Source organism: Drosophila sulfurigaster, unplaced genomic scaffold (genome assembly GCF_023558435.1).
Source record: "Drosophila sulfurigaster albostrigata strain 15112-1811.04 unplaced genomic scaffold, ASM2355843v2 ctg54_pilon, whole genome shotgun sequence".
Classification (NCBI taxonomy): domain Eukaryota; kingdom Metazoa; phylum Arthropoda; class Insecta; order Diptera; family Drosophilidae; genus Drosophila; species Drosophila sulfurigaster.
In genome coordinates, this window is record NW_026909719.1 from 205,376 (window position 1) to 265,018 (window position 59,643).

The 59,643-nt window shown below is 40.2% G+C and overlaps 2 protein-coding genes and 1 long non-coding RNA gene across 3 annotated transcripts; all 3 read left to right on the forward strand.

Annotated features, from left to right (window-relative positions):
• Positions 1-29,779: 29,779 nt before the first annotated feature.
• On the forward strand, positions 29,780-30,832 carry LOC133849966 (uncharacterized). The gene is made up of 3 exons (XR_009895544.1): positions 29,780-30,147; positions 30,212-30,401; positions 30,474-30,832. It is a non-coding gene; the product is annotated as an uncharacterized LOC133849966 (long non-coding RNA).
• Positions 30,833-31,481: 649 nt separating this feature from the next.
• On the forward strand, positions 31,482-37,720 carry LOC133849957 (uncharacterized). The gene is made up of 2 exons (XM_062285946.1): positions 31,482-31,543; positions 36,773-37,720. Exon 2 carries the CDS (start codon positions 36,791-36,793, stop codon positions 37,508-37,510), a length of 720 nt encoding a protein of 239 aa, XP_062141930.1. The 5' UTR covers positions 31,482-31,543; positions 36,773-36,790; the 3' UTR covers positions 37,511-37,720.
• Positions 37,721-40,202: 2,482 nt separating this feature from the next.
• LOC133849964 (protein PFC0760c-like) lies at positions 40,203-43,119 on the forward strand. The gene is made up of 3 exons (XM_062285953.1): positions 40,203-40,353; positions 41,599-42,036; positions 42,695-43,119. The coding sequence occupies exons 1-3, from the start codon at positions 40,203-40,205 to the stop codon at positions 43,117-43,119; spliced, it is 1,014 nt and encodes a 337-aa protein (XP_062141937.1).
• Positions 43,120-59,643: the final 16,524 nt, after the last annotated feature.

Below are 59,643 nucleotides of genomic sequence, written 5' to 3' on the forward strand. Positions count from 1 at the left end.
CAATATAAACTCAAATTACACAATTCATACATGTATCAACTTAAAAGTGAACAAACATTTGAAATGTTGTTTACAAACTTCACTGGTTTTAAGTGTTCGAGTTGAGTTTGTTAAGTTTCATGCAAAGGAGTTAATTTCAATTTTATAATGGGTTTTAATAGTATCACTTTCCCTCCAGCACACAGACTGAAGGTTTATTTTATTATTTCCTTTTTATATTACAATTTTTGCAACCTCTAGGAATTATTTGAGTTTTTTTACATTGGCGGGCAATCTTTAACAGTGAGCAATGTTATATTACAACTTAGTGGCAACGCATTGTGAAGTGAACATTAATATTCATACGGACATACAGACAGACACACAGACGGACATGGATAGATCGTCTCGGCTGTTGATGCTGATAGAGAATATATGTATATACTTTATAGGGTCGGAGATGCCTCCTTCTACCTGTTACATACATTTCATGCCAGCACAAAGTTATAATAATCTTCTACCCTATGGGTAGCGGGTATAATATTCGAGCATAATCGAGCTGAAGTGTTGTTTGTGTCAATCTTAAACAATTTAACAACAATTTTCCATGAGACCTGACCATCTGGCGTCATAATCGAATAAAAATATTCCGAAGGGATTTGAATAAATGGGGGACATCATAAATTGAGTGAATTTTCTGCACATTAACGAAAAAGTATGGTGTTTCGTCATTCCCCCCATATTTGGTTAAGGCTCCTCTGTTATTCGGGCCTTGATCACATACCACTACTCTGATAGTTAGGCCTATGTTTTGTGCGACAATTATATTTTTGTTAATAAGTTCTTTTAATTATATGGCTGACAGTCCAGTGGATGTAGCTAAATAGCTTAAAACAAATTTCCAATTGGCATAAAGGCCTCGCACCATAAAAACGCAAATCTTCTTGCATAGCTCTCCTAATTTTTCATAGCCATCGTCCACAAAACCTTCCACTTCATCATGGTGGGAATTATATTGTAGTTCTTTCCGTATTAGGTTAGGTTAGGTAGGACCGGCTGCCCCTGTACGGGGCAAAGCATAGACCAGTGGAGGTCCGTAGCTGTACCGGTAGCTTATCTACGTCTCAGAAATCGCGCAGTATGGATGCATTTTTGGCAAAAGCCAGCAGCATCCTAGGAGATAGCCGTGAGACGTCCCGAAGATCGTTGTGGCACGGCGAATTAAGGTATTTCAACCGGAGTCGGGATAACGCTGGGCATCTACAGAGAAGATGCTCAAGTGTTTCCTTAACCCCGGGTTCGTTGCATTTCCTGCACTGATCACTGTTCGTGATGCCCAGCTTTACAGCATGGACAGCTGACAGACAGTGGCCAGTTAAAATGCCTAGCATTAGCCTGCAGTCTTTCCTTGAAAGCTGCATGACGAATTTGGTTAAGTTTTTGTTAGTAGAGGCACACATCAGCCTTGCAGTTTTGCACGAGTTGGCATTACGCCAGCTCGCGTCCCACTGAAGTCTAGAGCGCACCTCAATTTCATTGCCTAGAGTTCGCAGGGGTATCGGATCATTGCACATGTTACCGACATCGAGCCCTACTCCCTCTTTGGCGAGAGTGTCTGCGATCTCGTTGCCATCGATGCCCTGGTGGCTTGGGATCCAATAGATACGCACGACCGCAGATGCGTTCAGCGACTCTATTGCTCTTCTGCTGTCCAGGACAACTTTGACTTGACCACATCAGAGTGCATTGATCTTATTGCAGCCTGGCTGTCAACAAAGATATTAATAGAGGTGTGATCACGCTGTAAACCCCGAGCCAATTCGGCAGCCTTTCCAATGGCAAAAACTTCCGCCTGGAAGATGCTGCAATGGTCTGGGAGTTTATAGGATTGTTTGGAGACCGGGTCCGGGCAGTATACGGCCGCTCCGACACCATCATCCATCTTCGAACCGTCGGTGAAGAGGTTGAGGGCTTCGGGAATGCATAACCCTTCCCGCCAGCAGTCCGGTTCCAAGAATATTGTGTTAATATGGTCAGTACTGGTAAGGGGATAGTATAGTCCAAGTCTCTACTAGTCTCCCTACCAATGGCGCTGTGACCATAGCCTAGCAGACCCAGATTGCCAGTTGCGGCAATCCGTAGGGACGATTTTGCGGCTATGGATTGCGTGTATAGGTTTAATGGTTCGACACCAGCTATTACCTCGAGGGCTTTAGTTGGCGTCGACCTGAGAGCGCCTGTGATACACAGTAGCGCTTGACGCTGTGTCCTTTCCATGATGGATAGGTACGTCCTTTTTTCAGTGGCCTGCCACCACACTAGAACACCGTAGGTGAGGATAGGGCGAACAACTGAGATGTATATCCACCGCATTAGATTAGGAGAGAGGCCCCAAGTGCAACTAAGCATCTTTTTCGCCATGTACAAGGCTCCGGTGGCCTTCTTCACCCTTTCTAACACATTGAGCTTCCATGTCAGTTTGCTGTCGAGGACCACACCTAGGTATTTTACTGCTAGGCTCGGCTTTAGCATAGTGCAGCCTATTTTTGGGACTACGCAGGTACCTTATACCTCTTCGTGAAGAGGATAAGGTCCGTTTTATCCGCGTTAATGCTGAGCCCGGCTGATTCGGCCCATGCTTTAACTTCCCGCAAAGTAAGTTCCATTACGGAACTAAGGGTGGTTGGGCATTTCCCAGTTATCAAAATGCTTATGTCGTCAGCATAGGCAATTAACTTGGGGGCCCGTCTAGTAAATTTAAGAAGTAGGCTATTTACGACCAAATTCCAAAGGAGAGGCGAGAGAACCCCACCCTGGGAGTGCCACCTCGCACTACCTTTGTAATGGCCGCATCGCCCCACGTAGCCACCACCCGCCTGTCACAAAGAAGGCGGTTGACCCATCTGTGGATCGCTGGTGCCCATGTTAATTGAGGTAAGGCCCTTCATAATAGCATCAGTGGTGACGTTATTGAAAGCGCCTGAAATGTCAAGAAATGCACCCAAGGCATATTCTTTATAGTGGTCTGCTTTTTTCGATGGAGGCTACTAGAGCATGGAGAGCAGTCTCAATGGACTTGCCCTTTGTATACGTATGCTGATTTGGGGACAACAGATGCATTGAGTTGCTTCTGATGTGCAAATCAAGTAGCTTTTCCAATGTTTTTAGCAAGAAAGAGGTTAGGCTGATAGGCCGAAAGTCATTTGGGACCACATGACTGCATTTGCCCGCCTTGGGCAGGAAAATGACTTTCGAGGTCCTCCAAAGAGTGGGGATATGACCCCATGCGAGGCACGCCGAATAGATACCCGATAGCCACGGAACAATCGTGGGCTTGCTGGCTTGCAGCATTGCTGGCGAAAGTCCATCGAGACCGGGCGACCTGACCTTCGCAAAGGAGTCGATAGCCCAAATTATTTTGTTATCTGTAATTAGACCGGCAGGGGGTCTCATAGCTGGGAGACTAGGAAAGAGCTGCCAGTCACTGTTCCCTATTCCAATACATCCGGGAAATGAGTTGAGAGCAGTGCTTCCAGAGTTTCAGCACTGCTCTCCGTCCACGCTCCATCGCCCGACTTGAGCAGACTGGGACTGGAAGCCTGCTTGGACAGCAGCTTCCTCAGTCTGGAGGTGTCTTTGATGTTATCCAGGTCCGAGCAAAGGTTCTCCATGAAGACCTTTTGGATGATCGGATCATCTTCTTGTACGACTTCAGGAGAGACCTATACTGTCCCAGACATATTCGTTGTCCGCCTTCTTAGCAAGTTGAAACATGCTAGTAAGCTCCCCACGTAGCGATGAGAGATCTGGGTTCCACCAGGGTGGCTTCGATCTTCTCGTCGGTCTTGAGAGTCTACAAGATTGGCGAAACGCTGAAAGTAGTCCTGCTGAAAGGACATTGACAGTAGTTTCTAGGTCCTGTACCGAGTTGATGTTACCCGGCGAACCAAGAGACTTGGAAACAAGGCTAGAGAATTTCGCCCAGTTCGTGTTACGGGGATTTCTGAACGGCTGAGCCGCAGGTACCCTGTTAAAAGGAATGGTAAATTGAATGTACTTATGGTCCGAGAAGGAGGGTCTATCCAGGACCCTCCACTCTTCAACATTGGTACACTCAGTTGAAATCGTTAAGTCCAGCACATTACTGGAGGTGGGACCTACATAGGTAGATACCTCACCCCTGTTGGCTAGTCTAAGCTTATGGTTAAGGATAAAATCAAGAACTGACTCACCCCTGTCGTTGATGTCGGGACTTCCCCAGACGCTATGGTGGGCGTTGGCGTCCGTTCCGATAATAATATGCTTCTTGGAGGAGCAGACCATGTCCACCAGCCTCCGCAGCTCGTCAGGTGGAGCCGGCTTGTCGTGGGCCATATAACAGGATGCCAGCAGCAAACATCCTTCATGGCTCTCCAGCACCACCACGGTTAGATCGTCATTGCTGTAATTAGGTAGTAGATGAGCTTTTAGCCCCTTCTTTACAAGGATGGCAGTTCTCGATCTGCTTACCAATGTCGGGACGTATAAATCATAGTTAGGCGACTTCAGTCCAGCCACCGTGTTGCCCGACGCTATCCACGGTTCTTGGACCAAAGCCGCGTAGGCGGACACTTCCTCCAGGGCAAGGAGTAGCTCCGCCGAAGCCGTTTTGATTTATGGAGGTTGAGTTGCAGCACACTCATTAGAGGTTAGCAAACTCGCGGGGGCCCGTCTGCATGGACAGTTCCTCCCCACCTCCTCCGTCTTGTCAGTCAGGCTGAGGTTCTGGGTGGCGTCGGTCACGATCTCGAGACCGAGATCTGCCTCCCCTAACCTCAGCGTGTGTGTGTCCTGGTCGTTGGGATGACGTTTTTGAGGCGAAGGTACACGCTCCCTAAGCCCCACGCCATCTTCCCATTGCGCTTGTATAGCAGATCCTCGGCCTCCTTGTTGATCTGAATGATCACGTGCTGCCCACCACTGGGTAAAGGTTCATCAACCTTCAGCACGGACCAATCACTCGTCGGTATGGCCGGGTTCTGCTTTTTAAGCAGCTGAAGCGCCCGCTCTCCCTGAACAACTATTGGGAAAAGGACTTTCGCCTTCGGCATGGACGGAATATTATTCCTGTCCACCACGTCCAGCTTGGCCCCTCCCACAGCCCGTCCAGTTTGGGTACGGTCGCTTGCAGCCACTGCAATGTTGGGTCGTCCTTGCATGTCAGGATCTTGACACCATTCAGCCAGCCAGTGCCTTCGAATGTAGGCATTGGACTGTCTGGGACATTCTCCATCCTGACAAACAGTGCGTCGACCAGCTTACTATGGGTCAACCGCCACCGCTCTGCAGACATTTTCCCGTTAGGGTCCCTCTGTCTATGAGAGCAACGGCGAGATACCGCCTGGCAGTTTCAGCAACCGTTGCTCTCTGTTTCGTCTTGTTCGAGTCCGTGTTGGTGGAGCCAGGTGCTCGCAGCTTCTTGCTCACTGGAGCCCCTTGCTTGGGACTCTCAGCGGACCGTTGGCGCTTGCTTGCCATGGACTCCACCTTGTTGTTGGCAGGGCCGGTAGAACCGGTCTGCACTTTAGTGTCTTTTGGGAGGGGGCTAAGTTGGTTTTCCCGCATCCACGTGTTGGCCCAGGCAAGTCTCTCCTGGTCCTTGACGGACAGGTTAGCTACGCCACTAAGCCTTGCGTGAATACGGGTCGCCGCCCTATTTTTGCCTTTCTCCTTCAGCCCCCGTGCCCCGCTGCGCAACCTTGGAGGTGCTGGCGATAGGCAGGGGTGACTGAAGAGGAAGACGTTCCCCCTCCACCGTAGAAGTTGGCGCAGCGCTCTTTGGTCCGTGTCGGTTAAGACCACAGCACCCGCGCGCACCAACCTCGAATTTTTTGTGGCAGTGTTGTTACAACTGGTACGGCCTGCTCCCGCCGCCTCAGAGGTGTGACCGCTGGCGACACGCAGAGAGGATCTCTCCCCCCCGTGCCCGCCGGTGGTAGCAGTCACGCCTTCCACCGACGTTTGGGCTGACATCCCAGCCCGGGTTGAATAGTTTAATGAGTCCATTCCGAGACCATAGTTGGCTAATTTTGTTCTTGGGAGCCCCCCATAGCGTTTTCAGTCTTACCGCCAGACACCTCGTACCATGGATTCTGCTACTTATCTTCAGGCAGATGCCCGAATGGATTGCCAGTTGCGGCAATCCGTAGGGACGATTTTGCGGCTATGGATTGCGTGTATAGGTTTAATGGTTCGACACCAGCTATTACCTCGAGGGCTTTAGTTGGCGTCGACCTGAGAGCGCCTGTGATACACAGTAGCGCTTGACGCTGTGTCCTTTCCATGATGGATAGGTACGTCCTTTTTTCAGTGGCCTGCCACCACACTAGAACACCGTAGGTGAGGATAGGGCGAACAACTGAGATGTATATCCACCGCATTAGATTAGGAGAGAGGCCCCAAGTGCAACTAAGCATCTTTTTCGCCATGTACAAGGCTCCGGTGGCCTTCTTCACCCTTTCTAACACATTGAGCTTCCATGTCAGTTTGCTGTCGAGGACCACACCTAGGTATTTTACTGCTAGGCTCGGCTTTAGCATAGTGCAGCCTATTTTTGGGACCACGCAGGTACCTTATACCTCTTCGTGAAGAGGATAAGGTCCGTTTTATCCGCGTTAATGCTGAGCCCGGCTGATTCGGCCCATGCTTTAACTTCCCGCAAAGTAAGTTCCATTACGGAACTAAGGGTGGTTGGGCATTTCCCAGTTATCAAAATGCTTATGTCGTCAGCATAGGCAATTAACTTGGGGGCCCGTCTAGTAAATTTAAGAAGTAGGCTATTTACGACCAAATTCCAAAGGAGAGGCGAGAGAACCCCACCCTGGGGAGTGCCACCTCGCACTACCTTTGTAATGGCCGCATCGCCCCACGTAGCCACCACCCGCCTGTCACAAAGAAGGCGGTTGACCCATCTGTGGATCGCTGGTGCCGTGTTAATTGAGGTAAGGCCCTTCATAATAGCATCAGTGGTGACGTTATTGAAATCGCCTGAAATGTCAAGAAATGCACCCAAGGCATATTCTTTATAGTGGTCTGCTTTTTCGATGGAGGCTACTAGAGCATGGAGAGCAGTCTCAATGGACTTGCCCTTTGTATACGTATGCTGATTTGGGGACAACAGATGCATTGAGTTGCTTCTGATGTGCAAATCAAGTAGCTTTTCCAATGTTTTAGCAAGAAAGAGGTTAGGCTGATAGGCCGAAAGTCATTTGGGACCACATGACTGCATTTGCCCGCCTTGGGCAGGAAAATGACTTTCGAGGTCCTCCAAAGAGTGGGGATATGACCCCATGCGAGGCACGCCGAATAGATACCCGATAGCCACGGAACAATCGTGGGCTTGCTGGCTTGCAGCATTGCTGGCGAAAGTCCATCGAGACCGGGCGACCTGACCTTCGCAAAGGAGTCGATAGCCCAAATTATTTTGTTATCTGTAATTAGACCGGCAGGGGTCTCATAGCTGGGAGACTAGGAAAGAGCTGCCAGTCACTGTTCCCTATTCCAATACATCCGGGAAATGAGTTGAGAGCAGTGCTTCCAGAGTTTCAGCACTGCTCTCCGTCCACGCTCCATCGCCCGACTTGAGCAGACTGGGACTGGAAGCCTGCTTGGACAGCAGCTTCCTCAGTCTGGAGGTGTCTTTGATGTTATCCAGGTCCGAGCAAAAGGTTCTCCATGAAGACCTTTTGATGATCGGATCATCTTCTTGTACGACTTCAGGAGAGACCTATACTCGTCCCAGACATATTCGTTGTCCGCCTTCTTAGCAAGTTGAAACATGCTAGTAAGCTCCCCACGTAGCGATGAGAGATCTGGGTTCCACCAGGGTGGCTTCGATCTTCTCGTCGGTCTTGAGAGTCTACAAGATTGGCGAAACGCTGAAAGTAGTCCTGCTGAAAGGACATTGACAGTAGTTTCTAGGTCCTGTACCGAGTTGATGTTACCCGGCGAACCAAGAGACTTGGAAACAAGGCTAGAGAATTTCGCCCAGTTCGTGTTACGGGGATTTCTGAACGGCTGAGCCGCAGGTACCCTGTTAAAAGGAATGGTAAATTGAATGTACTTATGGTCCGAGAAGGAGGGTCTATCCAGGACCCTCCACTCTTCAACATTGGTACACTCAGTTGAAATCGTTAAGTCCAGCACATTACTGGAGGTGGGACCTACATAGGTAGATACCTCACCCCTGTTGGCTAGTCTAAGCTTATGGTTAAGGATAAAATCAAGAACTGACTCACCCCTGTCGTTGATGTCGGGACTTCCCAGACGCTATGGTGGGCGTTGGCGTCCGTTCCGATAATAATATGCTTCTTGGAGGAGCAGACCATGTCCACCAGCCTCCGCAGCTCGTCAGGTGGAGCCGGCTTGTCGTGGGCCATATAACAGGATGCCAGCAGCAAACATCCTTCATGGCTCTCCAGCACCACCACGGTTAGATCGTCATTGCTGTAATTAGGTAGTAGATGAGCTTTTAGCCCTTCTTTACAAGGATGGCAGTTCTCGATCTGCTTACCAATGTCGGGACGTATAAATCATAGTTAGGCGACTTCAGTCCAGCCACCGTGTTGCCCGACGCTATCCACGGTTCTTGGACCAAAGCCGCGTAGGCGGACACTTCCTCCAGGGCAAGGAGTAGCTCCGCCGAAGCCGTTTTGGATTTATGGAGGTTGAGTTGCAGCACACTCATTAGAGGTTAGCAAACTCGCGGGGGCCCGTCTGCATGGACAGTTCCTCCCCACCTCCTCCGTCTTGTCAGTCAGGCTGAGGTTCTGGGTGGCGTCGGTCACGATCTCGAGACCGAGATCTGCCTCCCCTAACCTCAGCGTGTGTGTGTCCTGGTCGTTGGGATGACGTTTTTGAGGCGAAGGTACACGCTCCCTAAGCCCCACGCCATCTTCCCATTGCGCTTGTATAGCAGATCCTCGGCCTCCTTGTTGATCTGAATGATCACGTGCTGCCCACCACTGCGTAAAGGTTCATCAACCTTCAGCACGGACCAATCACTCGTCGGTATGGCCGGGTTCTGCTTTTTAAGCAGCTGAAGCGCCCGCTCTCCCTGAACAACTATTGGGAAAAGGACTTTCGCCTTCGGCATGGACGGAATATTATTCCTGTCCACCACGTCCAGCTTGGCCCCTCCCACAGCCCGTCCAGTTTGGGTACGGTCGCTTGCAGCCACTGCAATGTTGGGTCGTCCTTGCATGTCAGGATCTTGACACCATTCAGCCAGCCAGTGCCTTCGAATGTAGGCATTGGACTGTCTGGGACATTCTCCATCCTGACAAACAGTGCGTCGACCAGCTTACTATGGGTCAACCGCCACCGCTCTGCAGACATTTTCCCGTTAGGGTCCCTCTGTCTATGAGAGCAACGGCGAGATACCGCCTGGCAGTTTCAGCAACCGTTGCTCTCTGTTTCGTCTTGTTCGAGTCCGTGTTGGTGGAGCCAGGTGCTCGCAGCTTCTTGCTCACTGGAGCCCCTTGCTTGGGACTCTCAGCGGACCGTTGTCGCTTGCTTGCCATGGACTCCACCTTGTTGTTGGCAGGGCCGGTAGAACCGGTCTGCACTTTAGTGTCTTTTGGGAGGGGCTAAGTTGGTTTTCCCGCATCCACGTGTTGGCCCAGGCAAGCCTCTCCTGGTCCTGACGGACAGGTTAGCTACGCCACTAAGCCTTGCGTGAATACGGGTCGCCGCCCTATTTTGGCCTTCTCCTTCAGCCCCCCGTGCCCCGCTGCGCAACCTTGGAGGTGCTGGCGATAGGCAGGGGTGACTGAAGAGGAAGACGTTCCCCCTCCACCGTAGAAGTTGGCGCAGCGCTCTTTTGGTCCGTGTCGGTTAAGACCACAGCACCCGCGCGCACCAACCTCGAATTTTTTGTGGCAGTGTTGTTACAACTGGTACGGCCTGCTCCCGCCGCCTCAGAGGTGTGACCGCTGGCGACACGCAGAGAGGATCTCTCCCCCCCGTGCCCGCCGGTGGTAGCAGTCACGCCTTCCACCGACGTTTGGGCTGACATCCCAGCCCGGGTTGAATAGTTTAATGAGTCCATTCCGAGACCATAGTTGGCTAATTTTGTTCTTAGGAGCCCCCCATAGCGTTTTCAGTCTTACCGCCAGACACCTCGTACCATGGATTCTGCTACTTATCTTCAGGCAGATGCCCGAAAGATAAGGAACAGAGTCCTCAGCTAGGATCTGCAGTTCCTGAAATATCGACGTATAGTAGAGATCTGCTACCCGTTGACACTGAGGTAATACAGATCCTACCCAGCCAGCACCCTCGGGGAGGGTTCAGCAGAGGATTTTTGCCAGCCTCTTTCCGTATTGACATCTCAAACAATAATACGGCATTCTTACTGTTGTCATATATTCATCAATTCATTTATTACGTGGTCATTCAGACCCGGAGTCATATTTTTGATTGGTGCCCATTTCGATGGGATATTCAATTTAAAATCATCCCTCATACGCCTTAGCTGAATAAAAATTAATGCTTTGATTAATTTTAATTAGTCTTTCTTTATCTTGCCACTTTTTTTATAGCCCTTTATCAACATCTTGCAAAATGTGTTTGAATTCTCTGATAGTCCTTTCTTGTCGAGAATTCCAAATAGATTGCTTTCACTTTTTTATATTTTAAATATTTCAGTTTTCTTACTTTTTCATTTCTTAATTTCATTTCTAGCAGCCTTATTTTCTTCGTAAACATATTATTCTATCTTTTCTGTTTATTGAGTTCTTCAATGGTTAACCAGTATTTGTTCCTATAATGGCATTTCGTTTTGCTCTTTTCTTAGGCAATTATCGCAAAAGTTATTATCATTATTATTTATTTATTTTTATTTTACGAAATTAACAATAATACAAAATAATATTAAAGCTAGTTATCGCGGCGAGCACTAACAACAAGGCCTTCAGCTCTGATTTTTTTTTTACAATTTAAATTTGGGAGTAGTTGCATTCTTTGAAAAATTTATAGATCTTATTAATATTGGGAATAGATATTTCGAGATGGGATGATGGAAGAGAATTTGGGAAATGGCGTTTCCTCATACTTGCTAATCTTGGGCAGGTGTCTAACAAGTGGGTGGTAGACAGGACTTGTCCGCAAAGTTGGCAGTTATGCCGGTCTTCACCCGAGAGGAGGTGGCTGTGTGTGGCTTTGCAGTGTCCAATACGGAGACGAACGAAGAGGGTAGATTTGGACCGGCTGCAGTTTGAAGGGTACCGAATCATCTCCAAGTTGGGATTTACTTTTTTGTATCCACGATGGAAGGATGCCCAGTCATCGATCCTGATGTGATTTAGATAGTTGGAAAGGGCTCTCCTTATGTCCTTCTGGTTCGATGGGATAACCGTTATGGCTGGAGATATTGCTGTTAACTTAGCTGCAGCGTCCGCGAGTTGATTTTATACCCTTGTGGCTGGGCACCCAGCTTCGTAGGTCTTTGTATTAATGCATCTCTGATGTTGCAGATCGTTGGATATCTGTTTTCAATTTTTCGAACTGCTTCTAGCGATGATAGGCTGTCGCTGCATATCACGAATCTGCCGCGTCTCCCTTGAGTGCAGGTTATAGCTGAATGTATGGCTACTCTTCTACTAAACGCAGAGTCGGCAAGGCCCCAGTTAACATGCCCCTCTCTCCGGCCACATGGAATAACGCAGATCCGGCAACTCCAAGCCTACTCCATACAACTCTGACGATAATACACTCATAGACATAGATTCTGACATACACTGATACATACACACGTGTCGTACTAATGAGACTCCTCGGTCACTGGACTGTGACTCCCCTGCTTTTATTTTTACTCCTTTAATACTTCGACTCAAAATGTGCGTTGACTCCCTCGTCCAATTTACATTTTTAAACCCATTTGCGACGGAGAGTTTCATTTTTCGGGAAGCGGAACAAACGGACAGGAAAGTGCTCTGAGCTATCCCTATAGCTTCACTGGCATGAATCAATGTTGCAAGTCAACCCACTTTTCTTGACATTTTTTTATTAAATTAACCGTTTTAATATTTTCTAAATTAAAAAATGCAAGCAATTTATCTCTCTTAAAATCGACGCAAGTCTTACCACACGCAGACAAATTAGAAAGAACAAGAAAAGCGCGGTTGAATAATGCAAAGGAAAATAGACAAAAAAAACAACAAAACGTTGGCGCGTGCCAATCACTTTGTTTTCCATATACATACATATGTATATACATATGTACATACATATTTGCATATACACATATGTATGTATGCATGTCACACAATCTTATGGTAAATTATTAAGAAGATGAAAAGCGCGGTCAAAATGTCGAAAAAGAAAATTTGTCAAATCAAAACAAAACAGATCAAACTGTCAACAAACAAAAATAATAATTGGCGCGTGCCATTCACTTGTAGTTGCAACAACAACTCTGTCTGTGTATACAAATGCACACGGGCAAGCTACACACGCATACAACCCATCCAAATTCTAGACAGTTTGGCATTTAGAATTAGATAATAATATTCCTGAAATAAATAATAATTGTTTTTCATCGGCTAATAATTAAAAAACTATAATTTTGTATATATTTTCTGAAAAAATATTGTTTTTATTTTTATATTTTTTAATATTTTAGTTGGTAAAAAATTGAATCAAAAGTTTTAATAAAAAAAATATAAAGAATTTATTAAAAAAATATTTAATATTTTAAGATACATAAACGCATACATAGAAACGAACTGCGACTGAACTGAGTGTGTACGTAGTACGTACGCTACGCAGTTCTGCCAACTTTTAACCAACAAAAAAACTGTTTTTGACGGAAAGAATGGAGAAAAAAGCTTAAAAATTTTAAAAAAAATTTCAAAAATAACTGCAAACAAATGTAGAAAATCTGCAGATATTTTAGAGGCACTTCATATTCGACGCAGCATTTTCCCATCATTCGCAATCCGTTTCTCTATATTAAAATACAAATTAATAGAGTATATATTTTGCTTGAAATTATGATTAGAATGCATTCCTTAATTTAGATTTAATTAGGTTAACCTGGCTATTTCTACGTATGACCAGACCAAACACAATATTTGGATGGCCACAGTTGGCAACTTAAATAAATCGCGGAGGCAGCAGCGCGAATAATCGCGGGGCGAATAAATCGCGGTGCGAAAAAATCGCGGGGCGAATAAATCGCAGCGGCAGCGACGCGCATAAATCGCTGCTCGAATAAATCGTGCGCGAAAAAATCGCGAGGCGAATAAATCGCGCGCGAAAAAATCGCGAGCGGTAGCGACGCGAATAAATCGTGCGGGAAAAGTTCGCGGGGTGAATAAATCGCGGGGTGAATAAATCGCGCGGCGAATAAATCGCGCTCGGGCCGACTGGGGTCGGAATAATAATGTTTTTAAAGATAGGGTTTTTGTATGAATTTACGCATCTATGTATTGTATGTATAGTGGTAATATTCTCCGCTGAGGGTTTTCGACGCTCAAATTGAACATCAGAGACAGCGGCATTAACAGAAATCTGTTCAAATTAACAGCGAGCTATTACCACTTTACCAGGTTCCAAGCTAGATTACCGATATACGTTTTGATTTCGCCTCTTGTTGTTTATTATAGCGTATTTCCACTGCCACTCAGTTCTTTTACGTTCAAACCGACTTTTATTTCTTATGGGTTTTCACATGGGGGAACGTAACATTCGACCTGAACAGAAAAGAACCAAAGTTTTTTGGTGCAGTGGAAATAGGCTATTATTATGGTATTATGCTCGTATTGTTTAATCTGGTCTCATCTAGTGGCAGCACTGATGAGTACATATGAGTGTGAACGCGCCGAAATTGCAAATTTCTTGCAATTTTTTCTCTTCTCTTCCAACTCTTGCTCAAAGCACGGTTGCCAGATTTGGCTCTTTTGAGCCAAAACTGGCTCTTTTTTTTCTCGTTGGCTCTTTGGCTCATTTTTATTGAAATTGGCTCTTTTTGCTAATAGCGATACAAAATATTTTAAATTAAAAAAAAACGAATTAATTTTTTTTTATGGAATTTTTTAATTCTAAAAGTGATTAATGTCTGAAATCAAAAAGAGCCAGATCGAAACTAAGTTTTTCCGGTAGTATGGTGGCTCTAAACAAGTGTATTGGTATGCTAACTTTCACATGTGCTTTTAAATTTGGCGGTAGTAGTTGAAATAACACGTTTCTATACAAAGCACATTTCTATACAAGGAAGTACATGTCATTAATGTCAATTTAGGGGTAATAAAGATGCAATTTAATTAGGAAACCTATTGAAAATGTCAAGTGTGAGGTAATAAAGATGCAATTTAATTAGGGTTAGCTGTGGAAATGACAAGTGTGGGGTAATAAAGATGCAATTTAATTAGGGTTAGCTGTGGAAATGACAAGTGTGGGATTTGTGTGACGAATCGTACGCGACCCGAGACGGGGCGATGAAAGGATCGGGATCGGGGTCGGGGGCGTTTCGTCAGACAAATCCTTCGGAGTCGGGGTCGGGGTCGAGATCGCTTGTCCCGAGACGCCCTCGAGGTCGGGGTCGCATTCGGTCTCGCACTCGGGGTCGCAATCGAAAACGATTCGTAGATCGAGGGCGAAAACGTGCAACGAACACGTGCTACGATACACTCGAGGTTGTGTGTCCCGAGACGAGACGGTGAGGGATCGGGGTCGCAGTCGATTCGTAGATCGTACACGAAAACGTGAGACGAAGTCGTCCTACGAAAACGTGATACGCTCTTTAACGAACGTAGCGTATGAACGCGCGAACACCCACCTCGAAAACGTAGGTCGTGGGGCAACGCATCATACTAGATCGAAACGTTACGAAACGAATGGACGGAAACGTGACGCAGCGCCACATCCAAGACGATCGAATACGTGAACGTCTAACACGAATCAACGTTACGAAACGTGACGAAATATGTTCGGAAGCCCAACGCTACCTGAAAAACGATCGAAGGCGCCTTGCACGAGACACATCGCTAGCTGTAAAACGATCGTAGGCGCCACGCTACCTATAAAACGAACGAAGGTGTGACGCCCACTTCTCTCGTCAATTCGAATGTAATCGAAATCGGAGCGGAGGAAGGAAGACGTGATGAAGGTTAAAAAGGATGGGAACGTGATGTAATTCAGACGAGAGTACAACACCATTTCCAAGACACTTGAAGATAAAATAGAAAATCTGAAAGAAAAACCGAATAGTGCTGTAAAAATTCCATTTCCTTAAAGATATAGTATTCGTCTTCTTCTGTATCTAACATAATTTTATTTCCAAATTCATTGTTTAAAATCGATTCTCTAAACTAACATACATTTTTATAATTTTTTTTGTTTTTTGTGAGCGAACAGTATAGAAATGACAGGCACATGTATCGACTCCATCCTCCACATCGTTATGAGCCCAACAGCAGGATGCGAAATGTTGACCATGAACATTAGAAACCAATGGTCCATCACATATTCTATTATTAAAATATTTCAATGATTCTGATAAATATTCCATGTGATCACGAAAAATTTTATCGTTAAACATTTTCATAAAATTATTTATTTCAGTTATAAGTTGTTGTATCGAAATATGAGTTGTGGAGTTGGTCTTGTTTTCAATCAATATCATTTTAAATTTCTTTCCGTTGACGTCTACTCGTAATGATTTCCAAAAGATGAATGAAGAAATATTTTGAGAAAAAATTATACGATACGTTGAACTAATCCGGTCAGTGGGGTATATTCAACTAGACGATCGTGAATGAGAAGGCAATATACCTTTGTATTCAACTCACTTGGTACTCTTAATTCAGTTGAAATTTTAACATCAATTGGCCCTGATTTGACCGACTCGTTTCGATATGAAAGATCAACAACAACAATAGGAGCCTTTGACTTGAAGTCTAGTGGTGATAAAAGTGGACGAGGCTCACGGTTGTAGTAACTCTCTTGGAATTTCACGTACATATCATACAAGGCAGCAAACCGATTTTCATTGAATTTTACATTTAAATCTTCATATGGATAGACTTCAGAATTTAAATACACTTTTGCATTTCTCAAATTGTTTGTAATTAGATTGCCATTTAATGTAAACGCAATAACTGCAAACCGTGGACGTTTGCATTTATCTATTTGCAGCTAGCTTAACGTTCCATACATGATGAGTCCCCTGTACCAACGAGGGATTTATATAACAATCCCAGCTGCGGAATGAAAGTGGAAGTGTAGCTCCACTTTTGACTACATTGAACATTTTAATTTTAGTAGTATCGCTTGGAACAATGTGGGGTACTTTCCAACTAATGTTCTGTATAGCAATTTTATATTCAACACCTCCGACCGTTTTTTCAAACATATCTTTCATATTTTTAGCTAGCAAGAGAATGAGTTCATGTTTACAATTTAATATAACTTTTTTATGATCTTCAGCGAATCCCATTAGCATTTTTAGTGGTATTGAAAAGCTGAAATGACCGGCATTACGATAACATAGAGACTCCTGTCGACCAATGGAAAGAAAGTTTTTCAGAGTAGATGTGATTCCAGTAAACCGTGTTCTCTCCAGTTCGCATCCGTTCAATTCATATCTTATTTCATCCAAAAATAGGCCATGCAATTATTTTTAAGCAAGCCGGCAACATCATTTGTTGTACTTGTGCCCGAATTTTGGTTAGTAATTTTACTAAGTGTCCCTTCAAAGTGGAGGAAACTTTCAGACGGAAACACATACAAATCTTGGTTTTGTATTGTAATACGAACTTCATCATTTGTTTTGAAGTTCTGCTGATATGGGTAATAAGTGTGATATTCTTTTTTCGTGATACTCTCATCATTGTGAGGTTTATCTTGCACAAAAAATTTCATTCATTTGAAATGGAGATAGTAATTTTAATGAATATTAAATCCAAGTGATTTTAAAATCAGTTTATTTTTTAATGATACCGCAAGTCGTGGATATGATGGTCCTCGAGATGATAATGATGATGGTGTTTTCACTTCACCTTTACATTTAGTAATGGGAGTTGTGAGGTGATGTAACGACCTTTTATTATAAATAATCATTCTGTTGCTCGTAAATGAAGACGAATTGATATAGTTTCCCTCGAAAATTGATTAATTCCCCTCCTGATCAGTTATCCGTACTTCGAGCGTGCTTATTTCTCTAGTGTTGATAGGTAAATAAATAAAAGTTTCGTGGTGTAATACTCATTTTATATCCCGGAGGAACATTGATTCCAAATTCATGAAGCACATGATTTGGTCTATTACCTACATATGATCCACTGATAATGTTGCATTCCAATCTAATTGTATTTACTTTTAAAATATTCACAGGATTATCTGAGGCATAAATTTCAGTATTGTGCGGTTTTAGAATACGTGTACCAAATCCAAATAGCTTTCCAATACTTCGTTCACGATTAAAATATACTGTTTCTTTTTTAGTGGTAACTTGAACTTTCAGCGTATTATTGTTGGTTTCTATTTTTAACTCATCATAAGAACCATATCCCTTTAGGACATCAATAATATATGTTGCAATCTCTTCGAGTTCATACGATCCAACAGGTATTTCTATACATTTATTTCCAATATGAAATAGATTGCTCCCTCTATCTACGTTTGGTATAGAATTGTATGTGTGAAAGTCAATGAGAGCACACTCATAATTTCTATTTAATTCAATTTGTGGGAAAAAATTTTCGGTTATAACTGATGTGTTTCCATTTAATGCAAATGTTAGTGATGTAGACATTTTGAAGTCTGAGTTTGGACTGTTGTTTAATCATCATATCATTAGTTTTATATTCATATTATTAAAGTATAATAAATTGATCAAAGCCTTTTCTGTATCGCCCATTTTTCATATCATCATCTTTAGAGATTGGGTAGCAAAACACTATGTCGAGGTTGTTGATTATTCTCTCCATGTCCACCACCCTCAATGTTTCGTACTAGTATGCTTTTCTTATGTCTTAAAAAACGCATGTTAGTGAGAGAAGTACTTCATTCAATGGGAAACGTTTGTTGATTGAGGTTGCTATAAAATGGCCAAACGTTTTTATAATTTAATTAGTTCAAAATCAAAATTCAAACAGGGTAGTTGTCTTGTAAACAATATAATAGACTCTCTACCTTTTGAGGCTCATATACCTGGATACAATTACTGTGGACCTGGAACAAAGTTAGAGAAACGATTAGCACGTGGTGATCGTGGAATTAATGGTTTGGATGAAGCGTGTAGAGAGCATGATATTGCATATTCAAACAGTAAAGAGTTGAGTGAACGTCATAAAGCTGACTCAGTTTTAATTGAAAAGGCTTGGAATCGTGTAAAAGCGTTAGACAGTAGTATTGGAGAGAGAGCAGCAGCATACTTTGTAACAAACATGATGAAGACGAAGAAAAAATTTGGAATGGAATCAAATCAGGAGAGAAAGAAAAGAGTGAAAAGATCATTGACTACAATAATCAAAAAGGCTACAAAGGAATTGAAAAGAATAAACCGCTTGATATCTTGAGTGCAATAAAAGTTGCACGTAAAGCAGTATCGAACTCGATGGGATGTAGGAAAAATGTTGTTATTCCACGTATTATAAATGTAACCAAGATAGGTGGGTTCTTACCACTTGTCCCAATTTTAACAGCTCTCAGCGCTGTGGGTAGTTTGGCGTCAGGTAGTGCAGCAATAGTAAAATCTATTAACAATGCAAAGATGGCTAAACAACATCTAGAGGAAAACAAGAGGCATAATAAAAAAATGGAAACGGTTGCATTGGGAGCTGGCTTGTATTTACAACCATACAAAAATGGATATGGTATATCATTTGCTAGAAATAATCAAAGTCAAAAACGCATTCAAAAAAACTAATAGGTAAGCTACCCAAGAGAGCATTATCAAACTTTGATATAATGAAGTTTGCCTTTAGAAAGATTCCTCATTTTCGAGGTGTTTATATGAAGGATCAATTACCCAAATTTCCACATCATTTCGAGTGTGGAATAATAAATTTAGCAGACTCAATATCGAATGGAACGCATTGGGTAGCATATTACAAGAGAGGATCAGATTCTTATTATTTCGATAGTTTTGGGAATTTACAACCACCATTAGAAGTAGTCAGATATTTAGGAAAAAACATTAAGTACAATTATGAGCGTTTTCAAAATTTTGGGACTGTAAACTGTGGACATTTGTGTTTAGAATTTTTAATGTGGTGTATGTCGGTTGAAGAGTAGGGAGACACTTATCAGTGGGATGGTTGTCCTTCTCTAGCACTTGAGAAGTCCTACAGCTAGTAACAGCTAGAAAGTCAACCAATCAAAGGAAAACGTCCTTAGGTAATGAAAACCTTTGAAAATAACAGTGGAAGGGGAAAGTGAGAAGTATAAAATCAGCTAGCCTCTCGAAGGAAAATATCATTCAGTCATCACCACTCATCACTCAACAACACCAGCAGCACCAGCAACAACAACAATATCATCACCATCATCAACATCCTCACCAACAGCAGCATCAACAACAACGACAACTGCAGTATCAGCAGCAACAGCAGTACTAGACACAGAAACACACACAGACACCAAATAACCAGGATGAATCCATCGTTTGAGGTTATAACGGAGAGGAGATTAACTTCACCGAAGTTAATCTTCCTCTTATTACACCTCTTGCTGAGGACATTCAATTCCTCGCCAATGACATGGAGATTGAATCAACACTGAAATATTTGAATGCAATCAAGAAGAAACAGAAGCTCCCTTTCCGCGCTCTTCCAAGGAATACGGAATTCAGGATATATGAAGCGTCGAAGGTTCCTAGTAAATTTAATACCAATTCACTAAAATTAACATTGGAAAACTATTTAATTTATCTCCCGAAATGTTATGATAAAGTTGAACCTCCATATATTAAAGAATTAAATACTGGTAATTATACCATAACAAAACAGGAATGTGGAAAAATTCTATTCAATTTGAAAATGTAATAAAATATAGGCAAAACAATAAATTATATTATCAAAATAAAATAACAAAATTATTTTAAATGGGGAGTGGTAAATTTGGGGAATTTCAGCCTTCTTTTTCAGCTTTGTTTTCCAGCTTTATTAGTTCTGATACTTATTACAAATAAATGTTAATGAAATATAAAATCGAAATTTTCATTAGGGAATGGGAAATTGGGGAATTTATAGCTTTCTTTTTCAGCCACTGTTCTTCTTTTTACATTGCGTGAATAAATGTAATTGAAAATTTAATTTCATAATTTTAAATGGGGATATGGAAATTGAAACAGATCTGTTAACAGAAACAGGTCTGTTATCAGAACCAGATACCTGATCTGTACAACAAGGTCTGTTTAGAAGAACAGCTAGCTGTTTGATACAACCAGGTACCTGATCTGTACAACCAGGTACCTGATCTGTACAACCAGGTATCTGATCTGTACAACCAACTCTCTTCATAAAACATGCTAATGTATCTGTTTATTGGTTATATATGGTTATGTTTCGTAAAATAGATCACAGTACACTAATGACCACAAGACTGAAATAATCATTAACCCACTAACAGTTGAATGAGATAAATTTGAAAGAAAATGAATCAAAAAGTTTTAACTCAATTAACTAAAAGCCGAAATGCTCTAAAAAAATTTTCTGATCTTAAACAACTCAAAAGTCAGAACAGTATTGGTCTGGAGGAAACATTTAAATCTATAACTGAACCACTACATGAACTTGTGAATGATAACAAAAATTTCAGACATTGATACCATCAGAGTTCAATAATGTTGAGAGTGGAAAAAACTATGCAAAACTACTCTCCAATCGACCGAGAGAGAAACACACCACCTAACAAGAAAAGGAAACTCACATTTCACAGTGCTAAGAGTCAATTCTCAAAACCTAAATAAGATATTGAGAAGGCATTGATTGGGGATGGATAGTGTTACTGCTCAAGATGATGATGATGATGATGATAATGATGATGATCAATTCTATTCTCAACCAGCTATAGAAGACACATCGTTTGAAGGCTTACCTCATACCTCGAAATCGTTAGCGAGAGAAGGTTCTCCTTATTCATCATCTAAGTTTATGAAGCAAATATCCCCCCACACTTCGCTTCCATTACCGGTTCAAGACTCACTCCATTCATCATTGCCGTTAATGAGTCAAGAGCCCTCTCATTCATCGAACGTGTTATCAAATGAAACAGATATACATTCAACGCCTTCGATAACGAGTCAATCAATCCAACATAAAGACAACTCAAAAATTTTGAATATCAGTGAACTGGCACGGGAAGATCTTTTGGATAAGACATATGGTCCATACAAAAATGCAAGTGGACAATTAATGTTGGGGAATTCACATATTAATGTGACTCACAAAAAAATTGAATTGGATGATGGGAAAAACTGTCGTCTTACAAGCGGATTATATTCATTAATATTCCACCGCCTACCTCAAAATTATAATTCAAATGATCTAGAAATATATAATGAAATTTTATTGATAACTAATGTGCACCGGAGAAATTTTAATTCCGATGGACAGATCAGAGGAACAAGGGCAAAGAAATATACAAAAATTATTAAACCACTCTTAACAAAATCACGTACTGCCGAGTTTACACCTAAATTCTCAAATTCTATTGTTTCTGGGACTGGTTTCATGTCAGTCGCGACGAATAAACCCAATTATGTATATTGGGACGATCCAAATGAGTTGGTTGAACGATTACAACTCTTAATTGCCTCTTAAACAGCTGGAAATACGAATCATACTAATGAAATTACATCAATAATTGAAGAATTGAGAGAGGCTCAAATTATACACTAAATTCATATATAATTGATTGATAACATTGAAATGAACTTATAATCATCATGTCTGTTGACAAGTTTGGACGTTATGTAAATGATAAGCAGATCTCTATTCATTTAAAACGACGTGAGAAAATACCAGGACTCTACATTGATAATGATGGAAGTTACAATATACAAGGAAGACGTTTAAAAATGGTCGCTTACCAATTGAGAATGCCGACTTGGCGATAAAAGAATATGTGGACCAAGTTGTAGACGATCTGAGAAATTTTCTAACATCAATGATTTCAAGTCATCAAGAAAGGAATGAGAGATTATTATCCGATAAATTGTCTACAGTTGAACAGCGAATAATCAAGACTGAGAAAACTACATCAGATATTCTTGATAAAATTGTACGCTCTCATATTCGAAAGTAATAAATATGTCTAGACGGGGAATAATTAATGAAATACATGCTCCTTCACGTAAGCATTTTCTTAGACGTAGAGTCATAACAAAAGGGATAAACGAATTATGGCAAGCTGACTTGGTTGAAATGGGGAAGTATGCACACTCAAACAATGGGTATCGCTACATGCTAACAGTGATAGACACATTCTTAAAATTTGGATGGGGGGAAGCAATAAAGTCTAAAAATGCAAAAGACGTTGCTGAGGCCATGGAGAAAATATTTCAATCAGGGAGAGGATTCCCCAAAAATCTTCAAACAGACGATGGAAAAGAGTTCTTTAACACCCAATTTAAGATATTAATGAAACGATATGGAATCAACCACTATTCAACATTTAGTAGTCTAAAGGCCTCAATTGTTGAACGATTTAATAGATCATTAAAAGACCTAATGTGGCGTGAATTCAGTTTCAATAGGACATACAAGTGGGTTGATATATTCAAATCACTAATTTCCGTTTACAATAATAGACATCATAGAACTATACGAATGCCACCCGTTAATGTAAACACTAAAAATGAGAAACATATTTTGAAAACCGTCTACAATAACATTAAAATGTTTGCGGGAAGCAAATTGAAAATGGGTGATTATGTACGCATCAGCAAGTACAAACACGTATTTGAAAAAGGCTATACTCCTAATTGGACAACTGAAATTTTTAAAATAAACAAAGTACAAAATACTTACCCAACAACATACTTACTACAAGACTTCAATGGGAATCCAATTCGAGGTGGTTTCTACAAAGAGGAACTGAAAAAAACAAGTTTTCCTAACACTTATCTGGTTGAAAAAGTGTTAAAAATAAAGGCAATAGAGCTCTAGTGCGCTGGTTGGGTTTCCCAAAACCGAAGACAGCTGGATTCATAAGAATGAAATTTTGTAATATTATAAGATTGAAAACAATTTTGTGTTTTGTATTTTTTTTTTCTTTTTATTTTATCTTTAAGTTATTTATAATTTTTTATTTTTCTTAATTTACTAATATGTACTTTTAAACATTTTTTATTTTTTAATTTATACATTTTAATTTTCAATAAAGTATTGTTTTATTAATCTAAACATCTAGTTTTCTTTTTTTCAACCTATCCATTAACATGAAATGTAATACTAATTGTCCTTCGTAAATGTTGATCGCACTTTCATTATTATCCAACTTTCTTTTAAGATTATTTATTTTGTTCACACTAGTTTGATTACTGTGTGAGTTCTCTAGCGCAAACATTTGGCTGCGCCAAACTCTTGACTCCGCTTCTAGAATTGATATGGAACTCTGAATTTCAAAGGGAATTACTAAATAATGTGCTCTTGTTATAGTTGAAATCTTATCTTCTTCTATTATTCGCTTATCATCCTCACTATCTAATGTAGTTTTGTTACTTCGACTGTAGTGATTTCATGCCCTCTAGACCTAAACATCTGCATACTAGAACGTTCTTGCTTTCCTGTATACAAAGTATTTGAATAATTTGATAATGAAATGCCCATCAAACAACATGCCTTTACCCCTTATTTTTTGATACATATTTCACTAAAGTTATCGAAATTTTCATAAGTGTACGCATACATTTTTGAGCGTAAACCAACAAACTCAGTCATTGGTTTCCCATGCAACTCATCCTTAAAGAAACCCAATCGTTTCTTATTACATTTCTTAAACTTATACAACTCGGCCAATTCATCTGGATATTCGGACGTATCAAACTTTAACTCCACATCATCCCGAATATCTGCATAAAAATCATTTGTTTTATGCTGTAAATAAATGAATCCGTATCCATATAATTTAATTTGAGTGCTTTCCCAAACTTTCATGTTTCATGTAGTCATAATGGAAGTCATACATTTTGTATTTTGACATCTCCAACACTACAAATCCTAAATAAATTGGTTTATCACAAATGTTGTGTAACCTCTTCATTTGAATTGCATACATAGTTTCACTGAACTTTGATGCACTATGAAAATTAGATTTTGATATTAAAACCCTGGCACATAATTTGGGTCGTCCTGACTTCCTATTTTCAATTGGACACTCCGTTATTATCCGTACATCCACCCTTTTTTCACTGTTTTCCATGGTTTTTTCCCTAAACAGCATTGTTCAATAATTTGAAAAAATCTTTTTCAAAATTATTTTTGGCTCTGGTCCTATGCTCAGTGTTTATATCAATATATTTCTTGAGCCAGGCTTTCTGCCTAAATTGAAGGATGGAGTGAATTTTTTTAATTCCAAGCCATGTCTCATACACTGTTTTAAAGTCTTATAGTATATGATATAATTCTTCTTTTCAGCGAGATCGGCTATTAACTTGGGAGTTTTACAACTGCTTGATGGTAGCTTGTTATCCGGACAGAATGGTAGATCATTATGTTCATCATGAAGTGAGTAAGGGTAATCTAGATCAACCTCTAGAATATATCCATACTCACTATTTTCATGAATATTTTCTAGATTAAAACTCTTAATCTGATTCGTGTCTAACCATTTGAACTCACCGTAAGGTAGTGGTTCAGACATAGCCCATCCATACAAATTGTTTGCATCCACATACATTAAAAATTCCGATTCTTTAGTAGGATCGAAATCTTTTAAGTATTTGTGGTTTGCTTTTGTATGCCTATGACTACATTGCACCAACCCACCCCGAATTCCACTCTTAAAATATGTAATCATATCAATGTCAGTGAGTAACTCGAGTTCAATCTCTGTGGTTTTTAACATAGCATCCCACGACAATCCTGGTGTAGTGTAATAATGGGCTGGGTCAAGATTGTAAATTGAAGAACAAATTGCCCTAAAATTTTGGAAAACGTCTGTTAACAATAAAACATCAGTTTTCAAATACAATTCTAAGTATTCCTTCAATGAACGACAATTAAAATGATACCATACTTAGATGGCATGAGCGTAATCCTCTTCTGAACATTCTGACTCTATTAAATTACTATAGAACTTGGATCTCGGTGGGAGAGAAGTTTCATCTAGTTTTTCAACAGAATCTAAATATTCATATGGGAAAACTCCTTTACTGCGAAGTAGTTCAAAATCGGACTTGTTTTTGTACTGTGATTTCAGCACATTGAAATTCTCCTCACTCAAATTCCCGCGAGTGTGTCTAGACTAGAGGGCATGAATCTGATAGTATCCAAAACCTGATTTCTAACGTATTTTTCCTTAGAGGGAGATATTTAGAAATTGAAATATACAATTCCTTATTCAAAGGAATAACTTTTATTTCCCCCTCAATTTCTCCAAGTTCTTTAACAAACAAATGAGAATCGTATTTGGAGAAATTGTGAAAGAATACGGGGATAAAATCACCCGTCTTGTAATTAAGATTACAGGAATTATGGGCTGCACCTCTATATCTACCTGTAAAATGACAATGATCTTTCACTCTATCATTATTTAAAATACCCTTACATATGTGGCAAATGGTCGCTTTCCTAAAATTATCTAACTCATTATGAGTCATGTGCATTGGAACCACTATTTTCATGTGGTTCTCATACAAATCGGACAAATCTGACGTTAAATTTTTAATGAAAGTGCGAGCGACATCACCTCCTGTCTTCGAAACAAACTTATCTAAGCCAGAGTCAAATGCACACTTTATGTAGTATGCAAATGCTACTGGCACATGCTTATTAATAATTTTCGTGTTTACACTTACATCTAATGATACTGGTTCCAATATACATTCAAAGTCTGCATACACGACGAACGGAACCTCCAACTGACGGTGATGGTTTTTAAAGGTAATCTTCTGATCCTTCCTTGGTCCCTCGGTAACCACCCGACTACATCTCAATGTATGTTGAGCCGCCCTCTCCTCACTCGTTGAGTATTGTAAGCATTGTTTACAGAACCAACGCTTAACTCGATGTTTACCCAGTTGTTTGGCAAGTAGACTGTGTATGAAAATTGAAATTGTAAGGTGATTGTGATATTTTCAAATTTAATGAATGTACTTACGATGAAATATTTTTAATCCACACATAGTGTCCATGAATACCCGCCGTTGGTCCGTCAACGAATAATAAATTAATGTGGATTCTCATTTCCACTCCATCGCAGTAAAGCGGTCCAATTATTTTGTCAGATTCCTCATCATACCCGAAAACATTTAAACTTATGTGAGGGTTTCGTTGAGTGAACTCTTTTATTTTTCAATTTCCATCGGGAATGCTAATCCATTGAAGTCAATCTTTATGTTGTTCACCTCAATTATTGGGGACGTGATCTCAACACCATAACTATTGCAATGGTATGATCTACTTATTGGTTTGAGGGCCGATATAATTGCCCACTTAAAACAGAAGGCATCTTTGTTATGTACATTAACAACTGCCTTTCTATTTTTAATTTAAGCGGAAGCTCAAAATGGTTAGATCCTTTTGTCGGATCACATTTGTAAACATTAAGCTCCAGCCTAATAATTCGTGTCAAGGTCCATCCACTATCCTTTTCCTGAAACTCACTCATTTTTGCGTCTATCACATTTTTATGCGATTCAAAGAAGCGGGTGAAGTCGGATCCAGTCGTAACCTGAGACATTGTGCTCTGGAACGATTTTATTTCTTGTTGAATATCATACTCTTTTATTAGCATGTACTCAGCAAACAACTCAAAATTGCATTTGGATGATAGGTGGGTAGTCATCACGCATTCCAAGTGAGGGATCAGTGCTAATCCAGCCTCATTTAGGAATTCAATAGGCATCCTTACATCCGCTCCCTCATTCTCAAACATGTATTGGAGAATACATCCCTTGTACCCATTCAAAATCTGCTTGATTCTTCCGTCCACCGGACGGATAGAGTTGTATTTATGTATATCAGTGCGAGCGTGGAAATGCCATTGCATACCTGCAGGTAGGTAATGCTGGCAGGAATAGCAATACTCCCCATTGATGGTGTTGGTGGTGTAGTTGAAGTTGTTGATATTCTCGGGATTCATGTTGATTCTTCCGTCCACCGGACGGATAGAGTTGTATTTATGTATATCAGTGCGAGCGTGGAAATGCCATTGCATACCTGCAGGTAGGTAATGCTGGCAGGAATAGCAATACTCCCCATTGATGGTGTTGGTGGTGTAGTTGAAGTTGTTGATATTCTCGGGATTCATGTTGATGTTTTTGTTTGTTTCTTTTTATTTGATGGTTGAATGAAATAAAGTTTATTTTATTTGAAGTATTGTTTTTAAAGTATTTGATTTTGTATTGTAAAATTGATTTTACAATGTTGTTTAATAATAATTTCGAATTTTATAATTTGTTTAAACAAACTTGATTTTGAAAGTTATTAACAATTTTCACTGCACAATTATATTTTGTTTTCGACGAGGGTTTTATTGTTAATACTGAATGTTTAAACAATTTTTCACTACACAATTATTCACTTAACAATTTTTAAATATTGTTAACTTTGAAGAATCACGGAGCCGATGTGTATCTTCGAGTCACAAACTAGAAGTGATTTTAAGGATTTTAGGTTTTTGGATGAAAACCGAGGAAAATTGAATAGTGGACGAATATCTATGGGTATTCATGGTGTGCTACCCTCATTCCATCTTGCTTATAATATTCGGCTTTTCTTTTTAGATTTTCTATTTTATCTTCAAGTGTCTTGGAAATGGTGTTGTACTCTCGTCTGAATTACATCACGTTCCCATCCTTTTTAACCTTCATCACATCGTCCTTCCTCCGCTCCGATTTCGAATACATTCGAAAAGACGAGACAAGTGGGCGCCACACCTTTGTTCGTTTTATAGATAGCGTGGCGCCTACGATCGTTTTACAGCTAGCGATGCTAGCTAGCGTGCAAGGCGCCTTCGATCTACAAATCGTTTTCGACTGCGACCCCGACCCCCTCACCGTCTCGTCTCGGGACACACGCCCTCGAGCGTATCGTAGCACGTGTTCGTTGCACGTTTTCGTCCTCGATCTACGAATCGTTTTCGATTGCGACCCCGACCGCGATCCCTCACCGTCTCGTCTCGATCTCGAGAGCGTATCGTAGCACGTGTTCGTCATACGTTTTCGCCCTCGATCTACGAATCGTTTTCGATTGCGACACCGACCACGATCCCTCACCGTCTCGTCTCGACCTCGAGAGCGTATCGTAGCACATGTTCGTTGCACGTTTTCGTCCTCGATCTACGAATCGTTTTCGTTTGCGACCCCGAGTGCGAGACCGATTGCGACCCCGACCTCGAGGGCGTGTCGGGACAAGCGATCTCGACTCCGACACCGAGGGCGTCTCGGGACAAGCGATCTCGACCCCGACCCCGACTCCGAAGGATTTGTCTGACGAAACGCCCCCGACCCCGATCCCGATCCTTTCATCGCCCCGTCTCGGGTCGCGTACGATTCGTCACACAAATCCACACTTGTCATTTCCACAGCTAACCCTAATTAAATTGCATCTTTATTACCCCACACTTGTCATTTCCACAACTAACCCTAATTAAATTGCATCTTTATTACCTCATACTTGACATTTTCAATAGGTTTCCCTAATTAAATTGCATCTTTATTACCCCTAAATTGACATTAATGACATGTACTTCCTTGTATAGAAATGTGCTTTGTATAGAAACGTGTTATTTCAACTACTGGTGGTGATTGTTGTATCTCAAATTGTGCGAAAATAAATTGTGCCAAATGGAGAAGTAGGTAAAAAAATCATATAGATTTGTGTATCTCAAATACAATATAGCTAATTTTATCATCTACATGCAGGTTTGTTTTAACTTCAAGATATTTAAATAAAACTGCGCCCACGCCGCAAACGCATACTGAGACTTCAAGCGATTCACATCCCACAAACCAAAAGTAAGAGTAAAAGGGTTATTTTTCCAACAAACTACCTAACATTTCTTCGTCGTAGAATTTCTGTTTCGGAAAATCGCAAAGTGCGTGCTAAATGGCTGGAAAAATTTTCCTGACTGAAGAACGACGACGGGCGTACGACTTGTATTCCCTGTGGTTTAGTTTTACCGTAAAACTTTTACGCAATCACCTGACCCACATCCAAAGACATTCGACTAAGCTTCACATATATGTACGTTGCGTAAAAAAAGGAAAACCAACTGAAAATCGACGCATTTACAAAGGAACATAATGAGAATAATTATAAGCAGGTGCGCGATGCCGATGTACGCCCTTGTTATGTTTTTGGTAATGCATAACCTCCTTTTTTTGCTGATGGACTACTTGCCGGATTTGCTGCGGGTCTGTTGCCCCGATTCAAAAATGGCGAAGGGCGTAAAGTGTGGTCGGGCCAAGGCAACTGAAATCTCGAAGGAACTTGCTAAAAAGGCAAAGAAGAGGATAAAGAGTGCGCTATGAGAAACCAAATCTTCTTTAATTGCAAATAACAGCACGCGCATTTAAAATGGAAAATTATCTTAAATTGCAAGATTTTGATGAGGATTTTGACGAATTGGAGGGAAAATTAACGGAGCGCGATGTTCTTGGAAGCAACGAATCTTCTTTTGTAGAACATTTTGGAATGAATAGGGAGGAGTTTGGCATCCTTGTGGAACGCCTTTGTGGATTGGCCCAAAAAGACACCGCATTTGGAAAGGCCATTCCTCTCGATAAGCGGGTTGCAATCACATTATATACCTTATGATCTTCTGCGGAGTATCGGACAGTGGGCACGTTGTTTGGTGTGTCGAAAGCAATGGTCTGCAAATTATTGCTAGAATTTTGCCATGAGACCTGTAGAGCTCTGTCATCCGACTACATCCCGCAGAACTTCCTCACGCAATCAAAATTGGAGGAATGTGTTAAAGGCTTTGAAGAATTTGGCTTCCCACAATGCGCGATTGGTGAGTAGTAGTATAGAGTAGAATTATAGTTTTCATGGAATTTTATTAATGAAAGAATTTTTAGATGGCTGTCACATTGATATTCATCCATGTGCAACTGATACAGCTGACTATTTTAATTACAAAGGCTGGTACTCAACTATATATATTGTTAGCAATGGTTGATGCAATATGCAATTATTGAGTGATACTCATTTTTGCATTTGTATATTGATGTCAAATGTAATTTTAGATATAGATTTCTTTATATAAACGTCGGAGGCCCAGGACGCTGCCATGACTCACAAATTTTTGAGCGAAGTCAGCTACGACAATTATTAGATGAGTCGACACTTTTGAAGAATAACTCGCGCATTATTTCGGGAGTTGATGTGCCTGTTGTGGTGATTGGCGATTCGGCTTTCAAATTTTCGAGTCAAGTAATAAAGCCATATGCTTTTTCAACTACTGAGAATGAAACTATGAAGGCTTTCAATTACACTTTAGCCAAATCACGCAGAGTGGTCGGAAATGCTTTCGGACATTTGAAAGCTCGATTTCGGCGAATTGGAAAAGGACTCGATAATCGTTGTAGTAGTTGTATTTTACATAATTTCACGAAACGTAAAAACATTGATATTCAGGGAATTTTGGAACCAAGCCCCGATGAACCACATTAGCTCGAGAAATCATACGAAGACGCATAAGAAAAAAATGATTTCGATAGCGACGCTGAACCAATTCGAACAGAAATTTCATCCTACTTTGTAATCAATAAATAATTAAGATATTTAGAATTTGTGTTTAACGCATTTATTTCAAATTTTATTATTTTCAGAATAGTATTTGTTGGCGCATTTGATAGTTATTAGTTAAGAGCATGAAATACCAAATGAAGTTATTAGAATTAGGGCGAAGCGAGAGCGCAATAAAGCTTTCGTTTTGCTCTCTGAGCGAATTCGCCTCGCTTCGCCACTCTAGTTAAGTTAGGCTTAATGTAACTTAGCATAGAATTATAAACACAGTTGAAATTGAGAACTCTACAGCGCGTCATCATTTACTCCGTTTTCGTTTTCGTCGTTTGTAACAACAACAATTAGGTCCATACTTTGTTCGCGAATAAAGCGGAAAATTAATAATTGCAAAAACTCTTGTAATTTTTCATGGCGCCCCGGGTGGACTCTAATTGTTGTTGAACGCGAGTGCTTGATTTAAAACATAAAACAGAAAACAAACCAAAACAAATTCGCGCCGGTCGTTTTAAAAATATAAACAAACTATTGACTGTGCCAGTGCTGTGATTTCTCTTGTGTTGGTGTCATCGCTGGATTCTTTGCGTCATCGCTGGAGGATACCCTGCACCAAGCAGAACACACAGAGGAAAGTGGCTGGGATCATTACAGATCGCCAATTCCAGGTACTGTGCGAAAAATTGAAAGCGAACAACTGAATTGGTTGCCAAGTTGCAAAATTCTAGTGACGCTTTCAATTCTTGGCACATACGTAATAGTAGAGCATTTGTTTTAAATTTATATTTTAATTTAAAAAGTGAACCGCTTAGGCAGAATATTGTTTTGTTTTCTAAGTGAAAGTGACTAGGGAAATTCTTATTTCCATTGCATCGAACTTCTTCTCTCAGTTCGTTGCAATTTTCGCTTTCGTCGCCCCTTTGTCACCAGATTCGTAGCCGCTGTAAGTTGTGTGCTGTTGCTAAGCGCACATACATACGTATATACATACATATATACCCGCAAGCCAACACTGCACCGGTGCATTTCGGCTCCGTGTTGTTGTTGCTTGCATTTTCGTTTTCGTTTCGCGCGCTTAGAAACAGCGCACATACACACATACGTACGTTAGCAAGCCAGCATCTGCACAGTGCATTGCGCTCTGTAGTCTGTGTTGTTGCTTGCACTTTTCGTTGTCGCGCGCTTTGCAGCGCTTAGAACTCGCTCCCCTACATTCGTTGGTTGAGCATATCAGTGCGATATCTCGTTTGCTCCCTCGAATTGTGTACTCCCCTATTATTGTCCGAGAAAGCTTAGTGGTTAGCTTAGGACAATTTAAAATTAAGTAAAAAATAAAAAAAAAAAAATAGTTCAAAATAATAATTCAAAAAAAAAATAATTTTTTTTTTTTTAATTTTCGTTTTCGTTGTTGTTGTTGGAAGCAACAAGATTTATTTTGTATTTTATTTATTTATTTTATTTTTATATTTTTGTCGTCTCCTCTAATAATCTACATAAAAATGAATTCGAAAGAAACTCTTGAAGGCTCTAAAAGAAACTTGCTATTTGCGTGAAGAGCATTTGCAGAGTTAATAATCAAATTCTCGATGACACGATCGGTCGAGATTTGACAGAGCTAGAGTGCAGGCTTGAGATGTTGTCGTCGCATATTGAAAATGCTCTCAAATATCAAAGCAGAATTGAGACATTTGACGAATATGACGATTACCGGTGCGAGCTAGAAGAGATTTGCATTACTGCAAAGGCAAGGCTGAAGGCGATGGTGAAATCGTTGACCGATAATTCATCCGCCAATATATCGATTCAGCCGATTGCCGCTCCTCGTACCCGTCTACCTAAACTCTCATTGCCAAAGTTCAGCGGAAAGTATTCCGAATTTAAAAATTTCATAAGCTTGTTTGAGACTCTTGTTGACAATGACCATTCAATTCCGCGCATTGAGAAATTCAATCATCTCATTTCTTGTCTCTCTGGTGAGGCTCTTGGAACGGTGAGAGCGTTTCAAGTCACCGAGGACAACTATGAGAAAGCAATGGCAAGTTTGAAAGAGTATATGACAATGATTGTCTGATATTTAATGAAAATATCACTGCTCTTTTCAATTTGCCAAAGATTTCGCAGCCCTCCGCTTCAGCGTTGCGAAACTTGATTGACACTGTCTCTGCGATATACGGATCTTTGTTGTCGATAGGTGATGATAAGAAGATTGCAAATGCAATCCTTATTCACCTGGTCATGCACAAAGTTGATGCAATAACAAAGAAGAAGTGGGATGAGCAGCTAGATTACACGAAAATTCCATTATGGAGTGAGTGTGAAACTGTGCTTAATCGTCGATATCAGCACTTGTCAGCTGAGAATTCGACAAAGTCCGATAGTCAAGCCGTTTCCACTAAACAGCTTAATAAAAGCTCGTTTTCGTGTACGACGCTCAAAGATAAGATTGATCAAAAGACCCAAATATGCGAATATTGCAATTCCGAAGATCATTCCATCGTGAGTTGCTCGATGTTTGCTGCCTTGGCAGTTAAACAGAGATTCGACTACGCGAAAACAACTGCATTATGCATAAATTGTCTTCGGAAGGGTCACACTGTCGCCAAATGTAAGGCAAAAAAGTGTCGTGTGTGCAGCCGTTCACATCATACGTTGCTGCACATATATTCTGCGACTACAAATAGTAGAGCGTTACCACCCCGAGTCTCTCCGCTGTTGAGCCTGATCGTCCATCCACTTCACATGCGATGCATGCGACCGTGTCGGATAAAGTGATCCTGGCCACAGCAGTCATCAAAATAAAGACGAATTCAGGCGATTTCGTCTTAGCCCGAGCTTTGCTGGACTCTGGGTCACAAATTAATTTTGTGACTGAGGAACTAGCTCAGCGGCTGCATTTGCGTAGAGAAGACTCGTGCATCAGCTTGCTTGGCATTGGTGAATCCAATTCTCAAGTTAAGAAAAAGATACACACTGTGGTGAAGTCGCGAGTTGGCTGCAATGAATACGCGATCGATTTATGGATCCTCAAATCGATCTCAGGTTATCAGCCAGATCACACTGTAAATGTCAGTGGCTGGAAGATACCTGACAATATTCAGCTAGCGGATCCCTATTTTTTCAAACCGCAGAAAATTGATCTTTTTATCGGCGCAGAAACATTCTTTGACCTATTGTCCGTTGGCCAAATCAAGCAAGGTCCAGAGTGTCCAATCCTCCAAAAGACAAGCCTTGGGTGGATTGTCTCGGGGCGGTACACTCCTGGTGAAAAATCTCACCAGAAGATGACTGTCAATCTGAGCTATCAGGAAGAAAGTTTGAGCTCGATTGACAAAACCTTGCTGAAGTTTTGGACTGTCGAAGATGTGCGCTCTCCCTCCAAAGTCCTTTCCGCTGAACAACAAAGTTGTGAAGATCATTTCACAAATAATGTGAGAAGATTGCCGTCTGGTCGTTTCGAAGTAAGACTGCCGTTCAAATCAGATTCGCACCAGCTTGGGTGCTCATTTGAAGTTGCTAAACGGCGGTTTTTGTCGCTTGAAAAACGCTTAACTCGAGATCCCGAGTTAAAGCGAATGTACTTGGAATTTATGGAAGAATATGTAGAGATGGGCCACATGTCCGAAGTGAGTCACATCCTTCCAAGTACACCACACTATGTGATTCCGCACCAATGTGTATTACGGCCCCAAAGCACTTCGACAAAGCTGAGGGTCGTATTTGATGCTTCGTGTCGCACTTCGACACATAAGGCGTTGAATGACATTCTGATGGTCGGGCCGACCATTCAAGAAGAGCTGTTTTCGACTCTGCTTCGTTTTCGATTGCATAAATATGCATTAACAGCCGACATCAAAAAGATGTACCGCCAAGTTATGGTGCACGAGGCAGATCGAAACTATCAGCTCATAGTGTGGAGAAAAGATCCATCAGACTCGTTGAGATTATTCAGATTAAATACTGTAACATATGGCACTGCGCCAGCGCCATTTCTTGGCCATACGGTGTTTGATCCAGCTGAGCGAGATTGCGAAATCCTCGCACCCCATGGCAGCTGAGGTTATCAGGCAAGACTTCTACGTTGACGATATGTTGACTGGTGCCGCATGCGTCGAGGACCTGAAGACAATTAAGTCTGAAGTGTCGCAGATACTGCTAGGAGCAGGTTTTGAACTTGCGAAGTGGTTCTCGAATGCTCCTGGGTTCTCCGCATCAAACAGTACACCAAAGCCGATAACGATCTCCGAGACTGACGCAACCAAGACTCTAGGTGTGATTTGGTTGCCAAATGAAGACGTGTTCCAATTCCGGATCGACGATTCATTCATGGGTCTTAAAGCGACAAAACGGAACATTCTCTCGGTGACATCGCGGTTATTCGATCCGCTTGGCCTATTGAGTCCCTTAATTATAAAAGCAAAGATACTGCTTCAAGAGCTCTGGCTTCAAAAGTTGGAGTGGGACGAATCCATACCATTGAGTTTGGATACATCGTGGCAGCAATTGAAGTCAAATTTGACACAATTGCAAAATATAAAAGTGCCACGATATTTGTTCACAGAGCCTACGTCACCGATAGAGATACATGGTTTCGCCGACGCCTCAATAAGAGCGTATGGGGCGTGTATTTACGTTCGTACGCAAACTGCAGAAGGTTGTAAAGTATCATTACTAACCTCAAAATCAAAAGTAGCGCCCCTCAAGACTAAGACTCTTCCTAGACTTGAGTTGTGTGCAGCTCACCTTCTTGCAGAACTCTGCCACCGCATACGAAGATTGATCCGATCACCAATTGAACGGACGGTTCTTTGGTCAGATTCGGAAGTCACTCTTCATTGGATCCGGTCACATCCTTCCACTCTCGCGACATTCGTGTCGAATCGAGTGGCCGAGATTCAAGAGTGGTCAGAGAGCGTGGAATGGCGTCATGTGCCAACTAAGCAGAACCCCGCAGACATTGTATCGAGAGGTTGCGATGTGACTGAACTGTGCGCGTCAATGTGGTTTAGTGGTCCGTCATTCTTGATGGAACCACACGACGCATGGCCAGTTAACCACCATTTCGTCTCTGAAGAGACGCGCAATTTGGAAGTGCGCAAAACAGCTGTTGGACTGACAGCTATAGTGGTAAAGTCAGATCTAGTGGACTCGATCGAAAGTTTTTCGTCGCACACAAGTCTGTTGAGAGTGTTCGCTTATGTGTTCCGCTTCATTCGAAGATGCAAAGACAAAACAGTTCAATTTGAACTGGTTCCAACGGCATCAGAACTGAAAGAAGCATTCAGTAAAATAGTAGAAGTAATGCAAGATTTCGAATTCAGAGACGATATAGAAAGGGTTCGTAAGAGTACACGTGTGAGCTCGAGTCTACAACGACTCAATCCTTTCATACATGAGTATGAAGGATCTTGGTGTTCGTTTTCGTTGTTGCGAGTCGGGGGGCGACTGGTAAATGCTCCTATTTCGTATGATGCTAAGTTTCCACTCCTCTTGTCGAAGCGCTCACAATTTGCTCGCAGCTATGTGAGGTACCTTCACTTGACCAACTGTCACGCTGGCCCAAGAGCGCTCGTGAGCATTCTTAGAGAACGACTTTGGTTAGTTAATGCTCAAGAGCTTTGTCGTCAGACAGTACGATCATGCATCCGTTGCTTTAAATGCAAACCTCGGTTGCTTACGCAAATAATGGGAAATTTGCCTGCTGATCGACTCCGAGCGCTCCGCCCATTTTCAATTTGTGGCGTAGATTTTTGTGGCCCGGTTGAGACAACCTATAGGATTCGCGGAAAGCCGCCGTACAAGTCGTACATAGCTTTGTTCGTCTGTTTTGCGTCAAAAGCGGTTCACTTAGAAATTGTATCTGATCTGTCAACTAACGCATTTCTAATGGCTTTCCAAAGGTTTGTTGGTCGAAGAGGATGTCCGAGCCGAGTCCATTGCGACAACGCGACGAACTTCGTCGGAGCAAGTCGCCATCTGGAGGAGCTAAGGAGGCGAGTCGAGGCCGAGGAGAACGCAGTTCGCGACTTCGCATCAAGAAGCGGATGCGAATTTGCGTTCATACCGCCGAGGGCTCCTCACTTCGGAGGACTATGGGAGGCAGGTGTGAAGTCTGCAAAGCACCTACTCCTACGGACGGTGGGCAACGCCCTGCTCACGCTCGAGGAGCTGCAGACAGTGGTCGTGGCGGTCGAGGCGGTGCTCAACTCCCGCCCGCTAGGAGCCGTAAGCCAAGACCCCAACGACGGCGAGGCGCTAACCCCGGGCATCTACTGGTGGGCGGACCACTGGTGGCACCGGCAGCATCGCGGACCCCGGACCAGGAGGGTCTGAGTTGCTTAAGGCGATGGCGAGCTGTCTCGTCGCTCAAGCGAGCGTTCTGGCAGCGATGGTCCCGGGAGTATGTGCTCGGCCTGCAGGCACGGGCCAAGTGGGACCAGTTGCAGCCGAATCTGCAAGTCGGAGAGCTCGTCGTCGTCGCAGAAGACAACCAGCCGCCGATGCAGTGGATGGTGGGTCGAGTCGTGGCGGTGTATCCAGGAGCGGACGGGGCGGTGCGCGTCGCAGACGTGCGAACCAGCACAGGAGGGCTGTTTAAACGGCCAATACACAAATTGGCGCCTCTGCCAATCGGATGAAGGCACAGCCGTTCATCGGGGCCGGTGTTGGCGCATTTGATAGTTATTAGTTAAGAGCATGAAATACCAAATGAAGTTATTAGAATTAGGGCGAAGCGAGAGCGCAATAAAGCTTTCGTTTTGCTCTCTGAGCGAATTCGCCTCGCTTCGCCACTCTAGTTAAGTTAGGCTTAATGTAACTTAGCATAGAATTATAAACACAGTTGAAATTGAGAACTCTACAGCGCGTCATCATTTACTCCGTTTTCGTTTTCGTCGTTTGTAACAACAACAATTAGGTCCATACTTTGTTCGCGAATAAAGCGGAAAATTAATAATTGCAAAAACTCTTGTAATTTTTCAGTATTTATAAAATCATAATATTTAACAAAATAATATTAACAAAATCATAATATCAGCAACATAAGAGTATTTAACAAAATATTTACAAAAATATAATATCAACAATATAAAAGTATTTAACAAAATATTTATAAAATCATAATATATTTAACCATTGCACTATGTTGAATTTGACCCGTTTTCGTGGCCAAAACTCATTTTTCGCAAGAATTCAAATTTGTTTTTTCAATGTTACCATGTTCAGAAATGATCAAATCGCGATATTGTATACCTAAAATGTTAATTTAACAGTTTAGTGTTAAAATAACCGCTGTTAAAGTCAGCTGTTGCAAGCGGAAACCACGTGATGTGTTAAATGTCAAATTTGCGGTGCAATTTAAAATTGGCATATCTCCCACAAAAAATCATTAAATTACAAAATTCAAAATATTTAAAAGATAAAGCCAAAACTTTTCTGCAAATTTATGGGTGAATTGGCAAAAATGCTGTAGGAAATTGGATACTTTTAAAAACAGATATTCGAATTGGATGGAATGCTCCATGAGCCTTACTTTAACTAGAGAAGAAGCCAATAGAAAGGAAACAAAAAGACAAAAAGTGGGACGTCCAAAATGGCATTCAATATAAAAGGTAAAAGAGCTCAAAGAAGGCAAGCAGCCGACCTCTCCGCAAGCCCGTGGTAAAGCCTTTGCGATCTTCCGCTGAAGAGGCGTTGGCTTTGATTCTGGATCCAGGTTTCACAACTGACCAATATTGCGCAATTCGAGAGAAAGCAATTTGCAGGAAAGCCAATATATATCCCAATTATCATGATGTAAGTAAAAAGAAAAAAGACTGCCGATCAGACAATACAATATTATTATAACGGACACCGTAGCAAAAGGCTCTTTGCAAGACCTATTAAATCACACAACAAGTCGAATAGTGGATTATCAAAAGAGGCTATTGCAGCGGCACTGAATATGCACCTTTTCATCTACCGAATTGATATTGAGTTATGGCTGGGTATAAAATGGATGTGAAGAAATGGCGAATATCAAGCCAAGACGATAACAAGATTGAAGTTGACCAACCTAAACAAGGAGGATTGGGAAGCACAAATGTTGGGAATACTGCACGCCGTGCATTCAACAAATATGAAGCTTTCACAGAAATAACTGGCGTCGATACACAACTTATTTTTAACATGAGGAATATACTTATTTAATTATCCTATAAAAGGCGGATCCAAAACACAAGAGACTTGCTTTGCCAGTATAAGTCATCCAGCTGTTGACTTGTGAGGTTGAATCTGCAGATGAGTCTGCAAATGATATCGACGCAATGGAAGATGACAATGCATATTTTTTTATAACAATAATGAAATTGATGAAAATTATGAAGTAATACAAAAAAAATTTTTTTCTTGAATAACTTCTATATTTATTATCCGACCAAATTTGCATTTGAAATAGGACATTCATCCTGTGTTCCAAAATTGGGGTCTCTAACTTGAAAATTGCCTTAGAAATTCGTTTTTCGAATTCTGAGGTCGGAAGGGCGTTGACACGCCCACTTTTCTAAAATACCTTCTATAGTAATGTGGGAATGGGTCTGGCAATGCCAATCTATCGCCCTATCGATGATATGAAGAAAGGAGTATCGATGATATGAAGAAAGGAGTATCGATTGAGAAGGAGTATCGATTGAGAAGGAAGTCGATAGAATATACTGAGAAGATGACTTTGGTGACGACGACAAGAAAAGCAAGACGTGCTAACGACGACCACGACGTATATTTTTAAATAATTAAATTAATAAATAAACTAAATACAATAATAATTAAGGATTAAAGTTATGAAATAATAAATAAATATTAACATAAAACCAATCCCACATATATTGGGGGCTCAACCTAAAAAGAAAAGCCAAGTGAAGTATTTCACAATGTGGTGTAATGCGTGCAAAATAAACTATTTCACAATGTTGTGCAAAGTTTACAAGCGTGTGATCGACACACATTTACGAATACATACAAAATTTTGAACATTGAGACACATACTGGTGAAATTAAACAAAAAAAATGTCGCGACTTGGTGAATTTGAAGAGGTATGCAAAAATTTGCGCTTTGCAAAAAGGAAGAATATTAGTTTGCTGCATAAATTTGTGTTTGAAAGTGAAGGGGATCGTAAAAATCGTGAACGCTTACGTGAATTTAAAGGATTTAAATATGATGAAACTAGCCAAGAATACAAGGACAAAATAAATTTCGTTGCTGCAAATCTAACAGACGGTGATCTTGTTATAATCTGCCATTTGCTTGACATACGTCATAATGTAAACGATTTAGCAAATCACATATTCTCGAAAATGCGAAGGGGACAACTGCTTGATGCCGATGATGAACAAGAAGAAGATGACGACGATGATGATTTTGACGCTAACGTTGTAGCTGATGAATTAAACGAAGTGCACATAGACGATGTGAACAACGTTAACGACGAAAGTGTGAGTCTGGCAGGTAGTGACGAGAGATATAGAACAGCAGAAATACCGAGTGTTCGTGAAAAAGAAAATAGAAGCAAACCAAATACAGCTAATTCGACAGTAATGGAAAGAAATATTGAGTTCGCTGCCGTAGGCAATGGGAACGTGCCAAGATTCGCTCTTAATTTTCGAGATATCGAGGATTCAATCCGTTTATTTAGTGGCGACGATACATTATCAATCGAAGTGTGGATTAATGATTTTGAAGATATGGCTTCTATAATGCAGTGGGACAGCTTACATAAGTTTATATTTGCAAAACGATCTCTTAGAGGTTTGGCTCGTATGTTTGTATTAAGTGAGCGTGGCATATCAACGTGGCAAGCATTAAAACAAGCACTTCTTAGTGAATTCAAAAAGACAACAAATAGTGCAGAACTTCACAAACAGATGAGTGAAAGAAAAATGAAACGAAGTGAAAGTGTCTTAGAGTACTTACTGATAATGAAGGAACTAGCAACGCGCGGAAATATAGATGATGAAGCTATTATGCAATACGTGATAGATGGTATAAGTGATCGAAGTGTTAATAAATCTATATTATATAATGCCCGAGATATCAAAGAGTTCAAAGAAAAACTAAAAGCGTACGAAAAATGAAGGAAAAGTGAACTATGTGGAAAACGATGATCATTCAAAAAATACAAACACAAAAGAACAGTGGAGTGACGCAAAGGAAAAATATGATGACAAAGATAATAATAATAACGCTATAAAATGCTATAATTGTGGCGGCAAGGGACATGTTTCCGAGAATTGCGATCATAAGAGTAAAGGCAAGAGATGCTTTAATTGCAGAAGCTTTGGTCACATTTCGAAAGATTGTCAAAATAATAATAACAAAGCCGAAAGTGAGAGTAAATCTAATATGCGAAAAATTGTGGACGAAGACTCAGTGATGTACAAACGAGTGAGAGTTCAAGATAAGAATTTCGTAGCCTTCTCTGATTCGGGAAGCAAGTACAATATCATGAATGACGTTTCGTACAAAAGTTTGAACAGTTCAGTCTTAAATAAAGTGAATATTTATTTAACGGGTTTCGGTTCTAAAATAAAATAAAACCAATCGGATCGTTTAAAGAGAAACTATTTATTGACGGTGAAGAATATGAGACAGAATTTCTGGTGGTTACCGCAGAAATACTTCCCAAAGAAATAGTTTTAGGTGAAATTTTTGCTAAAAATGCCGAAATAATTATAAAACCGGATGGTTTAACAGTTCGCAAAGTCAAGAGTGAGTGTAATAACTCCAATAACGATAACAATGAGGACGATGGGGATGATGAAGATAATAATGACGATGACGACAACGATGAAGATGACGACGATAATAACAATGACGATGATGAAAATGACGAGAACGGCGACGATAACTATAGTGAAGACGATGACGATAATAACGACGACGATGATGAGAACGATGACGAAGAAGATAACAATGATGAACACGAGGACGATGAAGAAAATGATGATGAAGTCGATGACGTCGAAAATGGCGATAAAAATATTGACAATAACGATGACGACAATAATAATGAAGACGATGATGAAGATAATGATGACGAATATGATGAAAATAATGATGATGAGTACGATGACGATGAAGAAAATGATGATGAAGTCGATGACGTCGAAAATATTGACGATAGGGCGCTGAGTGCGATTAACAGTTTGAAATCGCTAATTACAATGAAGCCTGTCTTAAAATATTCAACCCAAAACACGAAACCGAATTGCACACGGACGCATCGATTGATGGATTTGTTGCTGTCCTGCTCCAGAAATCACCTGATGATGGAAGTATACACCCAGTATACTACATGAGCAAAAAAACTTCAGATGCTGAACGACGTCTCACGAGCTACGAATTAGAACTTTTGGCAGTGGTAGTAGCATTGTGAAAGTTCCGTGTTTATCTTCTGGGTGAGCACTTTAAGCTCATAAGCGATTGCGATGCATCCATAAAATCGATGAATACCGACGATACCGTATATAGCAGACTAAAATCCATCCAAGTGCAGGACGACGAGTTGAAGGCCATTATTGACGTTCTACGAGATAGAAGCTCTCATAATAATTACTTTATGAAATGCGGACTTCTACACAAACTTATCGACGACAATGAGTTAATTATGGTTCCTTTGAGTATGCAACGCGAGATCATAAGTTCAGCGCACGAGAGAGGTCATTTCTCCGTAAAAAAGACAAAAGAAATTATTGGAAAGCAGTATCACATTCCGAAGTTGGAGGAGAAAATACAGCAACAAACCATCAATTCGACGTATTGTAGAAGTACCCATGCTACACCGTTTGAGTTGCTTTTGGCATCAAGATGCATACTAAAGACGACCTCATTTTGAAGCAGATCATTGCCGACGAGATGATTCAGATGTTTAACGACAACAGAGACGAGCTCCGAATGCAGGCCAAACAGCAGATAGCGACTATTCAAGATGAGAATAAGCGCTCCTACAATCTTCGACGAAAGCCAGCTATAACTTACAAAGTCAACGATCTTGTAGCTATAAAACGCACTCAACTAGGAGGTGGGCTTAAATTAAAAGCTAAATATTTTGGCCCCTACCGTGTGACGAAATCAAAACCGAATGATACCTATGATGTAACCAAAGATGCGGTGTTCTATGAGGGACCGAGACAAACTACCACATGTGCGGAATTTATGAAACCATGGGTTCTAGGTGGCGACTGCAACGACGACGCATTCGAGGCGAATGCATGAGAGGATGGCCGAGTTGTGGGAATGGGTCTGGTAACGCCAATCTATCGCCCTATCGATGATATGAAGAAAGGAGTATCGATGATATGAAGAAAGGAGTATCGATTGAGAAGGAGTATCGATTGAGAAGGAAGTCGATAGAATATACTGAGAAGATGACTTTGGTGACGACGACGAGAAAAGCAAGACGTGCTAACGACGACCGCGACGTATATTTTTAAATAATTAAATTAATAAATAAACTAAATACAATAATAATTAAGGATTAAAGTTATGAAATAATAAATAAATATTAACATAAAACCAATCCCACAGTAATAACCTTCATTATACAAGAAACCTGCATTCAAAAATCTTGCTAATTTCAAAAATTTTAATTCTGGCCCCAAAAACGGGTCAAATTTACCATAGTGCATTATAGCTTTTGCATAACAAAAATACATCATACGGTATATTTGTTATATCGATAAAGTACCACATTCAAAATATACCATAGACGGCACAATATACCAGATTGTCGGCCAAAGCAACTAAGACCCCTAGTAAGTAGGCGTTTTTGCCCACACAAAAGTATTTCTTTAATAACTTGCACAATTTTTATCTAATCGCAACCATATTTTCAGGAATCATTAATACTATTGTTGTTATTATATATACCAAAAACTCTAGCTTTAAAATTACGCTTGTTATTCAATTTTTGTTGATTTGAGGAGCGGAAGTGGGCGTGGCAAAATTTGAAACAAACTTGATCTGCGTGCAAATATAACAAATGCTGTCGAAAAATTATAGCTCTATCTCTTATAGTCTCTAAGATTTAGGTGTTCATACGGACAGACGGACATGGCTAGATCGTCTCGGCTGTTGACGCTGATCAAGAATATATATACTTTATAGGGTCGGAGATGCCTCCTTCTACCTGTTACATATATTTCCTGCCCGCACAAAGTTATACTACCCTTCTACCCTTTGGGTAGCGGGTATAAATATTAATTGATTGCCTACGTTTGTTGCTACGTTTGTGAATGTTACTAAGATTAATCAAATGAACCTTTTTACTGTTTATTGTTGTGTACCTATGGGCTGTTGTGAGTTTCCCGAATTATTCTGGGTAGTTCTCATATCTTTGTATTACCACGGCCTCTAGAGATTCCTCAATATTGGCCTCTATTATTATTGTTGCATTATTTTTATAATTATTATTTTATCTATTACTATTGTTTTGGTAATTTCAAGGTTATACACTCGATTGGGTAAATTTCTTTGTTGCTGCGCAACATATAGGACTGTATTTGAATGTCCTACTGCGTCTGTAATACTAATAATGGGCATAACGTGCTGAAATTTATAACAAAAATATAAATAATTTGTCTAAGCATATAGCAACAAAAATTGGACATATCGAACGTCTATATCCTATAGCTCCCATAGGAACAATCGATACATAATTATAAAAACATATTTGTTTAATCTAATTTATTAAGATTTTGTTATTTATATAGATAAAAGTAATATATTAAGAAATAATGGAAGATATTTTTCGTAGTTATACATATTCTTAAAAAACAAAAATAAAAATCAACAAAAATTAATAAAACAAAAATTATAAAGCATCATCAAGTAATTCATAGCCAGATGTAAGCAAACTCGACCTATCTTTTTTAAGAAGTTGCCTCTGTTCTGTTGAAAATGGATCTGAACGCAATAATAAATAGTTCATGACACCTGTGTTTGTTAAAGTACGAGAGACTTTCCGACTGTGTTGAAGTCTACATTTTTTTTATTTCCTTGTTATTGGACTCTGCAGCTTCCTCTGAAAGCTCTCCAATCGACTCTAATACATGCTCTATTACAGCTGAACCATAAAATAAGACTTTATGGACGGTAGTCAGTAAATAGTAGTAGTAGTAATAGTAGTAGATATTTGGCTGAATCCAGCGCGTGATTTTCAAATTTCTCCACATTGATTTTGAATCCCGATACCATGGCTTGCAATAATGTTGCACATCTGTGAATCAAAGATGCATCGATTCTTGTTATTTCGGATAATCTGCATAACAAAAGAATTCCCTTGCGATATTTCCGTCGTTTGAAGATCCTCTCCTCCATCTCTAGGTTTGTCCACTAGTATTCCTATTTTTTCGCGAAATTCCTCCTGAATGTGTTTTTTCCTGTTCAATACTTGAATCTTCTTTTCTTCATCGCGTACTTGCCACATTTTGACCTCTAGATTATATGAAATATGTAAAAGGTATATATAAGTAAAAGTATATATAAGTATATATATATTGCCGAGGACAATTCGCTGATTGCGTTGCACACATTTCCATCAACCACTATAAGATGAAAGCTATGCGTAATAAGATCTTTTTATTAGAGACGCTTGATTCCTTTGGCTTTAATTGTTTAATTTTTGCGTAAAAATATTGTGCTTCGTCTTTCGACACTTTCGCGGTCTCTTTCTTAAATTGAAATCTTATTGGTCGACAGTAACGAGTCGATGATGGCCGGGGGTTTTTCCAAATTATTGTGTTATCTATTTGAGTAACCAGTTAGAGTACCTCTCTCGTCCAAATCACCGTTTGAAAACTTTTGCTTATACTCGCTATGCACTGTACTTCCATCAAAGCACCATTTTCCAACTAAAGTTAAATTCTTAACTATATTTTCAGGCATAGTTTCAATGATGTTGTTTTGAAGCTATGGTTTGTTCGTTATTCATTAAATTTTGAACATGGCCTTTGAATCTAGTTTTTATTAGGCTGACTGCTATAATTTCATGTGATCCTTTTAGTGAATCCACTAAACTCCGAGCATCAGCGATACTTTGTGGATTCTCAGACTTTCCGCCAAACTTTGGTATCAGTGAAGAGGCTAGCTTAAGAATTTCTACTTGTGACATGGCCATCTTTGGATTTTTATACCAGGTAGAAGGGTATTATAGCTTTGTGCCGGCAGGAAATGTATGAGTTGATGCGAGCGCATTGCACTCAAAGCTTTTCCGCTCACTAGCAAAGCGCTCAATGCGTAAGAATGCACTCAAGCTCCAGTGCTCTCAGCTTCTCTCTCCCACAACTCACCACCGCTGAGCCGCGCTCAGAATAGATCGACGAAATGCCGTCGGCATTTTCTCTATTGTCAGTTCAAAACCACGTCTCACTTACATCGGTACAATTACCCCCCCAATTGTGCGTTTTCAACAACCCGAAAAGTTTGCAATAAATACATATTTATTATAAGAAAAACCGCGATTGTTTTTATTTCGGAAAAGGAAGAACTTGGAACTTTTCAGCGCCCCTACGTTATCATTTGGTCCTTCGAGCCGGATCCATCATTATCATCGGTATTCCAGCATACTCCGCAGATAAGTACCACTACTTTTTACTTCTTTCCTATTCCTTCTTCCATGGTCGTCCGCCCCTTGAGTTCCGCCATATTGCGCAAAAGTTTTCCAATAGCTTTTGCCAAATTGCCTTCATTTTTCCTCGGACGACCTTTTCCATGGTTTTTTGCCTATATACATACATATATAATAAATAATTATATCTGTTTTCCCGCCAATCGCGCACGTATGTATGCATGTGTGTTTTTTCTATTTTTTGCAAGTGCAAGTGCAGTGACAAGTGAAAATTATCCAGAGAGATACCTATATTAAAGGGCGAAGATTATATATTGTATACTCCATACATATATAAGCATACGAATTAATTAATTTAAACCTAAGCTGTGTACCAGAGTTTCGTTTTGCTTAATTCTTGTCCGTTTGTACGTTTGTATGTCGCGATAATCGCCGACATACATATGTACATACACACATATTTTGTGCACTCTCTTTTGTCCGCAAGCGCACCGGCCTGCAGCCGCGCTTGCAGTGTTGCCATATTAGCTATTTTATTGCTAGATCTGGCTATATTGAAACTGCAAATGCTATAAGATTTTGTGAAATGCTATTAGCTAGAATTCTAGCATTTTTTTTTAGATTCGGCTACTTTTGGCACTTTTTAAATAATACCGATAGCGCTTCTATCGATAGGATGTATTTTGTGGTTCACTCAAAAAATTTGCATTATCGATCCTTTTTATAGCTCATGTGCGATATCGATAGGATGTATTGATTTCGTTCATAGTTCATGTGCGAACTTTGTTCGTTCACTCATGAGCTAGATACAAATTGTGAAATTTTTAAACGGTGAAGAATCTGTTAAGCGAAATACTGGTGGAAATATTTAAAAGATAAGTTATCTGAATCAGATAAAAATAAAGATTCGGTTGAGGACACCATCGATATAGACCGTATTTCTGTTTTATTTTAATAAAAACCATTTAAAAGTAACACACAAAAATTAGCAATTTTTTTACGGTCTATATCGATGGTGTCCTCAACCGAATCTTTATATTTATCTGATTCAGATATCATTTTTAAATATTTTGTTGGCAATGTGTAGTTATAACAACACATTCCACTTCTTTTGAGTCCATATCTGAAAATGAACATTTATTTTATTAATGTAAATCTTAGAATTGTAGTTATTAATGTAGCCTACCTTATGGCTAAAATAGCATTTAGAGTTTTCAAATGCCTTCCATTCCTCACTTTAGTTTTAACAAGTTGCACTTGGCTAAATACGACTTATTTTTTTTTTAGCTATTTCCAGCATATTTTTTCTATCAATTTAGCTATTTCAGCTCATGAAATTCTGGCAACACTGCGCGCTTGCTCTCGCGCTCTCTCACCACGCACACACGTACTCTTGTGCATTCGCTGTTGTCCGCATCGGCTTGCAGCCGCACTGCTCTCGCTCTCTTTTTTGTTACATACAAACATACGTGCACTTCGATGGCTTAGACGTTGGCAGCGCAGTGCAAGCATACATATGTACATACATACGTACATACTGTTGTGCATGCTGTAACAGCGTGTATAAGTACATACTTCTGCGAGTGAAGTATCAGATTGGCAGGGCAGCGGTAGTCACACTCGACATACCCTACCCTTTCTTTTTGTTTTTTTTGCCAAGTGATATATTCTGTGTGTGTATTTTAAGAGCAACTCCCAGCTCAATTGTCTGTGTATGGGCTTTACTCCAGCCAGTGTTACACATACACAGACATACACATAAGAATACACTTCCATCACATATTAAATATACATATATAATATAATAAATTTTTATTTATTGTAACAATTTATTTATTGTTTTTCCAACCAGCGCATTTTAACCACATTTGTGTTTCTTCCAGCATACTGTGTTTTTGGTATTTTTTTGTGTGCATTTTTTGTTCTTGCATTCGACAAACATTTGCTTGATTGTCGCGGAAAATTGTCCCCGCCCCTCCCTTTGCTTTCGTCGCCTGTGTCCGCAGTCCGTACCCATTTGGGTAAGTTAACAACAATGTTGACACACCAGAAGGTGGCTAAGTGCATCGACACCTGAAATGCACTCAGCCAATTCTGCAAGCGCTGCAAAGTCTGCAGAACATCCGCCACATGCCCTGGGTCAGCACATCGATCGTGGGACACTTGCGCAACGCGGGATCGCAACCAGCAGCGAGTGCCACATGCCCTGTGTCAGCACAATATCCATCGTGGGACACTTGCGCAACCAGCGCCAACGCGGGATCGTCAGCAGCGACGGCAGCAGCGGTAGCGGCAGCGAGTTTTCATTATAAGAATTAGAATTGTCATAAGTTAGTTCCATTTTGGCAACCAAATAAAGCAATCGCTTTTTTTTTAATAAAACAAACATAACGTTTTGTTAATTGGCGCCCGAGCAGGGACCAAGTGAAATAAAAACAAGTAAGAAAGTTACAGTCGAGTGTGCTCGACTGTGAGATACCCACTACCCATTTTTAATAAGGGCAAAATATTGTTGTATTATTTTCAAAATATACCGAAAATACTAAAAAATACTAAAAATATACCAAATGGTATGTTTGGTATACCGATACAGCACATCATTCAAAATATACCATAGACGGCACAATGTACCAGATTGTCGGCCAAAGCAACTAAGAGCCCTAGTAAGTGGGCGTTTTTGCCCATACAAAAGTATTTCCTTAATAACTTCCACAATTTTTATCTGATCGCAACCAAATTTTCAGGAATCATAACTACTATAGTAATTATAGCTTTAAAATTACGCTTGCTATACGATTTTTTTGATTTGCGGGGGCGGAAGTGGGCATGGCAAAAATTTGAAACAAACTTGATCTGCGTGCAAACATAACAAATGCTGTCGAAAAAAAATTATAGCTCTACCTCTTATAGTCTCTGAGATCTAGGTGTTCATACGGACAGACGGACAGACACACAGACGGACATGGCTATATCGTCTCGGCTGTTGACACTGATCAAGAATATATATACTTTATAGGGTCGGAGATGCTTCCTTCTACCTGTTACATACATTTCCTGCCGGCACAAAGTTATAATACAGAAGACTTTCGCGTCGCGTACCAGTGCCTTAAGTAGCCACACAGTGTAGCTCGCTATAAGTGCCTTTATAAAAGCCACGACGTGAGTGCGATTTATAAGGAATAAAATCTATTCCTCGCGATTGAACTGTACGATTTCGCTTGGTCAAAAGTAACCGCCGACAAAGTCTGTAGTACCCGTTCGCAGACAACCGCGCAATTCAAAGTGTCACTGAGGATCCCCAGTAGCCGTTGCACCGCCGCACAGCAATAGGAGGAAAAGGAGCCATCCGAAGGACCAGCGTGGGATAGATTCGCCGGATGTATCTTATCTTGTAAGCATAGAATTTAAGCAATTAAAGCCCATTCAAAATCAAGAAAGTGAAAATAATTAAACAAATATTAAAAATTTAAACAAACACAGTAAAAGTGAAAACAAAAATCATACGCACATAGGAATCTAAGCCAATTTATATGAAAAAAATAAAACACTGCAAACGCAGTATAACTTATTCCAATCCTACGATTCCTAAGGGACCCTCTAGGATAGAAGGAACAAAGCAGCTACTGTTTTTAAAAAGACAAAATTAGAAAGCGAATTCAGAAAAAATTTATAAGAAATATTAAAGAGTTTTAAAAAAAAAAAAATTTTTTTTCTTAAAATTTTGCCGTTTGAATTTCAAATTAAAACACAAAATAATCTTTAAAAAAGTGGTCCGCTTAAAATCAAACAGTGTTTTGCATTGTCCGAATTGAAAAACCTTATCCGATAGACAATGCCTGATTCTTTAACAACAGCCATGAATAACCTCGATTTAGCCGGTAGTTCCCGATCAGGAAAGAACGAACCAACCGCCACCAGCACTCCGGTAACTAGTCCAGAATTAAGAGAAGTTATACTCGCACTGATCAAAGAAACACTCCCATCAGAGTCAACAGCTCATGGCCATGATCACTTTAGTGACATACCTTATGTGAGCCCTGTAGCAGGCCATGACCAAGACAAAGTCCCAGATGTTTGTAAATTGATTAAGGAGTTTTCAGGAGATAGAGCCACGTTCAAATCTTGGAAAAAGAATGTTGATCGAATAATAGGCATGTTCGAGGGGCAAGAAAATTCACACAGATTTTATCTGGTTATCTGGTTATCTCTTGCCATCCGAACCAAGGTAGTTGGCGAAGCCGAAACTGTCCTTGAATTGTATAACACCCCACTAAACTGGATGGCAATTTCGAAATGCCTTACAGCACATTATGCAGACAAAAGAGACTTGAAGACCCTTGAGTAACAAATGTCCTCATTGAAGCAGGGATATTTGACCATTCATGAATTTTACCAGGCAATTTATCACAATCTGTCACTGATCTTGAACCAGATCGGAGCAACGGAGGAATCTCCGGAAGCAATAAGAGCATTAACAAGCGTGTATCGCGGAAAAGCTCTAGACATTTTTGTGAGAGGTCTCAATGGAGATTTACCAAGACATCTTGGTATTAAGGAACCAAGAGATCTAAGCCATGCCTTACATCTCTGTACTTTACTCGAAAACCAAGAGCATAGAAATATGTTCGCACCTAGATCTAGACAAACACCACCGGGTCTACCACCGAGACAATCTTTACCAACTAGCCACAAAATGTCCAATAACAATCAAAACAATTGGAAGAGCTTCGACCCTAGACTTTATTACCATCCAAGTGGTAAAACCACCATGAGTAACCCTACTCCACCACATTTATACCAGACATATAGGCAACAACCACAAATGGGACAAGGGCCTTATCAGACACAGCGCCCGCTTCAAGTCACCAATCCGAATCCACCTCCTCGTCCAACTGGACCAAAGCCAGAGCCTAAGCCAGTACCAATGGACGTAGATCCATCCATTAGGTCGAATAGGATAAATTATATGAATCGTCCAATAATAACTTTGCGGGAAAAAAGACCACCGCCGCTTTCACAAGCAAACCAGCCTCTCAAGTATCAAAGGCAATTCCATGTATCCACTGGAGAAGCCGAACAATTCGCGGATAATGAGTATCCGTCTCCTTATCCTGAAGAGACATCCGAACAAGACTACTACGAAGCTTGGGAACAAAATGGATTAACCAATTCATATGAAGAAGACGATCAGACTAATGAGGGCCACGTTTTAGAGACAGTCGATACTTCCGATATCCATTTTTTAGATTGAATAGTTCTTCGTTGCCTTACTTCAATTGTGCTACGAGGGGACGGGAAAATTTTCAAATTTTTAATTGACACCGGTTCTAACCAAAACTACATTCAGACAAATCTAATACAGAATCCGAAACTTAACGAAAAGCCATTTTTTGCAAATTCCGTTGGAGGGCAAACTAAGATTACCCACCACACTCACATTAGTCTATTCAATTGTCCTGATCACCCAATTAAATTCTTCTTATTACCCACTCTTAAAACATTCCATGGTATCTTGGGTAATGATACACTAAAAAAACTTGATGCGGTGATCGACGTAAAGAATGATATTCTGGTTATAAAAGGTAATAATAAAGTAAAGATAAAGCAATTGGCAACCCAGACAGTAAATCATATTAAAATCCGAACAGAACACATGACAGTATGTCAAAAAGACATACTCAATCAAATAGTTAAAAAACATACTGAACTATTTTCGGAACCTGACGAAAAATTAACGTACACCACCGCGGTACAAGGACAAATCAGAACAAATACAGATCTACCAGCTCATAGCAGACATTATCCATACCCAGCCTCTCTAAGACCAGAAGTCGAGAAACAAATCAATCAGTTGCTCGATGATGGCATAATAAGACCTTCACGGTCACCTTATAATGCCCTGTATGGATAGTACCGAAAAAGCAGATTCATCTGGTGAAAAGAAATATAGACTTGTTATAGATTATAGAAAACTTAATGCTATAACAATATCAGATCGATACCCAATTCCAGAGATTGGCGAGATCATCGCTCAATTAGGTAGAAATAAATATTTCACAGTGCTCGATCTGAAAAGCGGTTTTCACCAGATCCCGCTTAATTCAAAGGATATAGAAGACAGCGTTTTCAGTAAACGGTGGAAAGTTCGAATTCACCAGACTGCCGTTTGGCTTAAAGAACTCCCCATCTATTTTCCAAAGAGCTCTCGATGACATCTTACGAGAACATATCGGAACAAGATGGTATGTCTATATCGACGATATCACAATTTTAGCAAATCTGAAGATGAACACACCCAAGATCTCGATAAAGTATTCTCCACTTCAGCCAAAGCAAATATGAAGGTACAAATCGATAAGTGTGAATTCTTTAGAAATGAAGTTGATTTCCTCGGCTTCACTATTTCTAATAACGGGGTAAAAACAAACAAAGAAAAAGTCAAGGCTATTAATAATTTTCCGGTACCAAAGACCTTAAAGGATTTGAGATCCTTTCTAGGGCTATCAAGTTATTACAGACGCTTTATTCGTGACTATGCCAAATTAGCAAAGCCACTCACAACCCTACTCAGAGGAGTTAATGGTCGTTCTTCAAAAAATATCTCTCATAAAGTAAACATAGTCTTTGACCAGAATTGTAAAAATGCATTTGAAAAATTAAGAATACCTTAGTTTCGCAAGATGTGATTCTTGCATACCCAGATTTCACAAAAGAATTTCAGCTAACAACAGATGCTTCAAATTACGCAATAGGCGCAGTACTAGAGCAGAATGGCAGACCGATCACTTTTATTTCGCGTGCACTAAATAGCACTGAAGAAAACTATGCCACGAATGAAAAAGAAATGTTGGCCATAGTATGGGCTCTTCAAAGTCTACGCATGTACCTTTACGGTACTTCTAAAGTTATTATATTCACTGATCATCAACCATTAACTTTTGCATTAAGCAACAAAAATCATAATGGTAAACTCAAAAGGTGAAAAAGCTACCTTGAAGAGTACAATCACGAACTCAGATACAAACAAGGAACCTCCAACGTAGTGGCAGATGCCCTATCTAGAAATCCTCCAGGTGCTCAGATAAATAGCACCACAGCTACCATTCATAGCGACGAGAGTTCATCGCACAATCTTATGCCTTGTGCAAACATTCCAATTAACGTATTCAAAAACCAATTATTATTACTGACTTCAGATAAGGAATCTTACGAATTCGAATTACCATTTCCACAGTATCATCGACATACAATAAAGAAAAGAGAGTACTCTGAAGAAGACCTGATAAAAATCTTAAAAGAAAGGTTTGACCCAAAGATTGTAAACGGCTTGCTTACTTCTGAAAGAATAATGGGAAAAATTCAAAATATTTACCCTTTTCATTTCAGTAGTTATAAAGTAAGATACACACAAACCCAAGTAGAGGATATTCCTTTAGAATCTGACCAGAATGAGATAATCGTCAAAGAGCATGTTCGAGCTCATAGAAATCCAATCGAAAACAAAATCCAAATTCTCAGCAAATTTTTTTTCCCAGGTTTAACAAAAAAAGTAACGGCTATTGCCAAGCAGTGCGAAACTTGCAAACTTTCTAAGTATGATAGGCATCCTCAACATGGGAAATCCAACCAACTCCAATACCTACTTACCCTGGAGAAATTATTCATATAGATCTATACACTACGTATACGCATACATACAACACATACACAGAAAACTTTAGTACTTACTGCCATAGATAAATTTTCAAAATATGCTCAGATTAAAATAGTAAAATCAAGAGCTGCTGAAGATCTAAAAACGCCCCTTCGGGAGGTAATGATGGCATTTGGCATGCCAAAGTTAGTCGTCATGGACAACGAAAAGGCTCTAAACGCAGCGTCAATCAAGTTCTTATTACAAGAACAACTTAAAGTAGAAGTCTTCACGACCCCACCGTATGCTTCCACAAGCAACGGTCAAATAGAAAGATTTCATTCAACTATGACCGAAATCTTGAGGTGTCTTAAACGAGACGAGTCGACAGCCACTTTTGAGGACTTGATCTTTAAAACAGTAAAAGAATATAACCACTCAATCCACTCAACAACGAAAAAGAAACCTATAGAAATATTTTTTGGCAATCAATTTAATTCAAACCTAATAGAACTCGAACGCTTAAGAATTCAGATAAGTGATAACATCACCAAAAAACAGGAAGAGGATATCTTTTATCACAACCAGAAAAGAAACCCTATAAGAAAATATGAAAAAGGCGAAACCATTTTTATTAAAATTGACAAAAGACTAGGGTCCAAAATAACCCCTAGATATCGAAAAGAAATCGTAGCTAAAGACAACAATACAACAGTGAAAACTCAATCAGGAAGAATTGTTCATAAAAATAATATAAAAACGTAATTTTGTCCACAGGTTTTTTTTGCCATTATGCTACGGATTGTACATTTAAAATAATCCATGTTTTCGACATAAAAGAATACGAAGAAATGACCTCAAAACTAGAAGAGTCATTAAAGAACGTTAGCTACTCTCATCAATTATATCCATATTTAGAATATGAACTAAATATAATTAAAACGAGTTACGTAGGTTAAGACCGAACAAACGAAAAATTAGATCCATAGATGCTTTAGGAACAGCATGGAAATGGCTGGCCGGTACACCGGACAGAAGTGATCATGAAATTCTAATAGCAAAATTGAACGAACAATTGGAAAATAACAATAGACAGGTAATAATCAATAAAAAATTAACTGCAGGAATAAATGAAATGAGTCGCGTAACAAACGCAATATTAAAACACACTATAGACACTAATGATATTAAAGAAAATTTTGTATTAATTTTAAAATACAAACTTCAACTTCTAAAAAATGACTTAAACAATCTAGTAAATGCAATAAGCTGGGCAAAAACCAACACTGTAAACTCAATTATATTATCAGAAATCGAAGTAAATAAAATAGAAGAAATATTAAGTAATGAAGAAGGAATGTTTATCAATATAGAAGAATTACTTGAATTTGCTAAAATAAAGATAACAACAAACGGCAATAGTATGCTCTATATGGTAAACATACCCCTAGTAGGAACACAACCATGTAACTCTATGATAATTAAAGCAGTTAAGCAAGACAATGTAATAAATGACATAAAATATGAAAACATAATAATTTGTAACAAAACTATTTACGCTATAATACAAGAATGTGAAACATTTAGTGATAAGACAATTTGTAATAAAAATAATGTTATTAATCTTAGTAACGACTCCTGCATAGCACCGCTACTTCAAAATAGAAAACCACACTGCAAAGCCATCAACAATCAACACATCCCAAATCATCAGGAGATAGTGACCGGCACCATCCTTCTCAACAGCTTCAAAGGCAACATTAAAATGGACAAAGAAGAAATGGAGCTAGAAGGAACTTATCTAATACAGTTCCAAAACTCTACAGTCTACATCAACGAAGACAAGTACGAGTCAATAGAAGCAAAATACGCAGAAGACCCCCACTTTTCCAATTAATGACCGAAAAGACGTTAACAGAAGAGGTTCTTTCGCTACAAATGCTGAAAGAAATCAACATCAATAATACTCGGAAACTGGATACGCTAAGAACTGAGAGCTTTAAGGCAAACTCTATCAGCTTCGGACTTTTTGGTGTCTTAGTGATAACATTCATCATAATGGCCGTATGGATATGGAAGCTGAAATCCGCTCCAGAATTACAGAAGGCCACACAAGCACAGGAAGTCGAAACTCCAAGCAATGGAACGCGAAAACGCTTCTACATTGCGTCCGAGGACGTCCGCGCTTAAAGGGGGAGGAAGTTAACAACAATGTTGACACACCAGAAGGTGGCTAAGTGCATCGACACCTGAAATGCACTCAGCCAATTCTGCAAGCTCTGCAAAGTCTGCAGAACATCCGCCACATGCCCTGGGTCAGCACATCGATCGTGGGACACTTGCGCAACGCGGGATCGCAAGCAGCAGCGAGTGCCACATGCCCTGTGTCAGCACAATATCCATCGTGGGACACTTGCGCAACCAGCGCCAACGCGGGATCGTCAGCAGCGACGGCAGCAGCGGTAGCGGCAGCGAGTTTTCATTATAAGAATTAGAATTGTCATAAGTTAGTTCCATTTTGGCAACCAAATAAAGCAATCGCTTTTTTTTTAATAAAACAAACATAACGTTTTGTTAATTGATATAAAATAGGGTTGTCGAAAATTTTAAAAAATATCGTATCGATGATATTTTTTTTATCAAATAATATGATAATAATATTTCTAAATATCACCGAAAAATATCGATATATTTGATATTTTTGATTTTTTTTAATAAAAATGTTTTTTCCTGGATAATAAAAAGAAAACAAGTTTTATAAACTTACATTTATTAATTATATTTTTAATCAATATATATATATACGTGTCTTATGTCTTATATGTATCTAAATGTAACATCAAGCCCAATTGGCAGAATTTAAAGATTTTAAAAACAGTCTTTGCTTTACGTGTATGTCCGTCATTAGGCTCCTAGCATCGCAAACTACACATTTTATTGCGGATGCCAACCGCCACCGCACTGGTAGTACTTCTCTTCAATCATTGTTGTTATCTAAAAAAGAATATATACTTATGAAGTGTATCAAAATATATTGCATTTTCATATATGTACTTGCCATGGATCTGCAAGGCATTTTAAAATGCGGCACACACTTTTTGAGAAGTCCCTTGAGGCCCTCTTTTTCTACACAGCGGACTGGCATGTTGTCCTTACAGATCATGTACACAATTGCTTCATTAATCTCCTTTGTCTTATTTCCATTTTCTAAAACGAAAATTATAGTAAGTTAAAGTAATGAACCCCACTTGCTCTTTTCTTCGTTTTATTTTGGCTTAAAGGATAAGCGGTTTTAAAGACATTTACCTTTAAGGCTTCAGCACTCTTGAAGGATTCAGATATTGTAAGTACTTTTTCCAAGTTCACTGACAGCTAAAAATTAAAACAAATGAATATACATATATTGTAAACCACGTGCTAAACTTCGATTTGCACACATACTCATACACACATATGCTATACATACATACCTTTTTTTTACACATTTTGAAAAATTTCGCTATGCTTATTGCGCAAGTGCGACGACAGATTCGATGAATTACCGCTGGTTTTAATTGTTTTCTCACAATGAATGCACTTCGCGGTGCCGCCTGTTATGTTTGTGTAATTTGATTTAACATTCTTGTTCCTTTATTCTTCTGTCAAATTTCAAATTTAACTTAAGTTTAAATTGAAAGTTTCAATCGACGCTTTGAATTTAGAGTGACCTAGGAAAAAATATCAAAAAAAAATATCGTGATTTCGATATTTGGGCAAAAAAAATATCACGATACAAATATATCATTTTTAGAAAAAAATATCGATATATTGATATTTTGATATATTATCAACAACCCTAGTATAAAATACCTCAGCGCTGCCGGTGGTATTTTTTCTAGTATTTTTGGTATATTTTTTACTAGTTGCTACGTTCTTTCCGTCTCGTTTCCACCTTCTGGGCCGTCTTCCTGCTAGAGAAAAACCAAGTTCCATTTTGTATTTTTTTGGTATATTTTTTTGTGATTTTCTGGTTTTCAAACCAGTTACTTTCTATCTTCCGTGCGTAGCATGTCAACGGGCAAACCCGATAAGACTAAAGCTAAATTGTCCGTGCCTTCTACTAGCGCCGCTAGAATTTCGATTAACCCCCCTTTGCCTAGATCCAAGAAGGAGTCGGCTCTTCGTGCATCCAGCACATCGCCGGTTCACACCAAAAGAGAGGTCCCCGCACGGTCAGCTAGTGTTTCGCCCACTTCCGTTACCAAGCCTCTGATCCTCGTCACGAAACCTCCGTCTGTTCTTAAGACCAAGGTTGCTTCCGTCCCAATTCCTCGGCTGCCAATTGTTACTCGTTTGCAAAGTAAAATGGCACACAATGCAGTAGATTCGACATTGACAAAGTTCATCGCCGCGACTGACCGTATCAGTCACTTTGCGGCACGAATCAACAAGCCTTCTACTGACAGCCCGTCCCTGTACACGTGTCAGGTCCGGAGGGACCAGATGCGTGCCTTGTGGGACAAGGTCGAGAAGGAGTACGAGGCTTGCTCCTGCGTCATGTCGGATGAGATGACAACAGACGAGTTGCCTACTATTCAGGCAAAGTATGATTACTGCTATCCTCGCAGTTAACACACAAGGTGTTCTGCTAAGTACAGCTGTTGTACACATTTGCCATCACGGCGTTCGGCACACAGCTCGGGCTCTGATCGATTCTGGATCAGAGGCCACCTTCATTTCTGAACGATTGTTCAAGCGGTTGAGGATGCCATACACATCCGATCAAGCCCACGTCTCTGGGCTGACTCAAGTTGTAGCAGCCCAGCCCCGAAAGCATTGCCAATTCCTAATTGGCTCCCCGTTGCGACCAGATCTGCAGATTGAGGCATCGGCATTCGACCTTCCGCAATTAGCAGGAAAACTGCCCTCATGCGCTGTCCCACAAACCATCCTCAACAATCTGCCAAGCATCCCACTGGCCGACCCCAAGTTCTATGAGACGTGCTATTAGGCGCCGATATCCTCTCATCCCTTCTTCTCGGCGGCTCTCGTCCGAACGTTTGTGGGACCCTCATTGGTCAAGAGACCATTTTCGGTTGGATCCTGACCGGCACAGTGTCGGGATCCACTTCTAACTCCATCTCGTCCTTTTCGACTCGACTGTCCGTCGATCGAATTCCTACAATCGGTCCTGTGATAGGACCCCCCTCCAAGTCTATTTCAGTTTTTTCGGCTCGACTGTCCGTCGAACGAACCCCTAAGAATGGTCCTGTGACAGGACCCTCCTCTACATCTATTTCCGCTTCGAATGGTCCTGTGACGGGACCCCACTCGAAACCCTCTTCGGCTCGATTGTCCGTCGAGTGTCCCTCTAAGCTCGATCCTTTGTTAGGCCCCCAATTAAAGTCTATTTCGACCTCTTCGGCTCGACTGTCCGAGCGCACCCTCCGGAGGAAAACCACCAAGGTCGTCCCATATCAACGTTTCCCAGGCCCACTCACCCACGCACCAGGCCCGTGCCTAGCTCCCCCAGACGGCACTTTCCAGTGCAAGGGAGTGA

Coding starts and splice junctions, on each gene's coding strand:
- LOC133849957 (XM_062285946.1), top strand. CDS start 36,791: ATGTCCGAGCCGAGTCCATTGCGACAACGCGACGAACTTCGTCGGAGC.
- LOC133849964 (XM_062285953.1), top strand. CDS start 40,203: ATGCGAAGGGGACAACTGCTTGATGCCGATGATGAACAAGAAGAAGAT. Junction 40,354..41,598: donor CGAAAGTGTGAGTCTGGCAG/GTAGTGACGAGA, acceptor ATGGTTTAACAG/TTCGCAAAGTCAAGAGTGAG. Junction 42,037..42,694: donor TATTGACGATAGGGCGCTGA/GTGCGATTAACA, acceptor ACACCGTTTGAG/TTGCTTTTGGCATCAAGATG.